The sequence below is a fragment of the Oncorhynchus mykiss genome, chromosome 6 (genome assembly GCF_057628025.1).
Source record: "Oncorhynchus mykiss isolate SJ-2025 chromosome 6, ASM5762802v1, whole genome shotgun sequence".
Lineage (NCBI taxonomy): Eukaryota > Metazoa > Chordata > Actinopteri > Salmoniformes > Salmonidae > Oncorhynchus > Oncorhynchus mykiss.
In genome coordinates, this window is record NC_143027.1 from 6,916,628 (window position 1) to 6,988,449 (window position 71,822).

Below are 71,822 nucleotides of genomic sequence, written 5' to 3' on the forward strand. Positions count from 1 at the left end.
GACCAACATCCCATTGACAGCCCATCTGGCCAAAACTTAAAACGGACTCTAACCTTAACCCTAACATGAACCCTAACATGAACCCTGACATGAACCCTAACATTAACCCTAACATTAACCAAACCCTTAAGCCTTAAAGGTAGTCTCATCAGTCATCAGACTGTAGTTTCTCCCTGTGTGTCCAGTAAACCTCCTCTCATCATGGGTGTGATTCAGACTGTTGTTTCTCCCTGTGTGTCCAGTAAACCTCCTCTCATCGTGGGTGTGATTCAGACTGTAGTTTCTCCCTGTGTGTCCAGTAAACCTCCTCTCATCATGGGTGGGATTCAGACTGTAGTTTCTCCCTGTGTCTCCAGTAAACCTCCTCTCATCGTGGGTGGGATTCAGACTGTAGTTTCTCTCTGTATGTCCAGTAAACCTCCTCTCATCATGGGTGGGATTCAGACTGTAGTTTCTCCCTGTGTGTCCAGTAAACCTCCTCTCATCATGGGTGGGATTCAGACTGTAGTTTCTCCCTGTATGTCCAGTAAACCTCCTCTCATCATGGGTGTGATTCAACCTGAAGCTGGAGAGGCCAGTAGCAACCAGCCCGACCACTTTATTACTAGTTGGGGATGGATAGTATCTCTAGAGGTACAGTAGGGCATTTCCATGTGAAAGGATTGTCTATTAGGTATTTGTTGTGAAATGGTTAGATATTACTTGTTAGATATTACTGCACTGTCAGAACTAGAAGCACAAGCATTTCGCTACAGTCACAATAACATCTACTAACCATGTGTTGTGACGAGTAAAATTTGATTTGATTTGAGCACCAATTATAATGTTCATAAGAGCATGTGTAATTGGGTGTGAAATGAAATCTAAGAGTGTATATTTTTGGTAAATGTAATTCTAGATACATTTTTCAACCAGTGAAGGCTTTGATTTCTGGGTCAACAGATGGAAAAGGGATCTTAGAAAAGATTAGCAGAAAAAGTCTTAAGAGGTCCAATATCAGAACTACATAAAAACAGAATCATGTTGACATAAAGACCCCTGACTACTAATATCAACACTTACATTTGGGTTTGGAGAAATCGTTTTGGTAATATTGTCTTGTGCCTTGTAATTCCGTTACCAAAACCCCACATAACTTCAAGATATTTTCACATTTGTCTTTGTAAGGAGGGGGGATAATGAAAGTTCACAGAAGTAACAAGTAGTGGTGGAGCTAACAATTAGTTCTAGTGATTTTTCTGATGTGTATTTTGTTTGTGAATTATTAAGTGATTACAACTCATAATTCCGTTGCCAAATTGGTCGCTGCATCAAAACCAAGTATCCATTACAACTCTATTGTTGCATTACATCTCCACATTTCATATTCCTGTATCAAAAAAATAAAAGGTCTGAGGTTAAAATACTATCACCACACATCTACACATTCACATTATATATAACTCACTGTACTATCAGTGTCAATTTGGAAAAAGCTATACATTACTGAAGGCCTGTGCTAAACGGTGCTACAACCATTATATTATAAACTACTAACATGTAAGCTATCAGACTGAGATAAACTAGCCTAGAGCTAGCTAGTGCTTAGCCAAGCTAAATTTGGTTAGCATCAAGCTAGCAAACTGTTAAATGCTATTTTTGTAGAAATATTAACACATTTTATCGAATCATCACATATTTACATATATTATCTGAACTAAACTGAGTCTTTGATAGAAAATAAAACAAATAGGACTTTTGCACATTACGTAACTTGATTAATAGGGTAAAATGATGAGACGGAGAAACGTTATTAGTTTTCAGTAGTAGGAATTCTCCAAGATTGAAGAAGAAACCTCTAAGACCTCACGATCTCACTAACGCTCCCCATTGACATCACAGCTCCCCCTAGCAGCAGTAATCATATACATTACTTTAAATGAAAATACCTGGGAGGCCTAGAAAATGATACAAGGGATGGATCCATCAGATAACAAATGAAGTAAAACATAAAGAATATGACCATACATATTTGTATGTTGCACATATACACATGGCATATGCTTGGGTGCCACCTTGACATCTCTGATCTGCTTGCCTCAGTGGTGGAAAAAGTACTCAATAGTCATACTTGAGTAAATGTAAAGATACCTTAATAGAAAATGACAAGTAAAAGTGAGAGTCACCCAGTAAAATACTACTTGAGTAAAAGTCTAAAAGTATTTGGTTTTAAATGTACTTAAGTATCAAAAGTAAAAGTACAAGTGTAAACCATTTCAAATTCCTTATATTAAGCAAACCAGATGGTACAATTTTATTTTATTTTAAAATATATTTGCGGATAGCCAGGGGAACACTCCAACACTCAGATATAATTTACAAACAAAGCATTTGTGTTTAGTGAGTCCTCCAGATCAGAGGCAGTAGGGGTGACCAGGGATGTTCTCTGTTTAGTGAGTCCACCAGATCAGAAACAGTAGGGATGACCAGGGATGTTCTCTGTTTAGTGAGTCCTCCAGATCAGAGGCAGTAGGGGTGACCAGGGATGTTCTCTGTTTAGTGAGTCCTCCAGATCAGAGGCAGTAGGGATGACCAGGGATGTTCTCTGTTTAGTGAGTCCTCCAGATCAGAGGCAGTAGGGGTGACCAGGGATGTTCTCTGTTTAGTGAGTCCGCCAGATCAGAGGCAGTAGGGGTGACCAGGGATGTTCTCTGTTTAGTGAGTCCTCCAGATCAGAGGCAGTAGGGGTGACCAGGGATGTTCTCTGTTTAGTGAGTCCTCCAGATCAGAGGCAGTAGGGCTGACCAGGGATGTTCTCTTGATAATTGTGTAAATTGGACCAATTTCCTGTCAAAATGTAACAAGTACTTTTTGATGTCAGGGAAAATGTATGGAGTAAAAAGTACATTATTTTCTTTAGGAATGTAGGGAAGTCAAAGTAAAAGATGGCAACAAGAGGGCCCCCACACTCATTTTAGATCCCAAGGGGTCTTTATTTTCATACTGGATGCTCTCACCCTCATCACTATCTCCTTTGTCATCTTCCATTCATGGCATTTCAACATTAAAACAGAGGGGCACATCACACTCATGTCTTTTTTTTGGAACTCAAACCACACACACACACACACACACACACACACACAACTATAGCATCTTGTTTACATTTCTCACATTGTAGGCGCCCAGCTGAGGCCCTGGATGGACCATATTGCAATGAGATGGGCACAGGGGTATGTACAGTTGATGACGGGAGTGTACATACACCTTAGCCAAATACATTTAAACAGAGTTTTTCACAATTCCTGACATTTAATCCAAGTAAAGATTCCCTGTCTTAGGTCAGTTAAGATCACCACTTTCTTTTAAGAATGTGAATTGTCAGAATAATAGGACAGAGAATGATTTATTTCAGCTTTTATTTCTTTCATCACATTCCTAGTGGGTCATAAGTTTACATACACTCAATTAGTATTTGGTTGCATTCCCTTTAAATTGTTTAACTTGGGTCAACCGTTTCAGGTAGCCTTCCACAAGCTTCCCACAATGCATTTGGTGAATTTTAGAACAGTTCTATGTTGTTTCATCAGACCAGAGGACATTTCTCCAAAAAGTACGATCTTTGTCTACATGTGCAGTTGCAAACCGTTGTCTGGCTTTTCTATGGTGGTTTTGGAGCAGTGGCTTCTTCCTTGCTGAGGGCCTTTCAGGTTATGTCGATATAGGACTCGTTTTACTGTGGATAAAGATATTTTTGTACCTGGTTCCTCCAGCTACGTCACAAGGTCCTTTGCTGTTGTTCTGGGATTGATTTGCACTTTTTGTTTTGCACCAACGTATGTTCATCTCTAGGAGACAGAACACGTCTCCTTCCTGAGCAGTATGACAGCTGCGTGGTGCCATGGTGTTTATACTTGCGTACTATTGTTTGTACAGATGAATGTGGTACCTTCAGGCGTTTGGAACTTGCTCCCAAGGATGAACCAGACTTGTGGGGGTCTACAATTTTTCCTGAGGTCTTGGCTGATTTCTTTCGATTTTCCCCATGATGTCAAGCAAAGAGGCACTGAGTTTTAAGGTATGCCTTGAAATACAGTGCCTTGCGAAAGTATTCGGCCCCCTTGAACTTTGAAGACCTTTTGCCACATTTCAGGCTTCAAACATAAAGATATAAAACTGTATTTTTTGTGAAGAATCAACAACAAGTGGGACACAATCATGAAGTGGAACGACATTTATTGGATATTTCAAACTTTTTAAAAAAATCAAAAACTGAAAAATTGGGCGTGCAAAATTATTCAGCCCCTTTACTTTCAGTGCAGCAAACTCTCTCCAGAAGTACAGTGAGGATCTCTGAATGATCCAATGTTGACCTAAATGACTAATGATGATAAATACAATCCACCTGTGTGTAATCAAGTCTCCGTATAAATGCACCTGCACTGTGATAGTCTCAGAGGTCCGTTAAAAGCGCAGAGAGCATCATGAAGAACAAGGAACACACCAGGCAGGTCCGAGATACTGTTGTGAAGAAGTTTATAGCCGTATTTGGATACAAAAAGATTTCCCAAGCTTTAAACATCCCAAGGAGCACTGTGCAAGCGATAATATTGAATTGGAACGAGTATCAGACCACTGCAAATCTACCAAGACCTGGCCGTCCCTCTAAACTTTCAGCTCATACAAGGAGAAGACTGATCAGAGATGCAGCCAAGAGGCCCGTGATCACTCTGGATGAACTGCAGAGATCTACAGCTGAGGTGGGAGACTCTGTCCATAGGACAACAATCAGTCGTATATTGCACAAATCTGGCCTTTATGGAAGAGTGGCAAGAAGAAAGCCATTTCTTAAAGATATCCATAAAAAGTGTTGTTTAAAGTTTGCCACAAGCCACCTGGGAGACACACCAAACATGTGGAAGAAGGTGCTCTGGTCAGATGAAACCAAAATTGAACTTTTTGGCAACAATGCAAATCGTTATTTTTTGCGTAAAAGCAACACAGCTGAACACACCATCCCCACTGTCAAACATGGTGGTGGCAGCATCATGGTTTGGGCCTGCTTTTCTTCAGCAGGGACATACCCCAAGCTGCTTACAGCTGTAATCGCAGCAAAAGGTGGCGCTACAAAGTATTAACTTAAGGGGGCTGAATAATTTTGCACGCCCAATTTTTCAGTTTTTGATTTGTTAAAAAAGTTTGAAATATCCAATAAATGTCGTTCCACTTCATGATTGTGTCCCACTTGTTGTTGATTCTTCACAAAAAAATACAGTTTTATATCTTTATGTTTGAAGCCTGAAATGTGGCAAAAGGTCGCAAAGTTCAAGGAGGCCGAATACTTTCGCAAGGCACTGTACATCCACAGGTACACATCCAATTGCCTCAAATGATGTCAATTAGCCTATCAGAAGCTTCTAAAGCCATGACATCATTTTCTGGAATTTTCCAAGCTGTTTAAATGCACATTAAACTTAGTTTATGTAAACTTCTGACCCACTGAAATTGTGATACAGTTAATCATAAGTGAAATAATCTGTCGGCACATTTTTTGGGAAAAAATAACTTTAGATGTCCTAAACATCTTGCCAAAACTATAGTTTGTTAACAAGAAATTTGTGGAGTGGTTGAAAAATTAGTTTTAACGACTCCAACCTAAGTGTATGTAAACTACTGACTTCAACTGTATGTACAGTCCTTTCTAGTGTGGCGGCAAATGAGTTGAACAGGAGAAGAGGATGAGGTTGGTGGTGGAGGAAGAGCAGTGGGGGTGGTGGGTAGAACAGCTGCAGTGACGTTGATTGGTTGATCTGGCTCATCACTTGTTGACTAAAATAAAGAAAGATTTAGACATTTGTTGGACATTGCCATAGTTCAACAGCTGAAAAGCCTTCATTAACATACTCCCAGAGATAGAAAGACATCCAGAATTCACTGAATGAAGGAGGTGTGGTGGTGGTAGGGATGGTAGGTGTGATAGGTGTGGGGATGGTAGCGATGGTAGGTGTGGTGATTGTAGGTGTGGTGATTGTAGGTATGGTAGGTGTGATTATGGTAGATGTGATGATGGTAGGTGTGGTGATGGTAGGTGAGGTGATTGTAGGTGTGGTGACGGTAGGTGTTGTGAAAGTAGGTATGGTAGGTGTGGTGATGGTAGGTGTGGTGATGGTAGGTGTGGTGATGGTAAGTGTAGTGATGATGGTAGGTGTGGTGACAGTAGGTGTTGTGATGGTAGGTGTGGTTATGGTAGATGTGATGATGGTAGGTGTGGTGAAGTAATTATGGTATGGTTTTTGTGGTGATGGTAGGTGAGATAGGTGTGGTGATTGTAGGTGTATGGATGGTAGGTATGGTAGGTGTGGTTATGGTAGGTGTGATAGGTGTGGTGATGGTAGGTGTGGTGACGGTAGGTGTTGTGAAGGTAGGTATGGTAGGTGTGGTTATGGTAGATGTGATGATGGTAGGTGTGGTGAAGTAATTATGGTATGGTTTTTGTGGTGATGGTAGGTGAGATAGGTGTGGTGATGGTAGGTGTATGGATGGTAGGTATGGTGGGTGTGGTGATGGTAAGTGTATTAATGTTAGGTGTGATAGTTTTGGTAGGTAGGTAGGTAGGTAGGTTTGGTGATGGTACGTGAGGTAGCTGTGGTTATGGTAGGTGTGGTGATGGTAGGTGTGATAGGTGTGGTAGGTAGGTGTGGTAGGTAGGTGTGGTAGTTGTGGTAGGTAGATAGGTAGGTGGGTAGGTAGGTAGGTTTGGTGGGTGTGGTGATGGTACATGAGGTAGCTGTGGTTATGGTAGGTGTGATAGGTGTGGTGATGGATGGTTTGGTGAAGGTAGGTATGGTAGGTGTGTTAGGTTTTGTGATGTAGGTGTGAGAGAAGTGGTGATGGTAGGTAAGTTTGGTAGGTTTGGTGATGATAGATATGGTAGGTATGGTGATTATAGGTGTGGTAGTTTGGGTAGGTAGTTGTGGTAGGTTTGGTAGGTGTGGTGATGGTAGGTGTGGTAAGTTTGATGATAATAGATGTGATAGTTGTGGTATTGGTGGATTGTAGGTGTGTTGATGGTAGGTGTGATAGTTGTGGTAGGTCGATGTGGTAGTTGTGGTAGGTAGGTTTGGTAGTTGTGTTTGGTAGGTGTGGCAGTTTTGGTAGTTGTGGTACATATGTGTGGTGGTTGTGCTAGGTAGGTTTGGTGATGGTAGGTTTTGTAGTTGTGGTGATGATTGGTGTGGTGGTTGTGTTAGTTTTGGTAGGTTGGTGTGGTGGTGGTAGTACATAGGGGTTGTAGTTGTGGTAGGTAGATGTGGTAGTTGGGATAAGTAGGTGTGGTAGTTGTGGTAGGTAGGTGTGGTAGTTGTGGTGATTAGGGTTGGGCGGTATCCAGATGTTCATATTGTCATACCATCCTTCTCTCATACCGGGATTTACAGTATTACCGGCATAGCACATGAGGGGGTGCTAAAAACACAAGAAATACCTATTGCCCTCTATTACCAGAATGCTAACAAATTAGCACAAACTAGCAAATTCACATAGACGTTGTTAGCTAAATGCTAACAACTGAAAACAAACAAACGAATTGCAAAGCAGTGGAGGCTGCTGAGGGGAAGACAGCTCATAATAATGTCTGGAATGAAGTCAATTGAGTGGTATCAAACACATGGAAACATCTTTAATGTGGTTGATACCACTCCATTGACTCCATTCCAACCATTATTATGAGCCGTCGTCTCCTCAGCAGCTTCCACTGTTGCAAAGAAAGGCAAATCCAGCTCATAAAGTGATGTAAGGGATAATCAACGAGGGACTATGAGTTCTATGGTAAATAATGAACACTGTGGAACTGACCTTCCATGGACTTGCATTATTTTCCAGAGAACCATAAAGCCCTGAGTTGATTATCCCTTTTATACCATGGCTATAATTGAACACATTTGCCGGTAGAAATGTGTTCAACATCCATTGAAGTAGCTAGCAAGTTTACTAGATAGCAACAGTAGTTGCCTTGGTAACAAACCAACATACTTGCTAGTTTAGATAACCAAACCATCAGTCCTAGCTTGCTATTATGAAAACCTAATTCAACAACACCAATAATGTTTTCAATTTGACTTGATTTGTAATGTCCAAAAGTCCAAACGTAATTACCGTGGATTGGAGGGAAGAGGTCTGTGAACCAGTATCAGTTTGTTGTATTCATAAACGTGGAAGCTACTGAAGTTTTAGGGAAGCATTTTTCAGGTAAAGTCCATTCAAATTAATTAAAAATACAAAAAGTTATTTATATTTATTAGTGGGATGAGGTTCCTGAACCAATGACAGTTGTTTGTATTCATTAAAGTAATATGGGGTGGAATCTATTGACGTTTTAAGAAAGTATCTTTAATGTAAAGTCAATTTAAGTTGGTAGAATATCACCAAAGTCAAGAAATACAAAAGTAATAGCTATTAATTGGAGGGATGACGTCCCTGAACCAATAACAGTTGGTTGTTTTCATGAAAGTCTAATGGGGTGGAAGATATTGATTTTGAGATATGTATACTGTAGATAAGAAAGTAATACTAAGTGTATGTTGTGTAGTAAGCTGTTAGGAGCCCATGTGCCTCACCCTAATAATGTTGTCCCTTTCCCCTCTCATAACTTAGCCTACCGCTCTGACTTGATGGTGCACATGTAGACTATAGCCTGTTTTAGAGATATGTAATCATCAAATATTGTAAGAGCTTTCATTGTCTGCTTATATGCAGTTATGACTTGGTGTACAGGGAGAATACTGTAAGAATGGCCCATGTTCAAAATTCTGTCGCTGTACATTTCAAAAGTGCTGAACAAATGGTTATATTGACGACGTTCATCCTAGGTCTCTCATTGTCTTAATCTAAATTACAGATATCCTGTAGTCCACTCGTTGTCCCCTTGTGCCATAGTTTGTACTTCTCAATTGTCAGTAGAAACCACATTTGTGTTAGCAAGTCAGCCATATCAGCTATGTTTTTTAAAGGATTCTCTCCATGGTGCTGAAAAGAAAGCTCTGCTGTTGGGACAGCTTTATGTCGACCCTAACAGTTTGTGGGCACCGTTTGTTAAAGTTATAGTGCAATTAATGTATTGTTTAGTGTTGTGTTGTGTAGTGGCTTTGCTGGTATTCATCTAAAACATTTTGGGGGAGTTTTCCCCACCAAGATGTACATGCTGCAATCACCACTGGGTGGGTGAATTATAACACACCAACCCTGTTACCTATAGATAGACAGTCTAGACATGTTTAAACTATTTACATGTGTTTGGTAAGCTTGCATTCCATTCTCCCAGTCACATGGGGATCTATGGTTGATTCTAGATGAAATAGTCAACTCTGTTACAGTCAACCCTGTCACTTTATTTGGCACTTAATAGGCACTTACTATAGTATGTATTTGTTACTTTGAGATGGGAAAATATGTTTTATATTAAGTTGAACATGTGCATTTTATGACAGAATGTTAGAATTAGGTGAAATATAAAGTTACACTCCCCAAAAGGTGCTCAATTGGTGGAATGACCCGAGTACTGAACTGGAGGTGGGAGAGCTAACGATGCTTCTACTTTTGCTCTCTCCTCAGATTCTTAGAGAAGCTATTTCAATCTGATATTTCTCCTATGGTCTAAAATAGATGTGTATAGAGGACTCCTCTGTAATATAACATGTCACACATTGTATCAAACTGATGGAATGTTAGGTGTCTCATTGAAAGTCTAACATCTACCATGACTACTGGATGTTTCAATTCTAATAAATAACAAAACAATCCACACTGTAACAACAATATTGCTTTTTTACTAAATGCTTTTGTTAAAGAATAAAACTTTGCTAACAAAAATGACATCATCAAACATCACTGGCCTGACTTGAGCAGCTCTGCCCGGGGATGGAGCCAGCAACTTAGCTGCTACCGGTCCGGTCCAGGCTACCTGCAGACCTCCTCCCAGACCTCCTTTTCAGAACCTCCCCTTAACAGGAGAGGTGGTGGAAATGATCAGAGTTGCATTCAACTTGAATAAAGATGAGAAACTCTGGTCTGTGGAGCCACTGGTCTGAGGGGAGGACTTCTGTTGAAACCATTTCCATTTTTGGGATATTTTCTAGGACTGTAGAGGTGGTAAGCAGAGATGAATTTAACTAGGATACAGATGAGAGTCTCTGTTCTTGGGAGGAGGGTCACTGACCTTCGATGGTTTGTTGCCTGATAAAGAGGATACTTGCTGGCTTGAGGAGACTATAATGTTTTGAGGAGGAAATGTGGCTCGATGACTTAAAGAGGAGGACGAATTATTGGGCGACACTTTTAATTACCAACGTAACATCAGTGGAACTGTGGCTTCATCGAGTTCCAGCTCTAGGCAGACAGCACGTCAGGAAGGCTGTAAGACATCACAGAGACAGGTAAGTATCTATATATTTACATGTGTGATGCATGTACCCTAAACCCTCACATTTGGATAATGTCACTTTTTAAAGTGATGACATGTATATTAACAGTGTAAAACATGAATAGATGTTTAAACATTCTTTACCTCATCCTAATTTTCTTCCAGATGCTTGGCTTTTTCTTTGTCTTGGATATTCGCTCTGATGTTTCAACCTCTTCTGGAGCTTCTAGCTGCTGGCTGTCTGGCCCCCCCTGATGGTTCTCTGGCCCCTCCTGCTGGTTCTCTGAACTCCCCTCCTGGTTCTCTGCCCATGCCTGTTGCCTCCTTGGCCTTTCCTGGTGGCCATCAGCAGATCCAGTGGGCTCTTGGCTTACTTGTTGGCCATTGGCCCACCCGGGCAACTCCTGACCGTGGTTGTAATCGTGGCTGTGTTGGGTGGTTAGACACCGGGTGTTGATTTGAGCATCAGCCTCCAGATTCATCTGCTCCAGGTAGTTTTCCTTCATCCTCTCCCTCTCCTCCTTCAGTTGTTGATGAGTCTGTTTTTTAAGCAGGGACCGCTCTCTCCACTGCTTATTGAAATCCTCCATCTTCTTCCTTCTCTCCTCAGCCTTCAGCAGCTCCTTCCTCTTCTCCCTCTCTCTCTCTGCCCGGGTCATGGTGGATGTTAGCCTTGTGTGTCCAGGGATGGCTGGGAGGGGAGAAGAAGTAGAGTTTACATTCAACTTAGTGGATCTGATATCAACTTAAATGTAATGGACACAGGGAATGAAGAATAGAAAACACAATTGGATCTCAATGATTCTTTACTCTTTTCAGTTGAGCAAGGCATGGAATTTGTCAATAAAGTGCAATAATTCCCATCCCGAATTGACCTGGCCCTAAGTTGAACATGAGTCCAGAATGGCACCTATTCTTTGTATAGTGCCAAGGCATATGTGATCGCTTAGCGCCCCATGGCCACTAGTAGCCCCCGGATCCCCCCAAAACACGTTTTTGTGTGTGTGTTTTTAGGAACTCTTTCTGGGTCTCTACTTAGTCTTGAGAGTTAGACTAGTAGATGACACAAGGTACCATTTAAAAACGTGGTTGTTATCAGCAGTATTTTTCTTGTTATGTCAGTCAGTCACTCAATGAGCCATGTCAGCTAACATATTCTTTGGACAGTAGTTTTATATTGAAACAATGATGCAACATGATGACTGGTGTGGAACGTATGTGTGTAGAGGAGACTAAAGAGGATGATGTCATAAGCAGATGGAAAACAGGTCTTACCTATGTGGACGATCTTATGGCCCTCCTCAGCCTCTCTCTGATACGTTCTCTCTATCTTTCTGAGGTTCCTCTTCTCCCACTTCTTGTTTACCCAGCCCACAGCTCTCCTTCGGATACTTTTATCGGGTGAGAGAATGTCCTCCTTGTCATCTTCCTTCTCCTCCTCCTCTAAGTCACCCCTCTTGTACTCAAGGATCTCCCTTCTTTCCTCTTCCACCATCTCCTCTCTTTTTTTTGCCTGTATTATTTCTTCTCTCTCTCTGATTAAAGATAAAAGGCATTTAATGGCTTTCTTTCTCTCCTCCTCTCTCTCTTCCTCTCTCTGCCTCTCCTCCTCTCTTAGTCTCAACATTTCTTTCTGTCTAGCAATTTCAATCTCTTGTTTTTTATCCTGCTCCTCTTGTTGTCTTGCCCTCTCCTGTTTTCTTTCCATCTCCAGCCGTCTTTCCTCCTTCTCCCTCCTGATTTGTTGTCCTCTTTCTATGTGTTCTCGCTCCCCCTTCAACACTTCTAACCTCCTCTCTTTACGCCTATTGAAGACTTCCCGTGCTTTTGCTTTAACATTAACTACTACATGTTTCTTCATGCTTACTTCCTTTCCTCTCTCTTCTCTTTCCCTGTACTCTTCCTCTGCTTCCTTAATCACTTCCTGCTTTTCTTCCATCTCTCTCTCCTGTTCTATCTCCAGTTCATTCTGTCCCTCAATTTCCCCCAAAATATTTTTCCGCCCTTCCTTTCTTCTTCCTGCTTCCTCCCTTTCTCTCATAATCATCTTTTCTTTCTCCATCTCTTTCTGTTGCTGATCTTTTAATTCCATCTCTCTCTGATTGTCATTGTCTTTTTCCCTTTCTTTCTCCTTCTCCATTTGTTTCTGTCTCTCCTCTTGTTGTTGTCGTCTGTGTATCTCTTCTATCTCTCTCTGTCTCTTGTTCTCCCTCTCTCTTCCCTCCTCCATGTCAATTTGCTTCTGTTTCCATATATTTTCTTCTTCTTGATCTCTCTCAAACATTATCTTTCTCTCCTCTTGTTGTCGTCGTCTTTCTTTCTCTCCCATCTCTCTCTGTCTCTCTTTCTCTTCGATCGCTCTCTGTCTCTCTTCTTCTCTTTCTTCCTCTTCCATCTCTATTTGCTTCTGTTTACATCTTTCTTCTTCATACTCTCTTTCAATCTCTTTCTGTCTCTCTTCTTCTCTTCCGATATGTTTCTGTCTCTTTTCCATTATCTTTCTTTTGATCTCTCTCTGTCTCTCTTTCTCCCTCTCTCTTTCTTCCTCTTCCATCTCTATTTGCTTCTGTTTACATATTTCTTCATCATTCTCTCTTTTGATCTCTTTCTGTCTCACTTCTCTTTCCATGTTTTTCTGTCTCTTCTCCATTCTCTTCCTTTTGATCTCTCTCTGTTTCTCTTCTTCTCTTTCTTCCTCTTCCATCTCTATTTGCTTCTGTTTAAATAGTTGTTCTTCATTCTCTCTTTCAATCTCTTTCTGTCTCACTTCTCTTTCCATGTTTTTCTGTCTCTTCTCCATTCTCTTCCTTTTGATCTCTCTCTGTCTCTCTTTCTCCCTCTCTCGTTCTTCCTCTTCCATCTCTATTTGCTTCTGTTTACATCTTTCTTCTTCATGCTCTCTTTCAATCTCTCTCTGTCTCTCTTCTTCTCTTTCTTTCTCTTCCATCTCTATTTTCTTCTGTTTACATCTTTCTTCTTCGTGCTCTCTTTCAATCTCTCTCTGTCTCTCTTCTTCTCTTTCCATAATTTTCTGTCTCTTCTCCATTCTCTTTCTTTTGATCTCTCTCTGTCTCTCTTTCTCCCTTTCTCGTTCTTCCTCTTCCATCTCTATTTGCTTCTGTTTACATCTTTCTTCTTCAATCTCTCTTTCAATCTCTCTCTGTCTCTCTTCTTCTCTTTCCATCATTTTCTGTCTCTTCTCCATTCTCTGTCTTCTGATCTGTCTCTGTCTCTCTTTCTCCCTCTCTCTTTCTTCCTCTTCCATCTCTATGTGCTTCTGTTTGCGTCTCTCCTCTTCTTCTTCTCTCTCCATCTCCTTCTTCTTCTCATCTTCTTCTTGTCTCTGTTTTGGTATTTTCTCCATTATCTTTCTTTCTACCTCTTTCTGTTTGTTGTGCTCACCCTCCATCTTCTCCTCCATGTCCATTTGGTTCTGTTTCCATTTATATTTGTCTGTTTCCATATTTTCTAATTCTATCTGCTGTTCCTTGATTTTCTTGAAGACTTCCTCCAATTCAGACATCTTTTTGTCATTGATGAGGGCTGTCTCCATCTCCATCTCCACTCTATTTTTCAACTCCTCTTCACTTCGTCTCCAATCATTTTCTCTCTCTCTGTCTCTATCAAATGGTCTCTCTGGTTCAGTCTCGTCTTTCAATCTAATCATTCTCACAACCTCTCTGTCTAACACTAGTACATTTTGGTTAACCTGTTTCACTCTCTCATTCTGTCTTCTAAACGCTTCTTTCGCTCTTTCAAATTTGATTTTGTATTGAATCTCTTTTGTTGTCATATCTTCTTTCAGTCTCTCAACCTCTCTCTCTAACTCTTTTACCTTTTCGTTGACCAGTTTGACTTTCTCATTCTCTGCAATACGCATGTCTCTTTCTCTTTCAAATATGATTTCCTTCTCAATCTCTTTCAATCTCTCAATCTCTCGTTCTAACGCTTTTATCGTTTCTTCTGCCTGTTCCACTTTCTTCTTCATTTCTTGTCTTTCCAATTCTGCTTTTCTCTTCCTTTCCATCTCCCTTTCTCTCTCTCTTTCCCTCTCTCTTCCTGTCTCAATAGGTTTGTTGTTCCAGGCCAGTCTTGGTCGCTGATCCTCCATGACTTTCTGCCATAGCCTCAATCTCTCAATCTCTTGCTTCATTTTAAAAGGTTAAATTAGTGATAATCTATTACCAAGACATACTTTCAAAGGATTTGCAGAGAATGATACACAGAAATACAACCTAGAGCTAGGTAATTGAATCAAACACTGGACAACATCAATAGCAGGGTCATTTTGATCAATTCATCTGGACAATTCATTGTCAATTAATGTATTATCATGGTTTGAAAAAATTATGAGACATTTTATGGAAACAATTATGTCCAAATGTGTACAAATACAAACACACAACCTTCTTGCCCATTCAGTTAGGGGTTTGAGAAATTCCTGTTACAATTTGTGTGATGTTACAACAATGTTGCCTCTGATGTTTATGCTTGTAGAAATTACTCCTACAGATGATGCTTCAGCTGGGTAAATATACACTGCCTTTTAATAATAACAATGACATGTCTTACGTGGGCCAGTTGTAGGTCCACCATCAGTAGATCCAGCAGTTGTTTGAGTCTGTGGATCTCCTGCAGTTTTCTCTGGTACTCCATTGCTTCTGTGGCTCTCTCTGCTTCCCTCTGTCTCTCTGCTTCCCTCTGTCTCTCTACTTCTCTCTGTCTCTCTGCCTCCCTCTGTCTCTCTGCTTCCCTCTCTCTCTCTGCCTCCCTCTGTCTCTCTGCTTCTCTCTGTCTCTTTGCTTCTCTCTGTCTCTCTGCTTCTCTCTGTCTCTCTGCTTCTCTCTGTCTTTCTGCATCTCTCTGGCTCTCTGCCTCCCTCTGGCTCTCTGACTCCCTCTGACTCTCTGCCTCCCTCTGGCTCTCTGCCTCCCTCAGTCTCAGGATCTCAGCCTTCCACTCTTTCAGTATACCCCTTTCTACTCTTCTTCTCCTCCTTTCATCTTTTAAAAGGGCTCTGAGGTGGTCTGTCTCAGACTGTAATTGTTCAATGATCTTGTCCTTCTCCGTTCCACCATTCCTCTTCTTCTTTTCCTCCTCCCAGAGGCACACTTGAAGTCTGCCCATCTCCTTCTTCTGATTTCGGATCGTTTGATCCTTCCCCATCAACTCAAGCATGTGGGCTTCCTTCTCTGTACAGGTCTTCTTCTCTTCTCTCGGGAAGTAAACCTCCATCTCTGCCTGCTTGTAGCTGGGAGCAAAGGAATGTCAACACATTATTTAGGAAGTGAACTCAGACAATTTACTACAATATTAAAATAATAATTTAACTTCTGCTCAATTTAACTGTCTTTAATAACACAAATCACACAACTGTGACTTACAGTACGTGAATGTGATGAGTTGACTGTCCATGATGGCCAGAGGTGGGTAATGTGTCACTCTGGTCCAGGGCGTTACGTACAGCTTGCAGACACTGAGCCTTCCTTCAGCAAGCCGCACATAATGCCCTGTACCAGAGCTAGGTTATGTGATGAATGACTTACAGACTGTTCCACATGATAGGAGGGGGTAAGAAGACAGTCCCAGTAGGAGACGGAGATCGTCCAGAAGAAGAAGAGGTGTCCATCTCGTCAGAGACTGCAGGAAAGGTCTACACGTTTTATTTCTGGAAAATAAAGAGATGCCTTCGTTCAGCAACAATGTGTGTTTCTATGTTTCTGTCACTAGATGGTGCCATTGTACACAACATTTACTCACCAGGTCAGTGAATTCAGAAACAGTCTTCAGAGTTGAGTCCTCAAGCTCTAGCCTACAACCCATCATGCATCAGCACAACTAATATAATAATACCTCATCACAACTTCATAATCACAGTACACCTGGATTGTGCTCACAAAGTGTTTCAGGGTAGGAGTGCTGATCTAGGATCAGGTCGCCTCCTGTCCATCAAAACGTATTCAGTTTAATTTAAAAGACCAAACTGATTATTGATCAGCACTCCTTCTATGAGACTTTGTGAATATGAGCCTATGTGAAAGAACCTTTCTGGCATATGCTGGCTAGACAGTACACAGACAATTCAGATAGTCCGACAGACAGACAGAAGAGTAGATACAGATGGAGTGATTGATAGCAACAGAAATAACGAAGCGGATGGTTAATGTATTGTAAACTTTTGTAAATATTTGACTCACCTCAAATCACACGTGTCAAACCTCAGTTTTAGTGTTGAACCGAATAATATCCTCGGCATTAACTTTCTCTGGTCTGGAGCTGTATTGTTGCGTCATTTGGAACGCTTGAGCGTCATAATCCGTTCACCGCGCCTGCTTGATTGACAGCTAGGGGTTCTCCTGCGCATCAGTGTCCAAAGGTCGATAATGTTTAGCTACTCATAATTGATAAAGTCATTTATAACTATTTTCACTTGACTTTTATTTCGTGTATTTTTGCCTAAGGTTATATGGAATTCTATGTTGTGTGATTTGTCTTTGTATGGGCCTAAAGTTCAATGAAATACAAACAGCAACTGTAGCCTACAAACATTTCCCACACAAATACAAATGTGGGTGTTTAGTGAGAACACAAAATAATAACATTACAGCCATAACTGTACAAACAAACATACAATCACAACTCTCTCCCCACTATTTATTATTTCTGCAGTGAGGATTCACCCCCTTTAGATAATGATGTTGTAATTTATCTACAGAAAAACGTTGTTCTGATCTCAACAAGCAGTAGTAGCAGTTTGCAAATCATAGAGCCAGATGAATGGCTCTTTCACCGATGCAATTCGGTTCCCGAGGTTCAACAAAAAGATCCGTTCAAAAAGAGCCGTTCGTTCGTGAACGACACATCACCACACTGTAGTTCCCCACCATTTCGTATCGTGAGCTGGAGGAGCGTTCGTCCAACTTCTCATCCAAGTAAATGGCAGCGGCGCATCATCCATCCGCTGAAATCCCAAGGGACTGGGAGGATAGTTCACGATGCAACAAGCGTTTGGGGAGGACATTCATTGTAACGCAATGACTGTTTTTAAATTCTTCAGGGACTCTTGCTCCAGGGGAAATCTCAGCAGTGATGTCTCTGCTGTGCGTCAGAGGTGGGATATTTTCCTTCTTCACTATGGTTATTATACTGTACATATCGGTCACATTAATGACATTGCACTCGGGAAAGTTTTCTGTAGGCTATTGGGGAGATGCGCATAGCCCGTTGAGTTGTCACGTTCCAGTCCAAACATGACCTGGGATGTGAGAAGGGAGCTATTCTATAACACATGTAGATGACATGTTGTCTTTATATGTAGATTATATTTTGGTTTTATATTTCATATTTGATTGATGATTAGGCCTATGACTTTTGATTCCACTTTGGCAACCTTGCACCATATTGTCCTCTCTTGCTATATCTTAAACTTTATGCCCTTGTGCAGATCTTCTCTCTAAACAATAGTCATGATAGTTTGAATGAGTTGAGTAAACTACACTGTTGTTAGCTTCTCAGTCTGTACTGTACTGTCCCTGGAAGACTCTCCACATAGTTCACCTAGATCCAGTCCACTTTGTTCCACTGGTCAACTAATCATCCAAACCTCTGATTAGTGAATCAGGTGTGCTGGTGGTGGAATACCTCCCTGGTTAGGGGGAGGACAGGTTTGAGAAGGGAAAGACTAAATTGACTTTTCTGACCAACATACCATTGACAGCCCATCTGGCCAAAACTTAAAACGGACTCTAACCTTAACCCTAACATGAACCCTAACATGAACCCTAACATTAACCCTAACATTAACCCTAACATTAACCAAACCCTTAAGCCTTAAAGGTAGTCTCATCAGTCATCAGACTGTAGTTTCTCCCTGTGTGTCCAGTAAACCTCCTCTCATCATGGGTGTGATTCAGACTGTAGTTTCTCACTGTGTGTCCAGTAAACCTCCTCTTATCATGGGTGTGATTCAGACTGTAGTTTCTCCCTGTGTGTCCAGTAAACCTCCTCTGATCATGGGTGTGATTCAGACTGTAGTTTCTCCCTGTGTGTCCAGTAAACCTCCTCTCATCATGGGTGTGATTCAGCCTGTAGTTTCTCCCTGTGTGTCCAGTAAACCTCCTCTCATCATGGGTGTGATTCAGACTGTAGTTTCTCCCTGTGTGTCCAGGAAACCTCCTCTCATCATGGGTGGGATTCAGACTGTAGTTTCTCCCTGTGTGTCCAGGAAACCTCCTCTCATCATGGGTGGGATTCAGGCTGAAGCAGGAGAGGCCAGTAGCTGGATAGTATCTCTAGAGATACAGTAGGGCATTTCCATGTAAAATGATTGTCTATTAGGTATTGGTTGTGAAATGGTTAGATATTACTTGTTAGATATTGCTGTACTTTCAGAACTAGAAGCACAAGCATTTCGCTACAGTCGCAATAACATCTACTAACCATGTGTTGTGAAGAGTAAAAGTTGATTTGATTTGAGCACCAACGCATCGTTCATAGGAGCATGTGTAATTGGCTGTCAAATGAAATCTAAGAGTGTATATTTTTGGTAAATGTAATTCTAGATCCATTTTTCAACCAGTGAAGGCTTTGATTTCTGGGTCAACAGATGGAAAAGGGATCTTAGAAAACATCACCAGAAAAGGTCTTGAAAGGTCCAATATCAGAACTACATAAAAACAGAATCATGTTGACATAAAGACCCCTGACTACTATTATCAACACTTACATTTGGTTTTGGAGAAATCATTAACCTTCCTTAAGTTTCAGAAATATTACCTTGTGCCTTGTAATTCCGTTACCAAAAACCCACATAACTTCAAGATATTTTCACATTTGTAATTGTGAGGAGGGGGGATAATGAAAGTTCACAGAAGTAACCAGTAATGGTGGGGCTAACAATTAGTTCTAGTGATTTTTCTGATGTATATTTTTTGGGTGAATTATTAAGTGATTAAAACTCGTAATTCCGTTACCAAAATGCTAGTGGAATTACCAAGAAATCTGTAACCGAATTACTGCAACTGAATTGGCTGAAATGGGAAATCATAATAGTCACAAACCACAATTGGGTCACCTGGTACGGTCCTCCTTTCCACTGGCATATTGTTCAGCTCATAACAGTTTTCTTTCTCTTCTCTGGTGGTCAAATTAACAGTGTTAAAACATTCTGTCTGGACAATCTCTCTCTGCATGCTGAGAGTGTTTGGTGCATGCTGGGAATTGTATGAGTGAGTGTTGTGTAGAGTTACATATCCTGCTTTTTCTTTTACATTTATTTTTCTTGGTGGTGTCTTTTTTCTCTTCCTATGCATCATTGAGGTTATCAGTATTTTTATTTAGTTGTTGTGGTAGAATTAAGTACATTGTTTTTCATGTTGAAATTGGCTTTGGCGGGGGTGGCGACCCACATGGGGATGCCGTCCCTGTCACTTCAGCACGGCTGTAGGTGTGTTACTGAAGCTACTGTCACTGTGGAGGAGTTTCTGGTCGCCGTAGGAGAGAAGGTGGGATATGAGAATGTTGCTTATGCGTCACGGATGAATAAAGGGGTGGTGGTTTTGCTTAAAGAAGAGAGTCTTGTAGATCGTATGGTTGAGCATGGCGTACTTCTTAAAGAAGAGAGTCTTGTAGATCGTATGGTTGAGCATGGCGTACTTCTTAAAGAAGAGTGCCTTGTAGATCGTATGGTTGAGCATGGCGTACTTCTTAAAGAAGAGAGTCTTGTAGATCGTATGGTTGAGCATGGCGTACTTCTTAAAGAAGAGAGTCTTGTAGATCGTATGGTTGAGCATGGCGTACTTCTTAAAGAAGATAGTCTTGTAGATCGTATGGTTGAGCATGGCGTACTTCTTAAAGAAGAGAGTCTTGTAGATCGTATGGTTGAGCATGGCGTACTTCTTAAAGAAGAGAGTCTTGTAGATCGTATGGTTGAGCATGGCGTACTTCTTAAAGAAGAGAGTCTTGTAGATCGTATGGTTGAGCATGGTGTACTTCTTAAAGAAGAGAGTCTTGTAGATCGTATGGTTGAGCATGGCGTACTTCTTAAAGAAGAGAGTCTTGTAGATCGTATGGTTGAGCATGGCGTACTTCTTAAAGGAATGTTTATTCAAGTTACGGCGCTTTTCTCTCCGTCAACAAGGGTAACGATTTCGAATGTACCGCCGTTTATACCCAATGAGCTGTTGGAGCATCCCTCACCACATTCTGAGGGTGCCACTGGTGGCACAAGCATGTCAGAGCTAACCTTTGGAGAAGAAATGTCCGAACCCTCTGAAGAAGAAAGGCATTCTGAAGATGCCTCTGGTAGCACAATCTCCAGCAACAGTCACAGAACCCTTGACCTTGACTATCCACCGACTGTGGACAGTGACTTATTGTCACTGAGTGTACCGAACATGTAACAGGCATGTTTTCCTACGGGGTCTTTGAATTCCCCTAATTCTCTTTAGAGAATAGTCTTTGCACTGGAATGTTTGGTGACATATGTATTGCATACCTCATTTAGTTTCTTTGCAGTATGCAACTGTAATTCAGCAGGGGAGAATGTAACAGGGTTGGTTATGTTTCCACTTGCCTCTAAAGAAATGTGTATTTAATGTTCAAGCGTTCTTATTGGTTCGTTCAACTCTGATGACAATAAGGCGTGATGTGATTGGCCCGCTTGCAGATCGCGAACGTCAGGTCTCCCCAGTATGAAAATGTGATGCAAGGGGTAGGTCACGTTCTGGATACTATTTCCAATTTTACAATGTGTACAGTTTGCTGTACGTTACTGATTTATACATATGTGTGTATATGGTACTTGTTAGGGATTGAGGGGCTTTCTGGGATGTGCTTTGGTAAATGATTGCTGTATATAAGTGGGTTAGTTAGCATGCTCCGATGTAATGGTCACATAAGCCCACTGCTAACACAGTTGTTTTCATGCTACAGATTTGACCATTGACAGCCATCAACATCATTAGGCCCTTCACAACTAACCTGCTGTTTCCTATTGAACAACAGATAATAATGCTCAACTGGGACCACTGGCTGGGGTGATTTATTAGGACAAAACACAACGCAAGGAGAGAACGATTAACATCTGTTACACTAACAACAGTGTAGTTAACTCAACTCATTCAAACTATCATGACTATTGTTTAGAGAGAAGATCTGCACAAGGGCATAAAGTTTAAGATATAGCAAGAGAGGACAATATGGTGCAAGGTAGCCAGAGTGGAATCAAAAGTTATAGGCCTAATCATCAATCAAATATGAAATATAAAACCAAAATATAATCTACATATAAATGTAGTAGAGTTGAAAAGGTCATTCTATCAAACTTCAAATGATTAGAATAGTACACAAGGCAGAACAGCCAAGCCCGCCAACAGGAATATTCCAAGTTCAGACAGAAGGGGGGGAGTCAGATCGCTATGATCGCCAGGAAATTTACTTTTGTTGTCTATTTGTAATTGTTGCGCTACTGGTGCTGCCTGTTGATGTTAGGTAGGGAACTACAGTAGCTGAATGATGTTAACATCATCTTAAATGTATTTTATTTCATCTGAGTGCTTGCGTCACCTACTAACACCCTGGTACAACCCGTAGCTCCCGTTCTCCTCAGTCTGAGAAAACACTGAGAGAAAGGTATGTGTTGCAGATTACTCCTTTGTAGAAGTCCATAACGTGAAATAAATAAAACATCCCGATGTTAATGCTGTAGATATTGTTATAAGGGAGTGTGAGACTATTGAAACATGTAACTTTCAGAGTTTTATTGTTATTAATATAGTTTACAGAGTGCTAAAAGTGCTGTTGCTAGCTAGCATGCCTTTCTGTGACGCAGACGGTTAGCTGCCCACTGGTGCTGGCTTTGCATTATGGGAGATGTAGTTTTGTCCGGTCTGAATGGGATAGAGGCGATTTCACGTTGTAACTTGTTTGTGTTGCAGTGTTTTTGTACATGAGTTGTTGTATTTTGGTACTGTCAACACTGAAAGCACCTAGCAATGTATTGGGGATGTGAGACAGGATATGTGTTTTACCTTCATGCTCGAAAGGGGTATAATGAAAGAGTGGAAGGCTGAGTCAGAGAGCCAGAGGGAGTCAGAGAGCCAGAGGGAGTCAGAGTGCCACAGAGGGAGTCAGAGAGAGCCATAGAATGGGAGGAGAACCAGAGAAAAATGCAGGGGATCAACAGACTCAAACAACTGCTGGATCTACTGATGGTGGACCTACGACTGGCCCACGTAAGACATGTCATTGTTATTATTAAAAGGCAGTGTATATTTACCCAGCTGAAAATGAATAGTGGCAGACAGCGGTACGCTAACCCAATGTTAACTTTTATTCCTTTCCTTAACCCTTACCTTAACCTCACTGAAACTATACCTAACCTTTACCTTAACCCAACTCTAGGTCCTGAACCTAACCTTCATTTATCTCAACCCCTATGCCTTTCTTCTGCCGGTTGAATATCCACTTCCTTATTAACGTCATTACTGTTGTTGTTGTTGTTGTTGATAACTGTATCTGTGCAGGTTGTAAATAGTTGCATTAGTGAAGCATCATTTGTAGGAGTAATTTCTACAAGCATAAACATCAGAGGCAACATTGTTGTAACATCACACAAATTGTTACAGGAATTTCTCAAACCCCTAACTGAATGAGCAAGAAGGTTGTGTGTTTGTATTTGTACACATTGTGGACATAATTGATTCCGTAAAATGTCTCATATTTGCATTGGGAATTTCATTTAGCTTCAATCAGAGAGAGAGAAGATAATAGAGGCAACGAAAAGAGAGGAGATGGCCGAAGAGGAAAGAAGGGAGATCCTTGAGAAGAGGGGTGAGTTAGAGAACACTGAAGAGGAGGAGGAGAAGGATGATGACAAGTAGGACATCCTCCCACATGATAAAAGTATCTGAAGGAGAGCTGTGGGCTGGGTAAATAAGAAGTGGGAGAATAGGAACCTCAAAAAGATAGAGAACGTATCAGAGAGAAGCTGAGGAGGGCCATAAGATCGTCCACATAGGTAAGACCTGTTTTCCCTCTACTTATGACATCATCCTCTGTAGTCTCCTCTACACACATACGTTCCACACCAGTCATCATGTTGCATCATTGTTTCAATATAAAACTGTCCAAAATGGTCAAGCAGATCTGGTATCAACTTAAATGTAATGTACACAGGGAATTTAGAATGGAAAACTCAACTGGATCTCAATGACCCTGGTCTAAAGTAGCGCATCATAGCCTTTTGAGGCCCTAAAAAACATTTTGTTCAGGTTTTTGACTACATTTCCTCCCAATCTACACTTTGCAACGGGGCGTAGAGAACATATTGCATTTTTTGCAAGTTTGCTGCAATTCTACACATTTTCCAAAGGGGCAGAGAAGAATTAGAAGTTTTAAACCTAATTTCCTTCAATTCTACACATTTTGCCATGACTTATGGCATGTTAAGATAATATCTGAATGAAATTGACTAACAAAATTAGTGGGGGCTCACTGTAGTTCAAGGCCCCTGGGTAATTTGACCAAAAAAGGTTTTTGGGGGGGTCAGGGGGCCCCTAGTTGCCATGGGGCCCTAAGCAATCGCATATGCCTAGAGGCCCTGCACTTTACAAAGAATAGGTGCCATTTGGGACTCATGTTAAACTTTGGGTCAGGTCAATTCGGGAATTATTTAAATTTATTGACAAATTCCGTGCCTTCCTCAAGAAGAACCAACAGGAGGGGCCAGAGAACCAACAGGGGGGGCCAGACAGCCAGCAGCTAGAAGCTCCAGAAGATGCTGAAACATCAGAGCCAATCTCCAAGACAAAGAAAAAGCCAAGCATCTGGAAGAAAATTAGGATGAGGTAAAGAATGTTTAAACATCTATTCATGTTTTACACTGTTAATATACATGTCATCACTTTAAAAAGTGACATTATCCAACTGTGAGGGTTTAGTGTACATGCAACACACATGTAAATATATAGTTATATATAAATATATATATTTTCCACCATAATTTGCAAATAAAGTTGTTAAAAATCCTACAATGTGATTTTCTGGATTTTTTTTCCCTCATTTTGTCTGTCATAATTGAAGTGTACCTATGATGAAAATTACAGGCCTCTCTCATCTTTTTAAGTGGGAGAACTTGCACAATTGGTGGCTGACTAAATACTTTTTTGGCACACTGTATCTTCAAAGCCATATGACTTTCATGAATACAACTGTAATTGGTTCAGGGACCTCGTCCCTCCAATCAATAGCTATTACTTTTGTATTTTTTTAAAACTTTGGTGATATTCTACCAACTTAAATTGACTTTACACCACTTCTCTCACACCTACCATCACCACACCGACCATCACAACACCTACCTCACCTACCATCACCACACCTACCTATCTACCTACCACAACTATCACACCTACCTACCACAACTATCACACCTACCTACCACAACTGTCACACCTACATCACACCTACCATCACCACACCTACCATCACCATACCTACCATCACCATACCTACCATCACACCTACCATCACCACACCGACCATACCTACCATCACCACACCTATCACACCTACCATCATACATACCATCACCACAAATACCATCATCATATCTACCATAACCACACCTACCATCACAACACCTACTGTCACCACACCTACCATCACAACACCTACCATCACTACACTTACCATCACCACACCTACCATCATTACACCTACCATACCTACCATCATCATACCTAGTATCCCTACCATCACCAGATCTATCACACTTACCATCCCTACCACCACCACACCTACCATTTTAAATGTGGATGGGCATGCTGCTTCATTCAATGATTACGGTATTGTAGAAGGTAGATACAGGAGTAGCCTATAGTCTACAATAATAACGTCATTGAATGTACTATAGTATCATTTATTTAATTGATGAATGAAATTGTAAATAGGCTCCTTCATTCAGTGAATACTGGATGTCTTTCTATCTCTGGGAGTATGTTAATGAAGGCTTTTCAGCTGTTGAACTATGGCAATGTCCAACAAATGTCTAAATCTTTCTTTCTTTTAGTCAACAAGTGATGAGCCAGATCAACCAATCAACGTCACTGCAGCTGTTCTACCCACCACCCCCACTGCTCTTCCTCCACCACCAACCTCATCCTCTTCTCCTGTTCAACTCATTTGTCGCCACACTAGAAAGGACTGTACATACAATTGAAGTCGGAAGTTTAAATACACTTAGGTTGGAGTCGTTAAAACTAATTTTTCAACCACTCCACAAATGTCTTGTTAACAAACTATAGTTTTGGCAAGATGTTTAGGACATCTAAAGTTATTTTTTCCCAAAAAATGTGCCAACAGATTAATTCACTTATGATTAACTGTATCACAATTTCAGTGGGTCAGAAGTTTACATAAACTAAGTTGAATGTGCATTTAAACAGCTTGGAAAATTCCAGAAAATGATGTCATGGCTTTAGAAGCTTCCGATAGGCTAATTGACATAATTTGAGGCAATTGGATGTGTACCTGTGGATGTATTTCAAGGCCTACCTTAAAACTCAGTGCCTCTTTGCTTGACATCATGGGAAAATTGAAAGAAATCAGCCAAGACCTCAGAAAAAATTGTAGACCCCCACAAGTCTGGTTCATCCTTGGGAGCAAGTTCCAAACGCCTGAAGGTACCACATTCATCTGTACAAACAATAGTACGCAAGTATAAACACCATGGCACCACGCAGCTGTCATACCGCTCAGGAAGGAGACGTGTTCTGTCTCCTAGAGATGAACGTACTTTGGTGCAAAAAGTGCAAATCAATCCCAGAACAACAGCAAAGGACTTTGTGACGTAGCTGGAGGAAACAGGTACAAAAATATCTTCATCCACAGTAAAACGAGTCCTATATCGACATAACCTGAAAGGCCCTCAGCAAGGAAGAAGCCACTGCTCCAAAACCACCATAGAAAAGCCAGACAACGGTTTGCAACTGCACATGTAGACAAAGATCGTACTTTTTGGAGAAATGTCCTCTGGTCTGATGAAACAATTTTTTTTCTAAAATTCACCAAATTTATTGTGGGAAGCTTGTGGAAGGCTACCCGAAACGTTTGACACAAGTTAAACAATTTAAAGGGAATGCTACCAAATACTAATTGAGTGTATTTAAACTTATGACCTACTAGTAATGTAATGAAAGAAATAAAAGCTGAAATAAATAATTCTCTGTCCTATTATTCTGACAATTCACATTCTTAAAATTAATTCGTGATCTTAACTGACCTAAGACAGGGAATCTTTACTTGGATTAAATGTCAGGAATTGTGAAAAACTCTGTTTAAATGTATTTGGCTAAGGTGTGTGTAAACTCCCGACATCAACTGTACATACCCCTGTGCCCATCTCATTGCAATATGGTCCATCCAGGGCCTCAGCTGGGCGCCTACAAAGTGAGAAATGTAAACAAAATGCTATAATTGTGTGTGTGTGTGTGTGTGGTTTGAGCTCCAATAAAAGACATGAGTGTGATGTGCCCCTCTGTTTTAATGTTGAAATGCCATGAATGGAAGATGACAAAGGAGATAGTGATGAGGGTGAGAGCATCCAGTATGAAAATAAAGACCCCTTGGGATCTAAAATGAGTGTGGGGGCCCTCTTGTGTCTCCTTTCTGTCCGTTTGAGGATACTACAGTCACCCCTGGTGGAGGATCTTGGAACACTGCTATTTAAGAGGTTGATGAAAACCTTCAACGGTGGTGGTGCTATGTTGCATGTTATCTTGAATACCAATCAGCAGTTTGAGGACAGAATGAAATGGTGTAAACTTAACAGGTTAAACTTGTTGAGGACACTCTTCTAAAAAGGGGTTCCAACAGGGTTCTAGGGTAGAACCCTCTGTGGAATGGAGCCCAAAAGTGTTCTACCTAGGCACAGAAGGGGTTCTACCTGGAACCAAAAAGGGTTCTCCTGTGGGGACAGAGGAATAATCCTTTTAGGTTGTAGAAAGCACCTTGTTCTTAGTGTAGGTCTATATTGCAGTGGTGGTTCAGTGGTTTTCTGTAATAAAATAAATGGTTCATTGGTGGTGGGGAGTTAAGATGATCTGAAATCATATGAAACACTTTTAGCACTGCCTCTGATCTGGTGGACTCACTAAACAGAGAACATCCCTGGTCACCCCTACTGCCTCTGATCTGGAGGACTCACTAAGCACAAATGCTTCGTTTGTAAATTATATCTGAGTGTTGGAGTGTTCCCCTGGCTATCCGCAAATACATTTTTAAAAAGAAAATGATGCCGTCTTGTTTGCTTAATATAAGGAATTTGAAATGGTTTACACTTGTACATTTACCTTTGATACTAAAGTATATTTGAGATATTCCATTTACTTTTGATACTAAAGTACATTTTAGATATTCAATTCACTTTTAATACTTAAGTATATTTAAAACCAAATACTTTTAGACTTTTACTCAAGTAGTATTTCACTGGGTGACTCTCACTTTTACTTGGGTCATTTTCTATTAAGGTATCTTTACTTTTACTCAAGGTGGCACCCAAGCAGCATATGCCATGAGCTGTGACGTCAATGGGGAGCGTTAGTGAGATCGTGAGGTCTTAGAGGTTTCTTCTTCAATCTTGGAGAATGCCTACTACTGAAAACTAATAACGTTTCTCCATCTCATCATTTTACCCTATTAATAAAGTTACGTAATGTGCAAAAGTGCAATATGACTCTCAGCATATTGAGGTAACATGGTTAACTACATAGTCCATGAGTTTGGTCACGTTTGAAGGCAATTGAAGGGAGTTTTAACAGAGTGATAAACTGGTTGGTATTTCCCCATTGTAAGTAATGGAGGTTGGCTAGGTTGCTAATGGTTTACATGTAAGAGAAGGGAACAAGATGGCGTCTGAACTTTCTGTACTTCTTTTCAACAACGTTTTAGATCCTATTTGTTTTATTTTCTAACAAAGACTCAGTTTAGTTCAGGTAATATTTGTAAATATGTGATGTCACGATAAAATGTGTTAATATTTCTACAAAAATAGCATTTAACAGTTTGCTAACTTGATGCTAACCAAATTTAGCTTGTCTAAGCACTAGCTAGCTCTAGGCTAGTTTATCTCAGTCTGATAGCTTACATGTTAGTAGTTTATAATATAATGGTTGTAGCACCGTTTAGCACAGGTCTCCAATAATTTCTAGCTTTTTCCAAATTGACACTGATAGTACAGTGAGTTATATATAATGTGAATGTGTAGATGTGTGGTGATAGTATTTTATCCTCAGACCTTTTATTTTTTTGATACAGGAATATGAAATGTGGAGATGTAATGCAACAATAGAGTTGTAATGGATACTTGGTTTTGACAACCAAAAAGATTAACAAAAGAGAACAGTATTTTAATACATCTTGGAGAATTCCTACTACTGAACACTAGTAACGTTTCTCCGTCTCATCATTTTACCCTGTTAATTCAGGTTTATTATCTGCTGACCACATCCCAGTCCGAGGCGTGTAACATATGTCAACAGGTGTCAAGGACTTGAAAGTTACAGAAATTGAGTTAACTGTCAGGACAAGGGATAACAACTAAATGAAATCCAGATCCTCAAACCTCACTTAGATGACTGCAATGATAGAATTGTCTCTGCTGCTTACGTTAGTAAGTTAGATTTGCTAAAAGGTTAATGGCAGGTGCCTCTGAACTCTCGAGCTTCTGACATCTCAGCTTTCATTACGCCTGATAACTTCGTACAATATACTGTGATGCCCTTTGGAATGTGTAATGCACCTGCTACTTTTCAGTGCCTAGTTAACATTGTGTTCGTGGATGTGCCAAATTGTACTGCTTACCTTGACAATGTGGTGATTAATTCGTCAACTTGGTCTGATCATCTCGCCACCTTGAAAAGTGTGTTTCAGTGGTTGGAGAATGCTTCTTTAACCCTTAATTTGGCCAAGTGTGAGTTTGGGAAGGCTACTGTGGCTTACTTGGGGACGCAGGTGGGACGAGGTCAAGTGTGAGTTTGGGAAGGCTACTGAGGCTTACTTGGGGACGCAGGTGGGACGAGGTCAAGTGTGAGTTTGGGAAGGCTACTGTGGCTTACTTGGGGACGCAGGTGGGACGAGGTCAAGTGTGAGTTTGGGAAGGCTACTGTGGCTTACTTGGGGACGCAGGTGGGACGAGGTCAAGTGTGAGTTTGGGAAGGCTACTGTGGCTTACTTGGGGACGCAGGTGGGACGAGGTCAAGTGTGAGTTTGGGAAGGCTACTGTGGCTTACTTGGGGACGCAGGTGGGACGAGGTCAAGTGTGCCAAATAACTGGCAAAGTGGAAGCAATTGTTGCTTTTCCTGCTCTCACGACTTGTCGCCAGTTGTGCAGATTCCTGGGGATGGGAGGGTACTATCGTACGTTCTGTAATAATTTTTCGACGGTTGTAGCTCTCCTTACATCTCTGCTTAGTCCCAAAGTACCATTTAAGTGGTCCAAGGAATGTAACTATGCTTCACGTTCTGACCTTTATTTCCTTTGTTTTGTCTTTATTTAGTATGGTCAGGGCGTGAGTTGGGGTGGGCAGTCTGTGTGTTTCTCTATGGTTTTCTATTTCTATGTTTGGCCTGATATGGTTCTCAATCAGAGGCAGCTGTTTATCGTTGTCCCTGATTGAGAACCATATTTAGGTAGCCTGGGTTTCACTGTTGTTTTGTGGGTGTTTGTTTCCTGTGTCAGTCTTTGTGCCACACGGGACTGTTTCGTTAATATTCACGTTGTTATTTTATATTGTGTCATGTTCAGTTTATTCTATTAAAACATGGACACTTACCACACTGCGTTTTGGCCCGATCCTTGCAACACCTCTGACGAAGAGGAGGAAATCTGCCATGACATTTAGATTCAGCCAAAGCACTACTTGGTAGTGCCCCAGTGCTTGCCGCTCCCAACTTTGACAAACCATTTAAGTTGGACGTATACGCTAGTATAGTATAATTTGGTAACGGAATTATGAGTTTTAATCACTTAATAATTCACAAACAAAATATACATCAGAAAAATCACTAGAACTAATTGTTAGCTCCACCATTACTGGTTACTTCTGTGAACGTTCATTATCCCCCCTCCTCACAAAGACAAATGTGAAAATATCTGAAAGTTATGTGGGTTTTTGGTAACGGAATTACAAGGCACAAGACAATATTACCAAAACGATTTCTCCAAACCTAAATGTAAGTGTTGATAATAGTAGTCAGGGGTCTTTATGTCAACATGATTCTGTTTTTATGTAGTTCTGATATTGGACCTTTTAAGACCTTTTCTGGTGATGTTTTCTAAGATCCCTTTTCCATCTGTTTACCCAGAAATCAAAGCCTTCACTGGTTGAAAAATGTATCTAGAATTACATTTACCAAAAATATACACTCTTAGATTTCATTTCACACCCAATTACACATGCTCTTATGAACATTATAATTGGTGCTCCAATCTAAATCTAATATTATTGGTCACAACACATGGTTAGTAGATGTTATTGGGAGTCTAGCGAAATGCTTGTGCTTCTAGTTCCGACAGTGCAGTAATATCTAACAATTTCACAACAAATACCTAATAGACAATCCTTTTACATGGAAATGCCCTATTGTACCTCTAGAGATACTATCCATCCCCAACTAGTAATAAAGTGGTCGGGCTGGTTGCTACTGGGCTCTCCAGCTTCAGGCTGAATCACACCCATGATGAGAGGAGGTTTTACTGGACACACAGGGAGAAACTACAGTCTGAATCACACCCATGATGAGAGGAGGTTTTACTGGACACACAGAGAGAAACTACAGTCTGAATCACACCCATGTTGAGAGGAGGTTTACTGGACATACAGGGAGAAACTACAGTCTGAATCACACCCATGATGAGAGGAGGTTTACTGGACACACAGGGAGAAACTACAGGCTGAATCACACCCATGATGAGAGGAGGTTTACTGGACACACAGGGAGAAACTACAGGCTGAATCACACCCATGATGAGAGGAGGTTTACTGGACATACAGAGAGAAACTACAGTCTGAATCACACCCATGATAAGAGGAGGTTTATTGGACACACAGGGAGAAACTACAGTCTGAATCACACCCATGATGAGAGGAGGTTTACTGGACACACAGGGAGAAACTACAGGCTGAATCACACCCATGATGAGAGGAGGTTTACTGGACACACAGGGAGAAACTACAGTCTGAATCACACCCATGATGAGAGGAGGTTTACTGGACACACAGGGAGAAACTACAGTCTGAATCACACCCATGATGAGAGGAGGTTTACTGGACACACAGGGAGAAACTACAGTCTGATGACTGATGAGACTACCTTGAATACTTAAGGGTTTGGTTATTGTTAGTGTTTAGGTTAGAGTCCGTTTTAGGTTTTGGTCAGACAGGCTGTCAATGGGATGTTGGTCAGAAAAGTCCATTTAGTCTTTCCCTTCTCAAACCTGTCCTCCCCCTAACCAGTTCATATCATGTATTCCACCACCAACACACCTGATTCACTAATCAGAGGTTTGGATGATTAGTTGACCAGTGGTACAAAGTGGACTGGATCTAGGTGAACTATGTGGAGAGTCTTCCAGGGACAGTACAGTACAGACTGAGAAGCTAACAACAGTGTAGTTTACTCAACTCATTCAAACTATCATGAATATTGTTTAGAGAGAAGATCTGCACAAGGGCATAAAGTTTAAGATATAGCAAGAGAGGACAATATGGTGCAAGGTTGCCAAAGTGGAATCAAAAGTCATAGGCCTAATCATCAATCAAATATGAAATATAAAACCAAAATATAATCTACATATAAAGACAACATGTCATCTACATGTGTTATAGAATAGCTCCCTTCTCACATCCCAGGTCATGTTTGGACTGGAACGTGACAACTCCGGGCTATGCGCATCTCCCCAATAGCCTACAGAAAACTTTCCTGACTGCAATGTCATTAATGTGACCGATATGTACAGTATAATAAGCATAGTGAAGAAGGAAAAGATCCCACCTCTGACGCACAGCAGAGACATCACTGCTGAGATTTCCCCTGGAGCAAGAGTCCCTCAAGAATTTAAAAACAGGCATTGCGTTACAATGAATGTCCTCCCCAAACGCTTGTTGCATCGTGAACTATCCTCCCAGTCCCTTGGGATTTCAGCGGATGGATGATGCGCCTCTGCCATTTACTTGGATGAGAAGTTGGACGAACGCTCCTCCAGCTCACGATACGAAATGGTGGAGAACTACAGTGTGGTGATGTGTCGTTCACGAACGAACGGCTCTTTTTGAACGGATCTTTTTGTTGATCCTCGGGAACCGAATTGCATCGGTGAAAGAGCCATTCCTCTGGCTCTATGATTTGCAAACTGCTACTACTGCTTGTTGAGCTCAGAACAACGTTTTTCTGTAGATAAATTACAACATCATTATCTAAAGGGGGTGAATCCTCACTGCAGAAATAATAAATAGTGGGGAGAGAGTTGTGATTGTCTGTTTGTTTGTACAGTTATGGCTGTAATGTTATTATTTTGTGTTCTCACTAAACACCCACATTTGTATTTGTGTGGGAAATGTTTGTAGGCTATGGTTGCTGTTTGTATTTCATTGAACTTTAGGCCCATACAAAGACAAATCACACAACATAGAATTCAAAATAACCCTAGGCAAAAATACACGAAATAAAAGTCAAGTGAAAATAGTTATAAATGACTTTATCAATTATGAGTAGCTAAACATTATCGACTTTTGGACACTGATGTGCAGGAGAACCCCTAGCTGTCAATCAAGCAGGCGCGGTGAACGGATTATGACGCTCAAGCGTTCCAAATGACGCAACAATACAGCTCCAGACCAGAGAAAGTTAATGCCGAGGATATTATTCGGTTCAACACTAAAACTGAGGTTTGACACGTGTGATTTGAGGTGAGTCAAATATTTACAAAAGTTTACAATACATTAACCATCCGCTTCGTTATTTCTGTTGCTATCAATCACTCCATCTGTATCTACTCTTCTTTCTGTCTGTCGGACTATCTGAATTGTCTGTGTACTGTCTAGCCAGCATATGCCAGAAAGGTTCTTTCACATAGGCTCATATTCACAAAGTCTCATAGAAGGAGTGCTGATCAATAATCAGTTTGGTCTTTTAAAATAAACTGAATACATTTTGATGGACAGGAGGCGACCTGATCCTAGATCAGCACTCCTACCCTGAAACACTTTGTGAACACAATCCAGGTGTACTGTGATGAGATATTATTATATTAGTTGTGCTGATGCATGATGGGTTGTAGGCTAGAGCTTGAGGACTCAACTCTGAAGACTGTTTCTGAATTCACTGACCTGGTGAGTAAATGTTGTGTACAATGGCACCATCTAGTGACAGAAACATAGAAACACACATTGTTGCTGAACGAAGGCATCTCTTTATTTTCCAGAAATAAAACGTGTAGACCTTTCCTGCAGTCTCTGAGGAGATGGACACCTCTTCTTCTTCTGGACGATCTCCGTCTCCTACTGGGACTGTCTTCTTACCCCCTCCTATCATGTGGAACAGTCTGTAAGTCATTCATCACATAACCTAGCTCTGGTACAGGGCATTATGTGCGGCTTGCTGAAGGAAGGCTCAGTGTCTGCAAGCTGTACGTAACGCCCTGGACCAGAGTGACACATTACCCACCTCTGGCCATCATGGACAGTCAACTCATCACATTCACGTACTGTAAGTCACAGTTGTGTGATTTGTGTTATTAAAGTATTAATTGATTATTATTAAAGTATTAAAGTATTATTAATTGAGCAGAAGTTAAATTATTATTTTAATATTGTAGTAAATTGTCTGAGTTCACTTCCTAAATAATGTGTTGACATTCCTTTGCTCCCAGCTACAAGCAGGCAGAGATGGAGGTTTACTTCCCGAGAGAAGAGAAGAAGACCTGTACAGAGAAGGAAGCCCACATGCTTGAGTTGATGGGGAAGGATCGAACGATCCGAAATCAGAAGAAGGAGATGGGCAGACTCCAAGTGTGCCTCTGGGAGGAGGAAAAGAAGAAGAGGAATGGTGAAACGGAGAAGGACAAGATCATTGAACAATTACAGTCTGAGACAGACCATCTCCGAGCCCTTTTAAAAGATGAAAGGAGGAGAAGAAGAGTAGAAAGGGGTATCATGAAAGAGTGGAAGGCTGAGATCCTGAGACTGAGGGAGGCAGAGAGCCAGAGGGAGGCAGAGAGCCAGAGGGAGGCAGAGAGCCAGAGGGAGGCAGAGAGCCAGAGAGAGGAAGAGAGCCAGAGAGATTCAGAAAGACAGAGAGAAGCAGAGAGACAGAGAGAAGCAGAGAGACAGAGAGAAGCAGAGAGACAGAGGGAGGCAGAGAGACAGAAGGAAGCAGAGAGACAGAGGGAGGCAGAGAGACAGAGAGAAGCAGAGAGACAGAGGGAAGCAGAGAGACAGAGGGAAGCAGAGAGAGCCACAGAAGCAATGGAGCACCAGAGAAAACTGCAGGAGATCCACAGACTAAAACAACTGCTGGATTTACTGATGGTGGACCTACAACTGGCCCACGTAAGACATGTCATTGTTATTATTAAAAGGCAGTGTATATTTACCCAGCTGAAAATTAATAGTGGCAGACAGGGGTACGCTAACCTAATGTTAACTTTTATTCCTTTCCTTTAACCCTTACCTTAACCTCACTGAAACTATACCTAACCTTTACCTTAACCCAACCCTAGGTCCTGAACCTAACCTTCATTTATCTCAACCCCTATGCCTTTCTTCTGCCGGTTGAATATCCACTTACTTATTAACGTCATCACTGTTGTTGTTGTTGATAACTGTATCTGTGCAGGTTGTACATAGTTGCATGAGTGAAGCATCATCTGTAGGAGTAATTTCTACAAGCATAAACATCAGAGGCAACATTGTTGTAACATCACACAAATTGTAACAGGAATTTCTCAAACCCCTAACTGAATGGGCAAGAAGGTTGTGTGTTTGTATTTGTACACATTTTGGACATAATTGATTCCATAAAATGTCTCATAATTTTTTCAAACCATGATAATACATTAATTGACAATGAATTGTCCAGATGAATTGATCAACATGACCCTGCTATTGATGTTGTCCAGTGTTTGATTCAATTACCTAGCTCTAGGTTGTATTTCTGTGTATCGTTCTCTGCAAATCCTTTGAAAGTATGTCTTGGTAATAGATTATCACTAATTTTACCTTTTAAAATGAAGCAAGAGATTGAGAGATTGAGGCTATGGCAGAAAGTCATGGAGGATCAGCGACCAAGACTGGCCTGGAACAACAAACCTATTGAAACAGGAAGAGAGAGGGAAAGAGAGAGAGAAAGGGAGATGGAAAGGAAGAGAAAAGCAGAATTGGAAAGACAAGAAATGAAGAAGAAAGTGGAACAGGCAGAAGAAACGATAAAAGCGTTAGAACGAGAGATTGAGAGATTGAAAGAGATTGAGAAGGAAATCATATTTGAAAGAGAAAGAGACATGCGTATTGCAGAGAATGAGAAAGTCAAACTGGTTAACGAAAAGGTAAAAGAGTTAGAGAGAGAGGTTGAGAGACTGAAAGAAGATATGACAACAAAAGAGATTCAATACAAAATCAAATTTGAAAGAGCGAAAGAAGCGTTTAGAAGACAGAATGAGAGAGTGAAACAGGTTAACCAAAATGTACTAGTGTTAGACAGAGAGGTTGTGAGAATGAAAGAAGAGATTAGATTGAAAGACGAGACTGAACCAGAGAGAACATTTGATAGAGACAGAGAGAGAGAAAATGATTGGAGACGAAGTGAAGAGGAGTTTAAAAGTAGAGTGGAGAGAGAGATGGAGATGGAGACAGCCCTCATCAATGACAAAAATACGTCTGAATTGGAGGAAGTCTTCAAGAAAATCAAGGAACAGCAGATAGAATTAGAAAATATGGAAACAGACAAATATAAATGGAAACAGAACCAAATGGACATGGAGGAGAAGATGGAGGGTGAGCACAACAAACAGAAAGAGGTAGAAAGAAAGAGAATGGAGAAAATACCAAAACAGAGACAAGAAGAAGATGAGAAGAAGAAGGAGATGGAGAGAGAAGAAGAAGAGGAGAGACGCAAACAGAAGCACATAGAGATGGAAGAGGAAGAAAGAGAGAGGGAGAAAGAGAGACAGAGACAGATCAAAAGGAAGAGAATGGAGAAGAGACAGAAAATTATGGAAAGAGAAGAAGAGAGACAGAGAGAGATTGAAAGAGAGATTGAAGAAGAAAGATGTAAACAGAAGCAAATAGAGATGGAAGAGGAAGAACGAGAAAGGGAGAAAGAGAGACAGAGAGAGATCAAAAGGAAGAGAATGGAGAAGAGACAGAAAATTATGGAAAGAGAAGAAGAGAGACAGAGAGAGATTGAAAGAGAGATTGAAGAAGAAAGATGTAAACAGAAGCAAATAGAGATGGAAGAGGAAGAAAGAGAGAGGGAGAAAGAGAGACAGAGAGAGATCAAAAGAAAGATAATGGAAAAGAGACAAAAACATATCGAAAGAAAAGAAGAGAGACAGAAAGAGATTGAAAGAGAGCACGAAGAAGAAAGATGTAAACAGAAGCAAATAGAGATGGAAGAGAAAGAAAGAGAAGAAGAGAGACAGAGAGAGATTGAAAGAGAGCACGAAGAAGAAAGATGTAAACAGAAGCAAATAGAGATGGAAGAGGAAGAACGAGAGAGGGAGAAAGAGAGAGGGAGAAAGAGAGACAGAGAGAGATCAAAAGAAAGAGAATAGAGAAGAGACAGAAAAACATCGAAAGAGAAGTGAGACAGAAAGAGATTGAAAGAGAGAATGAAGAACAACTATTTACACAGAAGCAAATAGAGATGGAAGATGAAGAACGAGAAGAAGAGAGACAGAGAGAGATCAAAAGAGAGAATGATGAAGAAAGATGTCAACAGAAGCAAATAGAGATGGAAGAGGAAGAAAGAGAAGAAGAGAGACAGAGAGCGATCAAAAGAGAGAATGATGAAGAAAGATGTCAACAGAAGCAAATAGAGATGGAAGAGGAAGAAAGAGAAGAAGAGAGACAGAGAGCGATCGAAGAGAAAGAGAGACAGAGAGAGATTGGAGAGAAAGAAAGACGACAACAACAAGAGGAGAGAAAGATAATGTTTGAGAGAGATCAAGAAGAAGAAAATATATGGAAACAGAAGCAAATTGACATGGAGGAGGGAAGAGAGAGGGAGAACAAGAGACAGAGAGAGATAGAAGAGATACACAGACGACAACAACAAGAGGAGAGACAGAAACAAAAGGAGAAGGAGAAAGAAAGGGAGAAAGACAATGACAATCAGAGAGAGATGGAATTAAAAGATCAGCAACAGAAAGAGATGGAGAAAGAAAAGATGATTATGAGAGAAAGGGAGGAAGCAGGAAGAAGAAAGGAAGGGCAGAAAAATATTTTGGGGGAAATTGAGGGACAGAATGAACTGGAGATAGAACAGGAGAGAGAGATGGAAGAAAAGCAGGAAGTGATTAAGGAAGCAGAGGAAGAGTACAGGGAAAGAGAAGAGAGAGGAAAGGAAGTAAGCATGAAGAAACATGTAGTAGTTAATGTTAAAGCAAAAGCACGGGAAGTCTTCAATAGGCGTAAAGAGAGGAGGTTAGAAGTGTTGAAGGGGGAACGAGAACACATAGAAAGAGGACAACAAATCAGGAGGGAGAAGGAGGAAAGACGGCTGGAGATGGAAAGAAAACAGGAGAGGGCAAGACAACAAGAGGAGCAGGATAAAAAACGAGAGATTGAAATTGCTAGACAGAAAGAAATGTTGAGACTAAGAGAGGAGGAGAGGCAGAGAGAGGAAGAGAGAGAGGAGGAGAGAAAGAAAGCCATTAAATGCCATTTATCTTTAATCAGAGAGAGAGAAGAAATAATACAGGCAAAAAAAAGAGAGGAGATGGTGGAAGAGGAAAGAAGGGAGATCCTTGAGTACAAGAGGGGTGACTTAGAGGAGGAGGAGAAGGAAGATGACAAGGAGGACATTCTCTCACCCGATAAAAGTATCCGAAGGAGAGCTGTGGGCTGGGTAAACAAGAAGTGGGAGAAGAGGAACCTCAGAAAGATAGAGAGAACGTATCAGAGAGAGGCTGAGGAGGGCCATAAGATCGTCCACATAGGTAAGACCTGTTTTCCCTCTACTTATGACATCATCCTCTTTAGTCTCCTCTACACACATACGTTCCACACCAGTCATCATGTTGCATCATTGTTTCAATATAAAACTACTGTCCAAAGAATATGTTAGCTGACATGGCTCATTGAGTGACTGACTGACATAACAAGAAAAATACTGCTGATAACAACCACGTTTTTAAATGGTACCTTGTGTCATCTACTAGTCTAACTCTCAAGACTAAGTAGAGACCCAGAAAGAGTTCCTAAAAACACACACACAAAAACGTGTTTTGGGGGGATCCGGGGGCTACTAGTGGCCATGCGGCGCTAAGCGATCACATATGCCCTGGCACTATACAAAGAATAGGTGCCATTCTGGACTCATGTTCAACTTAGGGCCAGGTCAATTCGGGATGGGAATTATTGCACTTTATTGACAAATTCCATGCCTTGCTCAACTGAAAAGAGTAAAGAATCATTGAGATCCAATTGTGTTTTCTATTCTTCATTCCCTGTGTCCATTACATTTAAGTTGATACCAGATCCACTAAGATGAATGTAAACTCTACTTCTTCTCCCCTCCCAGCCATCCCTGGACACACAAGGCTAACATCCACCATGACCCGGGCAGAGAGAGAGAGGGAGAAGAGGAAGGAGCTGCTGAAGGCTGAGGAGAGAAGGAAGAAGATGGAGGATTTCAATAAGCAGTGGAGAGAGCGGTCCCTGCTTAAAAAACAGACTCATCAACAACTGAAGGAGGAGAGGGAGAGGATGAAGGAAAACTACCTGGATCAGATGAATCTGGAGGCTGATGCTCAAATCAACACCCGGTGTCTAACCACCCAACACAGCCACGATTACAACCACGGTCAGGAGTTGCCCGGGTGGGCCAATGGCCAACAAGTAAGCCAAGAGCCCACTGGATCTGCTGATGGCCACCAGGAAAGGCCAAGGAGGCAACAGGCATGGGCAGAGAACCAGGAGGGGAGTTCAGAGAACCAGCAGGAGGGGCCAGAGAACCATCAGGGGGGGCCAGAGAACCATCAGGGGGGGCCAGACAGCCAGCAGCTAGAAGCTCCAGAAGAGGTTGAAACATCAGAGCCAATCTCCAAGACAAAGAAAAAGCCAAGCATCTGGAAGAAAATTAGGATGAGGTAAAGAATGTTTAAACATCTATTCATGTTTTACACTGTTAATATACATGTCATCACTTTAAAAAGTGACATTATCCAAATGTGAGGGTTTAGTGTACATGCATCACACATGTAAATATATAGATACTTACCTGTCTCTGTGATCTCTTACAGTCTTCCTGACGTGCTGTCTGCCTAGAGCTGGAACTCGATGAAGCCACAGTTCCACTGAGGTTACGTTGGTAATTAAAAGTGTCGCCCAATAATTCCTCCTCCTCTTTAAGTCATCGAGCCACATTTCTTCCTCAAAACATTATAGTCTCCTCAAGCCAGCAAGTATCCTCTTTATCAGGCAACAAACCATCGAAGGTCAGTGACCCTCCTCCCAAGAACAGAGACTCTCATCTGTATCCTAGTTAAATTCATCTCTGCTTACCACCTCTACAGTCCTAGAAAATATCCCAAAAATGGAAATGGTTTCAACAGAAGTCCTCTCCTGTTAAGGGGAGGTGCTGAAAAGGAGGTCTGGGAGGAGGTCTGCAGGTAGCCTGGACCGGACCGGTAGCAGCTAAGTTGCTGGCTCCATCCCCGGGCAGAGCTGCTCAAGTCAGGCCAGTGATGTTTGATGATGTCATTTTTGTTTGCAAAGTTTTATTCTTTAATAAAAGCATTTATTAAAAAAGCAATATTGTTGTTACGGTGTGGATTGTTTTGTTATTTATTAGAATTGAAACATCCAGTAGTCATGGTAGATGTTAGACTTTCAATGAGACACCTAACATTCCATCAGTTTGATACAATGTGTGACATGTTATATTAGAGAGGAGTCCTCTATACACATCTATTTTAGACCATAGGAGAAATATCAGATTGAAATAGCTTCTCTAAGAATCTGAGGAGAGAGCAACAGTAGAAGCATCGTTAGCTCTCCCACCTCCAGTTCAGTACTCGGGTCATTCCACCAATTGAGTACCTTTTGGGGAGTGTAACTTTATATTTCACCTAATTCTAACATTCTGTCATAAAGAGCACATGTTCAACTTAATATAAAACATGTTTTCCATCTCAAAGTAACAAATACATACTATAGTAAGTGCCTATTAAGTGCCAAATAAAGTGACAGGGTTGACTGTAACAAAGTTGACTATTTCATCTAGAATCAACCATAGATCCCCATGTGACAGGGGGAATGGAATGCAAGCTTACCAAACACATGTAAATAGTTTAAACATGTCTAGACTGTCTATCTATAGGTAACAGGGTTGGTGTGTTATAATTCACCCACCCAGTGGTGATTGCAGCATGTACATCTTGGTGGGGAAAACTCCCCCAAAATGTTTTAGATGAATGCCAGCAAAGCCACTACACAACACAACACTAAACAATACATTAATTGCACTATAACTTTAACAAACGGTGCCCACAAACTGTTAGGGTCGACATAAAGCTGTCCCAACAGCAGAGCTTTCTTTTCAGCACCATGGAGAGAATCCTTTTTAAAAAACATAGCTGATATGGCTGACTTGCTTAAACAAATGTGGTTTCTACTGACAATTGAGAAGTACAAACTATGGCACAAGGGGACAACGAGTGGACTACAGGATATCTGTAATTTAGATTAAGACAATGAGAGACCTAGGATGAACGTCGTCAATATAACCATTTGTTCAGCACTTTTGAAATGTACAGCGACAGAATTTTGAACATGGGCCATTCTTACAGTATTCTCCCTGTATACCAAGTCATAACTGCATATAAGCAGACAATGATGATTACATTTCTCTAAAACAGGCTATAGTCTACATGTGCACCATCAAGTCAGAGCAGTAGGCTAAGTTATGAGAGGGGAAAGGGACAAAATTATTAGGGTGAGCCACATGGGCTACTAACAGCTTACTACACAACATACACTTAGTATTACTTTCTTAGATACAGTATGCATATCTCCCTGGCATATTACATCATTTATAGAGCAGTATTCAATACATTTTTGGACACCTTGTTGTGCTGTGCTCACTTGAACAGGAAGGTGTAGCGGCGGTTTGGCATCAAAGTCTGTCATTCTCTGGATTTATGGTGCTTTCAAGACAACTGGGAACTCGGGAAAAAACAAGGTTGAATCATGATGTCAGTGATCTTCAGGTCAGAGCACAAGAAAGAGCCCCGAGTTCCCGACTTGGATTTCTGAGTTGGATGACCGTTCAAAACCTGTTTTCCCAGTCAGAGTTCCCAGTTGTCTTGAACTCACTGAAGTCTAAGATTTCCCAGTTCCGAGTTTCCAGTTGTTTTGAATGCGGCAGGAGTCATGTTGAATAGCAGGATAGTGATTGATTTGTTAAGCTTGCAGTTGGCCACTGATTCCTTCCAAACAGACAGCATTGGCTATAAATTATCTCCTAAACTATGTTCTTATCTCGCTCTCAGGAACATAAAACAAAACCTCATCAACAGGCATATATCAAATACACCCCTCCTGGACAAGATCACAGAGACACAGTGACTGGCACACAGACATTGTGGAGCCAAGAAATAATTGGTTTAAAAGATATGTTTACATATGAAGACAAGCTTGACTTCTCCCCTCTCTGTGGCCCAAGTAACTGAACCCTGACAGAGAACAGATAACTGCAACCAGCCAGCACTATAGTACAACAAGATACATTCTATATGAGAAGTAACTCACAAGCATATAATGAAAATAAAACATCTTATCTATGTTACCCAACTATTCTGATTATTCCCCAACACTATCACAACTACCACACCTACCTATCACAACTACCACACCTACCTATCACAACTACCACACTTCCCTACCAAAACTAACACACGTACGTACCACAACTACTACACCAACCTATCACAACTACCACACCCACCATCACCACACCTACCGCAACTACCATCACCACAACTACAAAACCTACCATCACCAAACCTACCTAACACAACTTCCACACCTACGTACCATAACATCCATACCTACCTACCACAACTACTACACCTACCTAACACAACTACCACACCAACCTACCACAACTACCACATCGACCTACCACAACTATCACACCTACCATCAACACATCTACAATCAACAAATACCACAACTATCACATCTACTTTCACCAAACATACCACAGCTACCATCACCACACCTACCATCACCAAACCTACCTACCACATCTACCACAACTACCTACCACAACCACCACACCTATCATCACCACACCTACCAAACTTACCTACCACAACTACCACCACACCAACCACAAGTAACATACCTACCATCACCTCATCTCTCACACCTACCATCACCAAACCTACCACACCAACCATCATCACACCTACCATACCTACCTTCACCAAACCAACCATCACCACAGCTACCTCACCTACCATTACCACACCCTCCAAGCCTACCTACCTACCTACCACATCTACCACACATACTTACCACAACTATCCCACCTACCTAACACAGCTGTTACACCCAATAGTCTTCCGGCGCCAACAGAGATGGCCGCCTCGCTTCGCGTTCCTAGGAAACTATGCAGGTTTTTGTTTTTTTACGTGTTATTTCTTACATTGGTACCCCAGGTCATCTTAGGTTTCATTACATACAGTCGAGAAGAACTACTGAACATAAGAGCAGCGTCAACTCACCATCAGTACGACCAAGAATATGACATTCGCGAAGCGGATCCTGTGTTCTGCCTTTCACCCAGGACAACGGAATGGATCCCAGCCGGCGACCCCAAAAAAACTACTTCATAAAAGGGGGAAACGGAGTGGTCTTCTGGCCAGACTCCGGAGACGGGCACATCGTGCACCACTCCCTAGAATTCTTCTCGCCAATGTCCAGTCTCTTAACAACATGGTTGATGAAATCCGAGCAAGGGTAGCATTCCAGAGGGACATCAGAGACTGTAACGTTCTTTGCTTCACGGAAACATGGCTCACTGGAGAGACGCTATCGGAGTCGGTGCAGCCAGCTGGTTTCTCCACGCATCGCGCCGACAGAAACAAACATCTTTCTGGTAACGTGACGTGGTGTGGCCACAACAACATACAGGAACTCAAGTCCTTCTGTTCACCTGATTTAGAATTCCTCACAATCAAATGTCGACCGCATTATCTACCAAGGATATTCTCTTCGATTATAATCACAGCCGTATATATTCCCCCTCAAGCAGACACATCGATGGCTTTGAACAAACTTTATTTGACTCTTTGCAAACTGGAATCCATTTATCCGGAGGCTGCATTCATTGTAGCTGGGGATTTTAACAAGGCTAATCTGAAAACAAGACTCCCTAAATTTTATCAGCATATCGATTGCGCAACCAGGGTTGGAAAAACCTTGGATCATTGCTATTCTAACTTCCGCGACACATATAAGGCCCTGCCCCGCTCTCCTTTCGGAAAAGCTGACCACGACTCCATTTTGTTGATCCCTGCCTACAGACAGAAACTAAAACAAGAAGCTCCCGCGCTGAGGTCTGTTCAACGCTGGTCCGACCAATCTGATTCCACACTCCAAGACTGTTTCCATCAATATGTGCAGGTGCATCAAAGCTGGGACCGAGAGACTGAAAAACAGCTTCTATCTCAAGGCCATCAGACTGTTAAACAGCCACCACTAACATTGAGTGGCTGCTGCCAACACACTGACTCAACTCCAGCCACTTTAATAATGGGAATTGATGAGAAATGATGTAAAACATATCACTAGCCACTTTAAACAATGCTACCTAATATAATGTTTACATACCCTACATTATTCATCTCATATGTATGTGTATATACTGTACTCTATATCATCTACTGCATCTTTATGTAATACATGTATCACTAGCCACTTTAACTATGCCACTTTGTTTACATACTCATCTCATATGTATATACTGCACTCAATACCATCTATTGTATCTTGCCTATGCCGCTCTGTACCATCACTCATTCATATATCTTTATGTACATATTCTTTATCCCCTTACACTTGTGTCTATAAGGTAGTAGTTTTGGAATTGTTAGCTAGATTACTTGTTGGTTATTACTGCATTGTCGGAACTAGAAGCACAAGCATTTCGCTACACTCGCATTAACATCTGCTAACCATGTGTATGTGTGACAAATAAAATTGGATTTGATTAGATTTTTACATCACACCTACCATCACCACACCTACCATCCTTACCATCATTACACCTACCATCACCCCACCCACCATACCTACCATCCACACACCTACCATCACCACACCTATCACACCTACAATCACCACACTTACAATACCTACAACCACCACACCTATCACACCTACCATCACCACAAATACCATACCATAATTACTTCACCACACCTACCATTTATACACCTGCCATCACCACACATTCCATCACCTAACATGATCACATCTACCATAACCACACCTACCATACCTACCTTCACCACACCTACCATCACCACACCTACAATCACTACACTTACCATCACCACACCTACCATCATTACACCTACCATCCCTACGATCACCACACCTACAATCACTACACTTACCATCACCATCCCTACACTCACCACACCTACCTTCCCTACCATCACCACACCTACCATCATCATACCTACCATCCCTACCACACCACCTACAACACCTACCATCACCTACCATCATCACATCTACCATTATAAATGGGGATAGGTATGCTGCTTCATTCAATGATGACGGTATTGTAGAAGGTAGATACAGGAGTAGCCTATAGTCCACAATAATAACGTCATTGAATGTACTATAGTATCATTTATTTAATTGATGAATGAAATTGTAAATAGGCTCCTTCATTCAGTGAATACTGGATGTCTTTCTATCTCTGGGAGTATGTTAATGAAGGCTTTTCAGCTGTTGAACTATGGCAATGTCCAACAAATGTCTAAATCTTTCTTTCTTTTAGTCAACAAGTGATGAGCCAGAGCAACCAATCAACGTCATGTTAACAAACTATAGTTTTGGCAAGTCATTTAGATCGTACTTTTTGGAGAAATGTCCTCTGGTCTGATGAAACAAAAATTGTCCTAAAATTCATCAAATTTATTGTGGAAAGCTTGTGGAAGGCTACCTGAAACGTTTGACCCAAGTTAAACAATTTAAAGGGAATGCTACCAAATACTAATGGAGTGTATTTAAACGTATGACCCACTAGGAATGTGATGAAATAAATAAAAGCTGAAATAAATCATTCTCTGTCCTATTATTCTGACAATTCACATTCTTAAAAGAAAGTGGTGATCTTAACTGACCTAAGACAGGGAATCTTTACTTGGATTAAATGTCAGGAATTGTGAAAAACTATGTTTAAATGTATTTGGCTAAGGTGTATGTAAACTCCCGACATCAACTGTACATACCCCTGTGCCCATCTCATTGCAATATGGTCCATCCAGGGCCTCAGGTGGACGCCTACAATGTGAGATATGTAAACAAGATGCTATAATAGTGTGTGTGTGTGTGTGTGTGTGTGTGGTTTGAGTTCCAAAAAAAGACATGAGTGTGATGTGCCCCCTGTTTAAATGTTGAAATGCCATGAATGGAAGATGACAAAGGAGATAGTGATGAGGTTGAGAACATCCAGTATGAAAATAAAGACCTCTTGGGATCTAAAATTAGTGTGGGGGCCCTCGTGTGTCTCCTTTCTGTCCGTTTGAGGATACTACAGTCACCCCTGGTGGAGGATCTTGGAACACTGCTATTTAAGAGGTTGATGAAAACCTTCAACGGTGGTGGTGCTATGTTGCATGTTATCTTGAATACCAATCAGCAGTTTGAGGACAGAATGAAATGGTGTAAACTTAACAGGTTGAACTTGTTGAGGACACTCTTCTAAAAAGGGGTTCCAACAGGGTTCTTGGCTGTCACCAAAGGAAAATCCTTTTTGGTTCCAGGTAGAACCCTCTGTGGAATGGAGCCCAAAAGTGTTCTACCTCGGCACAGAAGGGGTTCTACCTGGAACCAAAAAGGGTTCTCCTATGGGGACAGAGGAATAATCATTTTAGGTTGTAGAAAGCACCTTGTTCTTAGTGTAGGTCTATATTGCAGTGGTGGTTCAGTGGTTTTCTGTAATAAAATAAATGGTTCATTGGTGGTGGGGAGTTAAGATGATCTGAAATCATATGAAACATCCCCACTTTTAGCCCACATTTACAAGCAGGCAAAGTAACCTCCTATGTGTGCTGAGGCAATTGTGATCACTCAACATTGACAGGACCGACAGAAAAAGACATGCTCACATGTAAACAAAAGACAACATGTGTCTAGCTTGCACCGTTATGCAATTATTAAGAGACTAGATACAAACAGCTAATCCTGGCTACCAATGTTCTAGCATTCATTTATTGAGGCAAGCAGATCAGAGATGTCAAGGTGGTACCCAAGCACATACCATGTGGATTTATTTGACCTTGATTTAACTAGGCAAGTCAGTCAAGAGCAAATTCTTATTTTCAATGACAGCCTAGGAACTGTGGGTTAACTGCCTTGTTCAGGGGCAGAAGGACAGATTTTTACCTTGTCAGCTCGGGGTTGTGATCTTCCAACCTTTGCAGTTAATAGTCCAATGATCTAACCACGAGGCTACCTGCCGCTCCAGGTCATATTCTTTATGTTTTACTTCATTTGTCATCTGATGGATCCATCCCTTGTATCATTTTCTAGGCCTCCCAGGTATTTGCATTTAAAGTAATGTATATGATTACTGCTGCTAGGGGGAGCTGTGACGTCAATGGGGGGCGTTAGTGAGATCGTGAGGTCTTAGAGGTTTCTTCTTCAATCTTGGAGAATGCCTACTACTGAAAACTAATAACATTTCTCCGTCTCATCATTTTACCCTATTAATTCAGTTACGAAATGTGCAAAAGTCCAATATGACTATCAGTACATTGAGGTAACATGGTTAACTACATAGTCCATGAGTTTGGTCACATTTGAAGGCAATTGAAGGGAGTTTTAACAGAGTGATAAACTGGTTGGTATTTCCCCATTGTAAGTAATGGAGGTTGGCTAGGTTGCTAATGGTTTACATGTAAGAGAAGGGAACAAGATGGCGTCTGAACTTTCTGTACTTTGTTTCAACAAAGTTTTAGATCCTATTTGTTTTATTTTCTATCAAAGACTCAGTTTAGTTCAGGTAATATATGTAAATATGTGATGTCTCGATAAAATGTGTTGATATTTCTACAAAAATAGCATTTAACAGTTCTCTAGCTTGATGCTAACCATATTTAGCGTGGCTAAGCGCTAGCTAGCTCTAGGTTAGTTGATTTCAGTCAACATCAGCTTACATGTTAGTGGTTTATAATATAATGGTTGTATCACCGTTTAGCACAGGTCTCCAGTAATGTATAGCTTTTTCCAAATTGACACTGATAGTACAGTGAGTTATATATAATGTGAATGTGTAGATGTGTGGTGATAGTATTTTAACCTCAGACCTTTTATTTTGTTGATACTGGAATATGAAATGTGGAGATGTAATGCAACAATAGAGTTGTAATGGATACTTGGTTTTGATGCAGCGACCAATTTGGCAACGGAATTATGAGTTGTAATCACTTAATAATTCACAAACAAAATACACATCAGAAAAATCACTAGAACTAATTGTTAGCTCCACCACTACTTGTTACTTCTGTGAACTTTCATTATCCCCCCTCCTCACAAAGACAAATGTGAAAATATCTTGAAGTTATGTGGGGTTTTGGTAACAGAATTACAAGGCACAAGACAATATTACCAAAACGATTTCTCCAAACCCAAATGTAAGTGTTGATATTAGTAGTCAGGGGTCTTTATGTCAACATGATTCTGTTTTTATGTAGTTCTGATATTGGACCTCTTAAGACTTTTTCTGCTAATCTTTTCTAAGATCCCTTTTCCATCTGTTGACCCAGAAATCAAAGCCTTTACTGGTTGAAAAATGTTTCTAGAATTACATTTACCAAAAATATACACTCTTAGATTTCATTTCACACCCAATTACACATGCTCCTATGAACGTCATAATTGGTGCTCAAATCAAATCTAATTTTACTCGTCACAACACATGGTTAGTAGATGTTATTGTGACTGTAGCGAAATGCTTGTGCTTCTAGTTCCGACAGTGCAGTATTATCTAACAAGTAATATCTAACCATTTCACAACAAATACCTAATAGACAATCCTTTTACATGGAAATGCCCTACTGTACCTCTAGAGATACTATCCATCCCCAACTAGTAATAAAGTGGTCGGGCTGGTTGCTACTGGCCTCTCCAGCTTCAGGCTGAATCACACCCATGATGAGAGGAGGTTTACTGGACACACAGGGAGAAACTACAGTCTGAATCCCACCCATGATGAGAGGAGGTTTACTGGACATACAGGGAGAAACTACAGTCTGAATCCCACCCATGATGAGAGGAGGTTTACTGGACATACAGGGAGAAACTACAGTCTGAATCCCACCCATGATGAGAGGAGGTTTACTGGACATACAGGGAGAAACTACAGTCTGAATCCCACCCATGATGAGAGGAGGTTTACTGGACACACAGGGAGAAACTACAGTCTGAATCACACCCATGATGAGATTACCTTTAAGGCATAAGGGTTTGGTTATTGTTAGGGTTAATGTTAGGGTTAAGGTTAGGGTTAGGGTTAAGGTTAGAGTCCGTTTTATGTTTTGGCCAGACGGGCTGTCAATGGGATGTTGGTCAGAAAAGTCCATTTAAAAACAGTCATTGCGTCATGTTTAGAGAGAAGATCTGCACAAGGGCATAAAGTTTAAGATATAGCAAGAGAGGACAATATGGTGCAAGGTAGCCAGAGTGGAATCAAAAGTCATAGGCCTAATCATCAATCAAATATGAAATATAAAACCAAAATATAATCTACATATAAAGACAACATGTCATCTACATGTGTTATAGAATAGCTCCCTTCTCACATCCCAGGTCATGTTTGGACTGGAACGTGACAACTCAACGGGCTATGCGCATCTCCCCAATAGCCTACAGACAACTTTCCTGAGTGCAATGTCATTAACCTCTTAGAGCTCTAGGGGCGCTATTTCATTTTTGGATAAAAAACGTTCCCGTTTTAAGCGCGATATTTTGTCACGAAAAGATGCTCGACTATGCATATTCTTGACAGTTTTGGAAAGAAAACACTCTGAAGTTTCAGAATCTGCAAAGATTTTGTCTGTAAGTGCCCCAGAACTCATTCTACAGGCGAAACCAAGATGATGCATCACCCAGGAATTAGCAGAATTTCTGAAGCTCTGTTTTCCATTCTCTCCTTATATGGCTGTGATTGCGCAACGAATGAGCCTACACTTTCTGTCGTTCGCCCAAGGTCTTAGCAGCATTGTGACGTATTTGTAGGCATATCATTGGAAGATTGGCCATAAGAGACTACATTTTCCAGAGGTCCGCCCGGTGTCCTTTGTCTAAATTTGTGCGTAATCTTCAGGTGCAGGCATTTTCTCCTGGGATTCAGGAGAGAAACCATGTTTCCAAGAACGATGTATCAATGAAGAGATATGTGAAAAACACCTTGAGGATTGATTCTAAACAACGTCTGCCATGTTTTCAGTCGATATTATGGAGTTAATTTGGAAAAAAGTTTGCGTTTTGAGGACTGAATTTATGGATTTTTTTTGGTAGCCAAATGTGATGTATAAAACGGAGCTATTTCTAATACACAAGGAATCTTTTTGGAAAAACTGAGCATCTGCTATCTAACTGAGAGTATCCTCATTGAAAACATCAGAAGTTCTTCAAAGGTAAATGATTTTATTTGAAGGCTTTTATGTTTTTGTTAATGTTGCGTGCTGGATGCTAACGCTAATGCTAACGCTAAATGCTAACGCGAAATGCTAACTCTAGCTAGCTACTTTTACACAAATGATTGTTTTCCTATGGTTGAGAAGCATATTTTGAAAATCTGAGATGACAGTGTTGTTTACAAAAGGCTAAGCTTGAGAGATGGCATATTTATTTCATTTCATTTGCGATTTTCATAAATAGTTAACGTTGTGTTATGCTAATGAGCTTGCTGATAGATTTACACAATCCTGGATACAGGGGTTTTTTCATAGCTAAACGTGACGCAGAAAACGGAGCGATTTGTCCTAAACAAATAATCTTTCAGGAAAAACTGAACATTTGCTATCTGAGAGTCTCCTCAATGAAAACATCTGAAGTTCTTCAAAGGTAAATGATTTTTTTGAATGCTTTTCTGTTTTTTTGTGTAAATGTTGCCAGCTGAATGCTAATGCTAAATGCTACATTAGCCATCAATACTGTTACACAAATGATTGTTTTGCAATGGTTGAGAAGCATATTTTGAAAATCTGAGATGACAGTGTTGTTAACAAAAGGCTAAGCTTGAGAGCTAGCATATTTATTTCATTTGATTTGCGATTTTCATGAATAGTTAACGTTGCGTTATGGTAATGAGCTTGAGTCTGTATTCACGAACCCGGATCCGGGATGGGGAGATCAGAAAGGTTAATGTGACCGATATGTACAGTATAATAAGCATAGTGAAGAAGGAAAAGATCCCACCTCTGACGCACAGCAGAGACATCACTGCTGAGATTTCCCCTGGAGCAAGAGTCCCTCAAGAATTTAAAAACAGTCATTGCGTTACAATGAATGTCCTCCCCAAACGCTTGTTGCATCGTGAACTATCCTTCCAGTCCCTTGGGAGTTCATCGGATGGATGATGCGCCGCTGCCATTTACTTGGATGAGAAGTTGGACGAACGCTCCTCCAGCTCACGATACGAAATGGTGGAGAACTACAGTGTGGTGATGTGTCGTTCACGAACGAACGGCTCTTTTTGAACGGATCTTTTTGTTGAACCTCGGGAACCGAATTGCATCGGTGAAAGAGCCATTCATCTGGCTCTTTGATTTGCAAACTGCTACTACTGCTTGTTGAGCTCAGAACAACGTTTTTCTGTAGATAAATTCCAACATCATTATCTAAAGGGGGTGAATCCTCACTGCAGAAATAATAAATAGTGGGGAGAGAGTTGTGATTGTATGTTTGTTTGTACAGTTATGGCTGTAATGTTATTATTTTGTGTTCTCACTAAACACCCACATTTGTATTTGTGTGGGAAATGTTTGTAGGCTATGGTTGCTGTTTGTATTTCATTGAACTTTAGGCCCATACAAAGACAAATCACACAACATAGAATTCAAAATAACTTTTGGCAAAAATACACGAAATAAAAGTCAAGTGAAAATAGTTATAAATGTCTTCATAATTATGAGTAGCTAAACATTATCGACCTTTGGACACTGATGCGCAGGAGAACCCCTAGCTGTCAATCAAGCAGGCGCGGTGAACGGATTATGACGCTCAAGCGTTCCAAATGACGCAACAATACAGCTCCAGACCAGAGAAAGTTAATGCCGAGGATATTATTCGGTTCAACACTAAAACTGAGGTTTGACACGTGTGATTTGAGGTGAGTCAAATATTTACACAAGTTTACAATACATTAACCATCCGCTTCGTTATTTCTGTTGCTATCAATCACTCCATCTGTATCTACTCTTCTGTCTGTCTGTCGGACTATCTGAATTGTCTGTGTACTGTCTAGCCAGCATATGCCAGAAAGGTTCTTTCACAAAGGCTCATATTCACAAAGTCTCATAGAAGGAGTGCTGATCAATAATCAGTTAGGTCTTTTAAATTAAACTGAATACGTTTTGATGGACAGGAGGTCGACCTGATCCTAGATCAGCACTCCTACCCTGAAACACTTTGTGAACACAATCCAGGTGTACTGTGATTATGAAGTTGTGATGAGGTATTATTATATTAGTTGTGCTGATGCATGATGGGTTGTAGGCTAGAGCTTGAGGACTCAACTCTGAAGACTGTTTCTGAATTCACTGACCTGGTGAGTAAATGTTGTGTACAATGGCATCATCTAGTGACAGAAACATAGAAACACAGATTGTTGCTAAATGAAGGCATCTCTTTATTTTCCAGAAATAAAACTTGTAGACCTTTCCTGCAGTCTCTGAGGAGATGGACACCTCTTCTTCTTCTGGACGATCTCCGTCTCCTACTGGGACTGTCTTCTTACCCCCTCCTATCATGCGGAACAGTCTGTAAGTCATTCATCACATAACCTAGCTCTGGTCCAGGGCATTATGTGCGGCTTGCTGAAGGAAGGCTCAGTGTCTGCAAGCTGTACGTAACGCCCTGGACCAGAGTGACACATTACCCACCTCTGGCCATCATGGACAGTCAACTCATCACATTCACGTACTGTAAGTCACAGTTGTGTGATTTGTGTTATTAAAGACAGTTAAATTGAGCAGAAGTTGAATTATTATTTTAATATTGTAGTAAATTGTCTGAGTTCACTTCCTAAATAATGTGTTGACATTCCTTTGCTCCCAGCTACAAGCAGGCAGAGATGGAGGTTCACTTCCCGAGAGAAGAGAAGAAGACCTATACAGAGAAGGAAGCCCACATGCTTGAGTTGAGGGGGAAGAATCGAACAATCCGAAATCAGAAGAAGGAGATGGACAGACTCCAAGTGTGCCTCTGGGAGGAGGAAAAGAAGAAGAGGAATGGTGGAACGGAGAAGGACAAGATCATTGAACAATTACAGTTTGAGACAGACCATCTCCGAGCCCTTTTAAAAGATGAAAGGAGGAGAAGAAGAGTAGAAAGGGGTATCATGGAAGAGTGGAAGGCTGAGATCCTGAGACTGAGGGAGGCAGAGAGCCAGAGGGAGGCAGAGAGCCAGAGGGAGGCAGAGAGTCAGAGGGAGGCAGAGAGCCAGAGAGATGCAGAAAGACAGAGAGAAGCAGAGAGACAGAGAGAAGCAGAGAGACAGAGAGAAGCAGAGAGACAGAGAGAAGCAGAGAGACAGAGGGAGGCAGAGAGAGAGAGGGAAGCAGCGAGACAGAGGGAAGCAGAGAGAGCCACAGAAGCAATGGAGCACCAGAGAAAACTGCAGGAGATCCACAGACTCAAACAACTGCTGGATCTACTGATGGTGGACCTACAACTGGCCCACGTAAGACATGTCATTGTTATTAGTTATAAGGCGGTGTATATTTACCCAGCTGAAAATGAATAGTGGCAGACAGCGGTACGCTAACCCAGTGTTAACTTTTATTCCTTTCCTTCACCCTTACCTTAACCTCACTGAAACTATACCTAACCTTTACCTTAACCCAACCCTAGGTCCTGAACCTAACCTTCATTTATCTCAACCCCTATGCCTTTCTTCTGCCGGTTGAATATCCACTTCCTTATTAACGTCATTACTGTTGTTGTTGTTGATAACTGTATCTGTGAAGGTTGTAAATAGCTGCATTAGTGAAGCATCATTTGTAGGAGTAATTTCTACAAGCATAAACATCAGAGGCAACATTGTTGTAACATCACACAAATTGTAACAGGAATTTCTCAAACCCCTAACTGAATGGGCAAGAAGGTTGTGTGTTTGTATTTGAACACATTTTGGACATAATTGATTCCATAAAATGTCTCATATTTTTTTCAAACCATGATAATACATTAATTGACAATGAATTGTCCAGATGAATTGATCAAAATGACCCTGCTATTGATGTTGTCCAGTGTTTGATTCAATTACCTAGCTCTAGGTTGTATTTCTGTGTATCATTCTCTGCAAATCCTTTGACAGTATGTCTTGGTAATAGATTATCACTAATTTAACCTTTTAAAATGAAGCAAGAGATTGAGAGATTGAGGCTATGGCAGAAAGTCATGGAGGATCAGCGACCAAGGCTGGCCTGGAACAACAAACCTATTGAGACAGGAAGAGAGAGGGAAAGAGAGAGGGAAAAAGAGAGAGAAAGGGAGATGGAAAGGAAGAGAAAAGCAGAATTGGAAAGTCAAGAAATGAAGAAGAAAGTGGAACAGGCAGAAGAAACGATAAAAGCGTTAGAACGAGAGATTGAGAGATTGAAAGAGATTGAGAAGGAAATCATATTTGAAAGAGAAAGAGACATGCGTATTGCAGAGAATGAGAAAGTCAAACTGGTCAACGAAAAGGTAAAAGAGTTAGAGAGAGAGGTTGAGAGACTGAAAGAAGATATGACAACAAAAGAGATTCAATACAAAATCAAATTTGAAAGAGCGAAAGAAGCGTTTAGAAGACAGAATGAGAGAGTGAAACAGGTTAACCAAAATGTACTAGTGTTAGACAGAGAGGTTGTGAGAATGAAAGACGAGATTAGATTGAAAAACGAGACTGAACCAGAGATAACATTTGATAGAGACAGAGAGAGAGAAAATGATTGGAGACGAAGTGAAGAGGAGTTGAAAAATAGAGTGGAGAGAGAGATGGAGATGGAGACAGCCCTCATCAATGACAAAAATACGTCTGAATTGGAGGAAGTCTTCAAGAAAATCAAGGAACAGCAGATAGAATTAGAAAATATGGAAACAGACAAATATAAATGGAAACAGAACCAAATGGACATGGAGGAGAAGATGGAGGGTGAGCACAACAAACAGAAAGAGGTAGAAAGAAAGAGAATGGAGAAAATACCAAAACAGAGACAAGAAGAAGATGAGAAGAAGAAGGAGATGGAGAGAGAAGAAGAAGAGGAGAGACGCAAACAGAAGCACATAGAGATGGAAGAGGAAGAAAGAGAGAGGGAGAAAGAGAGACAGAGACAGATCAAAAGGAAGAGAATGGAGAAGAGACAGAAAATTATGGAAAGAGAAGAAGAGAGACAGAGAGAGATTGAAAGAGAGATTGAAGAAGAAAGATGTAAACAGAAGCAAATAGAGATGGAAGAGGAAGAACGAGAAAGGGAGAAAGAGAGACAGAGAGAGATCAAAAGGAAGAGAATGGAGAAGAGACAGAAAATTATGGAAAGAGAAGAAGAGAGACAGAGAGAGATTGAAGAAGAAAGATGTAAACAGAAGCAAATAGAGATGGAAGAGGAAGAAAGAGAGAGGGAGAAAGAGAGACAGAGAGAGATCAAAAGGAAGAGAATGGAGAAGAGACAGAAAATTATGGAAAGAGAAGAAGAGAGACAGAGAGAGATTGAAAGAGAGCACGAAGAAGAAAGATGTAAACAGAAGCAAATAGAGATGGAAGAGGAAGAACGAGAGAGGGAGAAAGAGAGACAGAGAGAGATCAAAAGAAAGATAATGGAAAGGAGACAAAAACATATCGAAAGAGAAGAAGAGAGACAGAGAGAGATTGAAAGAGAGAATGAAGAACAACTATTTAAACAGAAGCAAATAGAGATGGAAGAGGAAGAAAGAGAAGAAGAGAGACAGAGAGAGATCAAAAGAGAGAATGATGAAGAAATATGTAAACAGAAGCAAAAAGAGATGGAAGAGGAAGTACAAGAGAAGGAGAAAGAGAGACAGAGAGAGATTGAAAGAAAGATAATGGAAAAGAGACAAAAACATATCGAAAGAGAAGAAGAGAGACAGAAAGAGATTGAAAGAGAGAATGAAGAAGAAAGATGTCAACAGAAGCAAATAGAGATGGAAGAGGAAGAACGAGAAGAAGAGAGACAGAGAGCGATCGAAGAGAAAGAGAGACAGAGAGAGATGGGAGAGAAAGAAAGACGACAACAACAAGAGGAGAGAAAGATAATGTTTGAGAGAGATCAAGAAGAAGAAAATATATGGAAACAGAAGCAAATTGACATGGAGAAGGAGGGAAGAGAGAGGGAGAACAAGAGACAGAGAGAGATAGAAGAGATACACAGACGACAACAACAAGAGGAGAGACAGAAACAAAAGGAGAAGGAGAAAGAAAGGGAGAAAGACAATGACAATCAGAGAGAGATGGAATTAAAAGATCAGCAACAGAAAGAGATGGAGAAAGAAAAGATGATTATGAGAGAAAGGGAGGAAGCAGGAAGAAGAAAGGAAGGGCAGAAAAATATTTTGGGGGAAATTGAGGGACAGAATGAACTGGAGATAGAACAGGAGAGAGAGATGGAAGAAAAGCAGGAAGTGATTAAGGAAGCAGAGGAAGAGTACAGGGAAAGAGAAGAGAGAGGAAAGGAAGTAAGCATGAAGAAACATGTAGTAGTTAATGTTAAAGCAAAAGCACGGGAAGTCTTCAATAGGCGTAAAGAGAGGAGGTTAGAAGTGTTGAAGGGGGAACGAGAACACATAGAAATAGGACAACAAATCAGGAGGGAGAAAGAGGAAAGACGGCTGGAGATGGAAAGAAAACAGGAGAGGGCAAGACAACAAGAGGAGCAGGATAAAAAACGAGAGATTGAAATTGCTAGACAGAAAGAAATGTTGAGACTAAGAGAGGAGGAGAGGCAGAGAGAGGAAGAGAGAGATGAGCAGAGAAAGAGAGCCATTGAAGGCCATTTAGCTTTAATCAGAGAGAGAGAGAAGATTTTAGAGGTAAAGAAAAAAGAGGAGATGGGGGGGCCAGACAGCCAGCAGCTAGACGCTCCAGAAGAGGTTGAAACATCAGAGCCAATCTCCAAGACAAAGAAAAAGCCAAGCATCTGGAAGAAAATTAGGATGAGGTAAAGAATGTTTAAACATCTATTCATGTTTTACACTGTTAATATACATGTCATCACTTTAAAAAGTGACATTATCCAAATGTGAGGGTTTAGTGTACATGCATCACACATGTAAATATATAGATACTTACCTGTCTCTGTGATGTCTTACAGCCTTCCTGACGTGCTGTCTGCCTAGAGCTGGAACTCGATGAAGCCACAGTTCCACTGAGGTTACGTTGGTAATTAAAAGTGTCGCCCAATAATTCCTCCTACTCTTTAAGTCATCGAGCCACATGTCCTCCTCAAAACATTATAGTCTCCTCAAGCCAGCAAGTATCCTCTTTATCAGGCAACAAACCATCGAAGGTCAGTGACCCTCCTCCCAAGAACAGAGACTCTCATCTGTATCCAAGTTAAATTAATCTCTGCTTACCACCTCTACAGTCCTAGAAAATATCCCAAAAATGGAAATGGTTTCAACAGAAGTCCTCCCCTCAGACCAGTGGCTCCACAGACCAGAGTTTCTCATCTTTATTCAAGTTGAATGCAACTCTGATCATTTCCACCACCTCTCCTGTTAAGGGGAGGTGCTGAAAAAGAGGTCTGGGAGGAGGTCTGCAGGTAGCCTGGACCGGACCGGTAGCAGCTAAGTTGCTGGCTCCATCCCCGGGCAGAGCTGCTCAAGTCAGGCCAGTGATGTTTGATGATGTCCTTTTTGTTTGCAAAGTTTTACTCTTTAATAAAAGCATTTATTAAAAAAGCAATATTGTTGTTACGGTGTGGATTGTTTTGTTATTTATTAGAATTGAAACATCCAGTAGTCATGGTAGATGTTAGACTTTCAATGAGACACCTAACATTCCATCAGTTTGATACAATGTGTGACATGTTATATTAGAGAGGAGTCCTCTATACACATCTATTTTAGACCATAGGAGAAATATCAGATTGAAATAGCTTCTCTAAGAATCTGAGGAGAGAGCAACAGTAGACGCGTCGTTAGCTCTCCCACCTCCAGTTCAGTACTCGGGTCATTCCACCAATTGAGTACCTTTTGGGGAGTGTAACTTTATATTTCACCTAATTCTAACATTCTGTCATAAAGAGCACATGTTCAACTTAATATAAAACATGTTTTCCATCTCAAAGTAACAAATACATACTATAGTAAGTGCCTATTAAGTGCCAAATAAAGTGACAGGGTTGACTGTAACAGAGATGACTATTTCATCTAGAATCAACCATAGATCCCCATGTGACAGGGGGAATGGAATGCAAGCTTACCAAACACATGTAAATAGTTTAAACATTTCTAGACTGTCTATCTATAGGTAACAGGGTTGGTGTGTTATAATTCACCCACCCAGTGGTGATTGCAGCATGTACATCTTGGTGGGGAAAACTCCCCCAAAATGTTTTAGATGAATGCCAGCAAAGCCACTACACAACACAACACTAAACAATACATTAATTGCACTATAACTTTAACAAACGGTGCCCACAAACTGTTAGGGTCGACATAAAGCTGTCCCAACAGCAGAGCTTTCTTTTCAGCACCATGGAGAGAATCCTTTTTTAAAACCATAGCTGATATGGCTGACTTGCTTAAACAAATGTGGATTCTGCTAACAATTGAGATGTACAAACTATGGCACAAGGGGACAACGAGTGGACTACAGGATATCTGTAATTTAGATTAAGACAATGAGAGAGCTAGGATGGACGTCGTCAATATAACCATTTGTTCATCACTTTTGAAATGTACAGCGACAGAATTTTGAACATGGGCCATTCTTACAGTATTCTCCCTGTACACCAAGTCATAACTGCATATAAGCAGACAATGAAAGCTCTTACAATATTTGATGATTACATATCTCTAAAACAGGCTATAGTCTACATGTGCACCATCAAGTCAGAGCAGTAGGCTAAGTTATGAGAGGGGAAAGGGACAACATTATTAGGGTGAGGCACATGGGCTCCTAACAGCTTACTACACAACATACACTTAGTATTACTTTCTTAGATACAGTATGCATATCTCCCTGGCATATTACATCATTTATAGAGCAGCATTCAATACATTTTTGGACACCTTGTTGTGCTCACTTGAACAGGAAGGTGTAGCGGCGGTTTGGCATCAAAGTCTGTCATTCTCTGGATTTATGCTGCTTTCAAGACAACTGGATAAGGCAGTTAACCTACTGTTCCTAGGTAGTTGTTGTAAATAATAATTTGTTCTTAACTGACTGAACTAGTTAAATAAATAAAAAATATATAAATGTAATATTCTAACTCGTCTGATGATAGTGAATAAGTTAGACCCCTTGTTTTTACCATTCGGTGTCATAGTCACTTTTTGGAGGTGAAATGTAGCTAAAAATGTGCCATCCTCTGTTCAGAGGGTTAAGGGACCGTCTTAAAACTGCATCACATACAATTGGCTGTAAATGAAAAATATCAATACCTTCTCAACGACATGACATAGAGATCTCAAACAAATTTGACACTGTTAAGAGACCTCTTTTCTCAAATGCAATTAGTTACATTTTCTTTTACTTCTCTAAAATCTACAAAATGTAAAATAAATCACTTTACATAAAAGTACTTCAAAAAAACATCAATATCTTCCCCTCCATATAACTTTCATGAATACAATCAACTGTGATTGGTTCAGGGACCTCATTCCTCAAATCAATATCAATTGCTTTTGTATTTCTTGACTTTGGTGATATTCTACCAACTTAAATTGACTTTACATTAAAGATACTTTCTTAAAACGCCAATAGCTTCCACCCCATATTACTTTAATGAATACAAACAACTGTCATTGGTTCAGGAACCTCATCCCACTATAAAACTTACTTTCAATTTTTATTAAATTAATTTGAATTGACTTTACCTGAAAAATGCTTCCCTAAAACTTCAGTATCTTCCACCCCATATTACTTTTATGAATACAACAAACTGATATTGGTTCACAGACCTCTTCCCTCCAATCCACGGTAATTACGTTTGGACATGTCAAATTGAAAACATTATTGGTGTTGTTGAATTAGGTTTTCATAATAGCAAGCTAGGACTGATGGTTTGGTTCTCTAAACTAGCAAGTATGTCTGTTTGTTACCAAGGCAACTACTGTTGCTATCTAGTAAACTTGCTAGCTACTTCAATGGATGTTGAACACATTTCTACCGGCAAATGTGTTAAATTATAGCCATGGTATAAAAGGGATAATCAACTCAGGGCTTTATGGTTCTCTGGAAAATAATGCAAGTCCATGGAAGGTCAGTTCCACAGTGTTCATTATTTACCATAGAACTCATAGTCCCTCGTTGATTATCCCTTACATCACTTTATGAGCTGGATTTGCCTTTCTTTGCAACAGTGGAAGCTGCTGAGGAGACGACGGCTCATAATAATGGTTGGAATGGAGTCAATGGAGTGGGTTCAACCACATTAAAGATGTGGTTTCCATGTGTTTGATACCACTCAATTGACTTCATTCCAGACATTATTATGAGTTGTCTTCCCCTCAGCAGCCTCCACTGCTTTGCAATTAGTTTGTTTGTTTTCAGTTGTTAGCATTTAGCTAACAGCGTCTATGGGAATTTGCTATCAGTTTGTGCTAATTTGTTAGCATTCTGGAAATAGAGGGCAATAGGTTTTTCTTGTGTTTTTAGCACCCCCTCATGTGCTATGCCGGTAATACTGTAAATCCCGGTATGAGAGAAGGATGGTATGACAATATGAAAATCTGGATACCGCCCAAGCCTAATCACCACAACTACCACACCTACCTATCACAACTACCACACCTACTTATCCCAACTACCACATCTACCTACCATAACTACCAGGCCTACGTACCAAATCTACCAAACCTACCTACCACAACACCTACCTACCACAAATACCACCCCTATGTATCACAACTACCACACTTACCTACCAAAACTACCACACGTACGTACCACAACTACTACACCAACCTATCACAACTACCACACCCACCATCACCACACCTACCGCAACTACCATCACCACAACTACAAAACCTACCATCACCAAACCTACCTAACACAACTTCCACACCTACGTACCATAACATCCATACCTATCTACCACAACTACCACACCAACCTACCACAACTACCACATCGACCTACCACAACTATCACACCTACCATCAACACATCTACAATCAACAAATACCACAACTATCACATATACTTTCACCAAACATACCACAGCTACCATCACCACACCTACCATCACCAAACCTACCTACCACATCTACCACAACTACCTACCACAACCACCACACCTATCATCACCACACCTACCAAACTTACCTACCACAACTACCACCACACCAACCACAAGTAACATACCTACCATCACCTCATCTCTCACACCTACCATCACCAAACCTACCACACCTACCATCATCACACCTACCATACCTACCTTCACCAAACCAACCATCACCACAGCTACCTCACCTACCATTACCACACCCTCCAAACCTACCTACCTACCTACCTACCACACCTACTTACCACAACTATCACCTACCTACTTACCACAACTATCACACTTACCTAACACAGCTGTTACACCCAATAGTTTTCCGGAGCCAACAGAGATGGCCGCCTCGCTTCGCGTTCCTAGGAAACTATGCAGTTTTTTTTTTTTTTTTACGTGTTATTTCTTACATTGGTACCCCAGGTCATCTTAGGTTTCATTACATACAGTCGAGAAGAACTACTGAACATAAGAGCAGCGTCAACTCACCATCAGTACGACCAAGAATATGACTTTCGCGAAGCGGATCCTGTGTTCTGCCTTTCACCCAGGACAACGGAATGGATCCCAGCCGGCGACCCAAAAAAAACAACTTCGTAAAAGAGGGAAACGAGGCGGTCTTCTGGTCAGACTCCGGAGACGGGCACATCGTGCACCACTCCCTAGAATTCTTCTCGCCAATGTCCAGTCTCTTAACAACATGGTTGATGAAATCCGAGCAAGGGTAGCATTCCAGAGGGACATCAGAGACTGTAACGTTCTTTGCTTCACGGAAACATGGCTCACTGGAGAGACGCTATCGGAGTCGGTGCAGCCAGCTGGTTTCTCCACGCATCGCGCCGACAGAAACAAACATCTTTCTGGTAACGTGACGTGGTGTGGCCACAACAACATACAGGAACTCAAGTCCTTCTGTTCACCTGATTTAGAATTCCTCACAATCAAATGTCGACCGCATTATCTACCAAGGATATTCTCTTCGATTATAATCACAGCCGTATATATTCCCCCTCAAGCAGACACATCGATGGCTTTGAACAAACTTTATTTGACTCTTTGCAAACTGGAATCCATATATCCGGAGGCTGCATTCATTGTAGCTGGGGATTTTAACAAGGCTAATCTGAAAAAACAAGACTCCCTAAATGTTATCAGCATATCGATTGCGCAACCAGGGCTGGAAAAACCTTGGATCATTACTATTCTAACTTCCGCGACGCATATAAGGCCCTGCCCCGCTCTCCTTTCAGAAAAGCTGACCACGACTCCATTTTGTTGATCCCTGCCTACAGACAGAAACTAAAACAAGAAGCTCCCGCGCTGAGGTCTGTTCAACGCTGGTCCGACCAATCTGATTCCACACTCCAAGACTGTTTCCATCAATATGTGCAGGTGCATCAAAGCTGGGACCGAGAGACTGAAAAACAGCTTCTATCTCAAGGCCATCAGACTGTTAAACAGCCACCACTAACATTGAGTGGCTGCTGCCAACACACTGACTCAACTCCAGCCACTTTAATAATGGGAATTGATGGGAAATGATGTAAAACATATCACTAGCCACTTTAAACAATGCTACCTAATATAATGTTTACATACCCTACATTATTCATCTCATATGTATGTGTATATACTGTACTCTATATCATCTACTGCATCTTTATGTAATACATGTATCACTAGCCACTTTAACTATGCCACTTTGTTTACATACTCATCTCATATGTATATACTGCACTCAATACCATCTATTGTATCTTGCCTATGCCGCTCTGTACCATCACTCATTCATATATCTTTATGTACATATTCTTTATCCCCTTACACTTGTGTCTATAAGGTAGTAGTTTTGGAATTGTTAGCTAGATTACTTGTTGGTTATTACTGCATTGTCGGAACTAGAAGCACAAGCATTTCGCTACACTCGCATTAACATCTGCTAACCATGTGTATGTGTGACAAATAAAATTGGATTTGATTAGATTTTTACATCACACCTACCATCACCACACCTACCATCCTTACCATCATTACACCTACCATCACCCCACCCACCATACCTACCATCCACACACCTACCATCACCACACCTATCACACCTACAATCACCACACTTACAATACCTACAACCACCACACCTATCACACCTACCATCACCACAAATACCATACCATAATTACTTCACCACACCTACCATTTATACACCTGCCATCACCACACATTCCATCACCTAACATGATCACATCTACCATAACCACACCTACCATACCTACCTTCACCACACCTACCATCACCACACCTACAATCACTACACTTACCATCACCACACCTACCATCATTACACCTACCATCCCTACGATCACCACACCTACAATCACTACACTTACCATCACCATCCCTACACTCACCACACCTACCTTCCCTACCATCACCACACCTACCATCATCATACCTACCATCCCTACCACACCACCTACAACACCTACCATCACCTACCATCATCACATCTACCATTATAAATGGGGATAGGTATGCTGCTTCATTCAATGATGACGGTATTGTAGAAGGTAGATACAGGAGTAGCCTATAGTCCACAATAATAACGTCATTGAATGTACTATAGTATCATTTATTTAATTGATGAATGAAATTGTAAATAGGCTCCTTCATTCAGTGAATACTGGATGTCTTTCTATCTCTGGGAGTATGTTAATGAAGGCTTTTCAGCTGTTGAACTATGGCAATGTCCAACAAATGTCTAAATCTTTCTTTCTTTTAGTCAACAAGTGATGAGCCAGAGCAACCAATCAACGTCATGTTAACAAACTATAGTTTTGGCAAGTCATTTAGATCGTACTTTTTGGAGAAATGTCCTCTGGTCTGATGAAACAAAAATTGTCCTAAAATTCATCAAATTTATTGTGGAAAGCTTGTGGAAGGCTACCTGAAACGTTTGACCCAAGTTAAACAATTTAAAGGGAATGCTACCAAATACTAATGGAGTGTATTTAAACGTATGACCCACTAGGAATGTGATGAAATAAATAAAAGCTGAAATAAATCATTCTCTGTCCTATTATTCTGACAATTCACATTCTTAAAAGAAAGTGGTGATCTTAACTGACCTAAGACAGGGAATCTTTACTTGGATTAAATGTCAGGAATTGTGAAAAACTATGTTTAAATGTATTTGGCTAAGGTGTATGTAAACTCCCGACATCAACTGTACATACCCCTGTGCCCATCTCATTGCAATATGGTCCATCCAGGGCCTCAGGTGGACGCCTACAATGTGAGATATGTAAACAAGATGCTATAATAGTGTGTGTGTGTGTGTGTGTGTGTGTGGTTTGAGTTCCAAAAAAAGACATGAGTGTGATGTGCCCCCTGTTTTAATGTTGAAATGCCATGAATGGAAGATGACAAAGGAGATAGTGATGAGGTTGAGAGCATCCAGTATGAAAATAAAGACCCCTTGGGATCTAAAATGAGTGTGGGGGCCTCTTGTGTCTCCTTTCTGTCCGTTTGAGGATACTACAGTCACCCCTGGTGGAGGATCTTGGAACACTGCTATTTAAGAGGTTGATGAAAACCTTCAACGGTGGTGGTGCTATGTTGCATGTTATCTTGAATACCAATCAGCAGTTTGAGGACAGAATGAAATGGTGTAAACTTAACAGGTTGAACTTGTTGAGGACACTCTTCTAAAAAGGGGTTCCAACAGGGTTCTAGGGTAGAACCCTCTGTGGAATGGAGCCCAAAAGTGTTCTACCTCGGCACAGAAGGGGTTCTACCTGGAACCAAAAAGGGTTCTCCTATGGGGACAGAGGAATAATCCTTTTAGGTTGTAGAAAGCACCTTGTTCTTAGTGTAGGTCTATATTGCAGTGGTGGTTCAGTGGTTTTCTGTAATAAAATAAATGGTTCATTGGTGGTGGGGAGTTAAGATGATCTGAAATCATATGAAACATCCCCACTTTTAGCCCACATTTACAAGCAGGCAAAGTAACATCCTATGTGTGCTGAGGCATGTGTGATCACTCAACATTGACAGGACCGACAGAAAAAGACATGCTCACATGCAAACAAAAGACAACACGTGTCTAACTTGCACCGTTATGCAATTATTAAGAGACTAGATACAAACAGCTAATCCTGGCTACCAATGTTCTAGCATTCATTTATTGAAGATAGCCAGTGGTGTAAAGTACTTAAGTACAACTAATTTAAAGAACTTAAGTCGTTTTTGTATCTGTACTGTATTTTACTATTTATTTTGTTGCCAACTTTTACTTTTACTTCCCTACATTCCTAAAGAAAATAATGTACTTTTTACTCCATACATTTTCCCTGACACCAAAAAGTACTTGTTACATTTTGACAGGAAAATGGTCCAATTTACACAATTATCAAGAGAACATCCCTGGTCACCCCTACTGCCTCTGATCTGGAGGACTCATTAAACAGAGAACATCCCTGGTCATCCCTACTGCCTCTGATCTGAAGGACTCACTAAACAGAGAACATCCCTGGTCACCCCTACTGCCTCTGATCTGAAGGACTCATTAAACAGAGAACATCCCTGGTCATCCCTACTGCCTCTGATCTGGAGGACTCACTAAACATAGAACATCCCTGGTCACCCCTACTGCCTCTGATCTGGAGGAGTCACTAAACAGAGAACATCCCTGGTCTCCCCTACTGCCTCTGATCTGGAGGACTCACTAAACAGAGAACATCCCTGGTCATCCCTACTGCCTCTGATCTGGAGGACTCACTAAACAGAGAACATCCCTGGTCATCCCTACTGCCTCTGATCTGGTGGACTCACTAAACAGAGAACATCCCTGGTCACCCCTACTGCCTCTGATCTGGAGGACTCACTAAACAGAGAACATCCCTGGTCACCCTTACTGCCTCTGATCTGGAGGACTCACTAAACAGAGAAGCTTCGTTTGTAAATTATATCTGAGTGTTGGAGTGTTCCCCTGGCTATCCGCAAATATATTTTAAAAAGAAAATAAAATTGTACCATCTGGTTTGCTTAATATAAGGAATTTGAAATGGTTAACACTTGTACTTTTACTTTTGATACTTAAGTACATTTAAAACCAAATACTTTTAGACTTTTACTCAGGTAGTATTTCACTGGGTGACTCTCACTTTTACTTGTCATTTTCTATTAAGGTATCTTTACTTTTACTCAAGTATGACTATTGAGTACTTTTTCCACCACTGAGGCATCAGATCAGAGATGTCAAATATGTATGGTCATATTCTTTATGTTTTATTTATTTGTTATCTGATGGATCCATCCCTTGTATCATTTTCTAGGCCTCCCATGTATTTTCATTTAAAGTAATGTATATGATTACTGCTGCTAGGGGGAGCTGTGATGTCAATGGGGGGCGTTAGTGAGATCGTGAGGTCTTAGAGGTTTCTTCTTCAATCTTGGAGAATACTACTACTGAAAACTAATAACGTTTCTAGATCTCATCATTTTACCCTATTAATTCAGTTACGTAATGTGCAAAAGTCCAATATGACTCTCAGAATATTGAGGTAACATGGTTAACTACATAGTCCATGAGTTTGGTCACGTTTGAAGGCAATTGAAGGGAGTTTTAACAGAGTGATAAACTGGTTGATATTTTCCCCATTGTAAGTAATGGAGGTTGGCTAGGTTGCTAATGGTTTACATGTAAGAGAAGGGATCAAGATGGCGTCTGAACTTTCTGTACTTTTTTTCAACAAAGTTTTAGATCCTATGTTTTATTTTCTATCAAAGACTCAGTTTAGTTCAGGTAATATATGTAAATATGTGATGTCTCGATAAAATGTGTTGATATTTCTACAAAAATAGCATTTAACAGTTCTCTAGCTTGATGCTAACCATATTTAGCTTGGCTAAGCGCTAGCTAGCTCTAGGTTAGTTGATTTCAGTCAACGTCAGCTTACATGTTAGTGGTTTATAATATAATGGTTGTATCACCGTTTAGCACAGGTCTCCAGTAATGTATAGCTTTTTCCAAATTGACACTGATAGTACAGTGAGTTATATATAATGTGAATGTGTAGATGTGTGGTGATAGTATTTTAACCTCAGACCTTTTATTTTTTTGATACTGGAATATGAAATGTGGAGATGTAATGCAACAATAGAGTTGTAATGGATACTTGGTTTTGATGCAGCGACCGATGACACTCCACCCCCCTCTACTGGTCGGGTGCCAAGAGCAGAGGACTCTGCTGTGCACCATTGGGGTTCCTGCTCTGGCTGGAGCAGGCCCGCCCCCAACTCTTCGGGACCAGTCAGAAGACCACCACGACAAGACTACACCTACATTATTCCATGTATATAATCTGCTACAGCCTTTGTCTAGACCCCTTCTTCAGCTAACTCCTTCTGAGCTATATGAATCAGGTCTGTGCACGTTAAACTGCAGGACAAGATATCTTTTGACTCAATAAACTGCCTTTTTGTTACAACTGAAATCCACTCTGTCCAGCGTCCATGATTTGGTCTCACTCTCCTGTAGTTAATCATCAACACTCATATTCACAAAGTCTCATAGAAGGAGTGCTGATCAATAATCAGTTTGGTCTATTAAATTAAACTGAATACGTTTTGATGGACAGGAGGCGACCTGATCCTAGATCAGCACTCCTACCCTGAAACACTTTGTGAACACAATCCAGGTGTACTGTGATTATGAAGTTGTGATGAGGTATTATTATATTAGTTGTGCTGATGCATGATGGGTTGTAGGCTAGAGCTTGAGGACTCAACTCTGAAGACTGTTTCTGAATTCACTGACCTGGTGAGTAAATGTTGTGTACAATGGCACCATCTAGTGACAGAAACATAGAAACACACATTGTTGCTGAACGAAGGCATCTCTTTATTTTCCAGAAATAAAACGTGTAGACCTTTCCTGCAGTCTCTGACGAGATGGACACCTCTTCTTCTTCTGGACGATCTCCGTCTGGGACTGTCTTCTTACCCCCTCCTATCATGTGGAACAGTCTGTAAGTCATTCATCACATAACCTAGCTCTGGTCCAGGGCATTATGTGCGGTTTGCTGAAGGAAGGCTCAGTGTCTGCAAGCTGTACGTAACGCCCTGGACCAGAGTGACACATGACCCACCTCTGGCCATCATGGACAGTCAACTCATCACATTCACCTACTGTTAAGTCACAGTTGTGTTAGTTTTGTTATTAAAGGAAGTTTATAATTATTATTTTAACACTGTAGTAAATTGTCGAGTTCACTTCCTAAATAATGTGTTGACATACCTTTGCCTCCAGCTACAAGCAGGCAGAGATGGAGGTTCAGTTCCTGAGGGAAGAGAAGAAGACCTGTACAGAGAAGGAAGCCCACATGCTTGAGTTGAGGGGGAAGGATCGTACGATCCGAAATCAGAAGGAGATGGACAGACTTCAAGTGTGCCTCTGGGAGGAGGAAAAGAAGAAGAGGAATGGTAGAACGGAGAAGGACAAGATCATTGAACAATTACAGTCTGAGACACAATCTCAGAGCCCTTTTAAAAGACGAAAGGAGGAGAAGAGTAGAAAGGGGTATAATGAAAGAGTGGAAGACTGAGACTCAGGAAGGCAGAGTATCAGAGGGAGTCAGAGCCAGAGAGCCACAGAAACGAAGGAGAACCAAAGGAAAAAAAAATGCAGGAGATCAACAGACTCAAACAACTGCTGGAGCTACTGATGGTGTTGTTGTTAACTGTATCTGCAATTTGTAAATAATTGCATTACTCATTTGTAGGTTCTACAAGCATAAACATCTGAGACAACATTGTTGTAACACTACACAAATGGTATTGGGAATTTCATTTAGCTTCAATCAGAGAGAGAGAAGATAATAGAGGCAAACAAAAGAGAGGAGATGGCGGAAGAGGAAAGAAGGGAGATCCTTGAGAAGTACAAGAGGGGTGAGTTAGAGAACACTGCAGAGGAGAAGGACGATGACAAGGAGGACATTCTCCCACCTGATAAAAGTATCCGAAGGAGAGCTGTGGGCTGGGTAAATAAGAAGTGGGAGAAGAGGAACCTCAGAAAGATCGAGAGAACATATCAGAGAGAAGCTGAGGAGGGCTATAAGATCATCCACATTGGTAAGACCTGTTTTCCCTCTGTTCGTGACGTTTAAGTTGATAGCAGAGTAAGTTGAGCCCCTGAAAGAGTTCCTCGTGGGGGTCAGGTCAATTCGGGATAGGAATTATTGCACTTTATTGACAAATTCCATGCCATGCTCAACTGAAAAGAGTAAAGAATCATTGGATCCAACTGGGTTTTCTATTCTTCATTCCCTGTCCATTACATTTAAGTTGATACCAGATCCAAGGAAGAAGTTGGAGGATTTCAATAAGCAGTGGAGAGAGCGGTCCCTGCTTAAAAAACACACTCATCAACAACTGAAGGAGGGAGGAGAGGGAGATGATGAAGGAAAAGTACCTGGAGCAGAATAATCTGGAGGCTGATGAGCAAACCCAGAAGTTCAGCACCCGGCATCCCTGGACCCATAAGGCTAACCATGACCCGGGCAGAGAGAGAGAGGGAGAAGAGGAAGGAGCTGCTGAAGGCTGAGGAGAAAAGGAAGAAGTTGGAGGATTTCAATAAGCAGTGGAGAGAGCGGTTCCTGCTTAAAAAACACACTCATCAGAAACTGAAGGAGAAGAGAGAGGATGAAGGAGCAGTGCCTAAAAGACAAGCAGGAGCAAATCCAGAAGTTCAGCACCCAGTACATGACCCGGTATCAAACCACTCAACACAGCCACGACTACAACCAAGGTCAGGAATTGCTGGTGTTGGCCAAAGGCCAACAGGTCAGGAGATGGCGTTGGAGTAGGATCTGGAGATGGCCAGCAGTAGAGGCCAAGGAGGCAACAGGCATGGGCAGAGAACCAGGAGGGGAGTTCAGAGAAACAGCAGGGGGGGCCAGACAGCCAGCAGCTAGAAGCTCCAGAAGAGGCTGAAACATCAGAGCCAACCTCCAAGAACAAGAAAAATAAAGGCATCTGGAAGAGTTAACCGATATAAGATACTTGTATGTGCCTGAATGTTTAATATCCATAATTTTAATGATTATTTAATTGAATTGAGCGCCCTCCAATTTCACCGGAAGTTGTCGACTGGTGTCCCGCTGACGGGACACCTAGCCCCAAGACGTATTTTAAGACCTTAATTAGCGAGCTAGGACAGACATACAGTGGTTCCTCCTTTAAAAGTTGCGTCACACCTTGCGGGCTGCCGCAGCATCCTGCGGCGCATCATTTAACTGTCAGCAATTTTTTATGTTATTGCAAATTAGTGTTAGTTTGAGAAGCATTTGACAGTCTTCCATATTGGCATTACCAGAGACGGGGAGGGCACAAGGGAGACAGAGGTTCAATTCCTCGACGGGGAGGAAGGAGTATGCTGTCCTTGTAGGATGTTACATCTATTTGGATGGAACAGAAAATATGGCGCTGTACAACGTGACGGGCGGCAGTACAGTACTGGGCTATTTAGCTAAAGAATCCCTGTGTTGTGCAGATGGGAGATCGGGGTTCAATCCCCCAATGGGGAGGAAGGAGTAGGTTGTTCTTGTAAATAAGAATTTGTTCGTAACTGATTCCATATGTGTTATTTCATAGTTGTGATGTCTTCACTATTATTCTGCAATGTAGAAAAGAATAAAATATAGAAACATTCTGGAATGAGTAGGTGTGTCCAAACGTTTGACTGGTACTTAGATTAATATTATGGTGTTTCTATTCCATGAAAAACTAAAAACCTCTGGGTAAATTCAGACTGTTTCGCTCTCGGAGCTCACAATGGACGGTCGGGCCGAGGAGTAGGGTTGATTTGAGCGTTCTGGCCTTACAACGGCAGTCAAGCACCCAAGCTAACGTTGGCTACCTTGCTAGCAACTTCCAGACACTTTGATCATTTTACTCACCCTAGCAGAGCTGGTTAGGCAGTTTCCGTGTTAACCAGAACATTGGTGACTGTGTTGCTGGAAACAATTTAATTGAGCTTTTTTTTGCTGACGTTTACTGACACCGGCAATATTCAACAGGTGTTGAGCGCTCGTAAATGTATTATTCTGCGCTCTGGTACACTCAGACGAGAGTGCTCTTAAATCGGAGTAGATAGCCAGAGCGAATTTATGAAAGCACATTTAGCTAAGCTAAGAAAGACGGGAATAATCAAGTCAAACGTTAGGTAGTTAG

At 41.0% G+C, this 71,822-nt stretch overlaps 5 protein-coding genes and 1 long non-coding RNA gene across 7 annotated transcripts; 4 read left to right on the forward strand and 2 right to left on the reverse strand.

Annotated features, from left to right (window-relative positions):
* Nucleotides 1-5,434: 5,434 nt before the first annotated feature.
* On the reverse strand, nucleotides 5,435-12,488 carry LOC149982734 (uncharacterized). The gene is made up of 3 exons (XM_090236911.1): nucleotides 11,672-12,488; nucleotides 10,541-11,087; nucleotides 5,435-5,808 (listed from the first exon to the last, which is right to left on the reverse strand). Exons 1-3 carry the CDS (start codon nucleotides 12,486-12,488, stop codon nucleotides 5,574-5,576), a joined length of 1,599 nt encoding a protein of 532 aa, XP_090093037.1. The 3' UTR covers nucleotides 5,435-5,573.
* Nucleotides 12,489-12,627: 139 nt separating this feature from the next.
* On the reverse strand, nucleotides 12,628-13,752 carry LOC149982735 (uncharacterized). The gene is made up of 2 exons (XM_090239243.1): nucleotides 12,971-13,752; nucleotides 12,628-12,635 (listed from the first exon to the last, which is right to left on the reverse strand). The coding sequence occupies exons 1-2, from the start codon at nucleotides 13,707-13,709 to the stop codon at nucleotides 12,628-12,630; spliced, it is 747 nt and encodes a 248-aa protein (XP_090095369.1). The 5' UTR covers nucleotides 13,710-13,752.
* An 8,688-nt stretch (nucleotides 13,753-22,440) lies between these two features.
* Nucleotides 22,441-26,617, forward strand: LOC149982736 (uncharacterized). 2 transcript variants are annotated; one of them, XR_016496493.1, is made up of 4 exons: nucleotides 22,441-22,629; nucleotides 23,140-23,227; nucleotides 24,104-24,243; nucleotides 25,467-26,617. It is a non-coding gene; the product is annotated as an uncharacterized LOC149982736 (long non-coding RNA). The 2 variants fall into 2 exon arrangements; XR_016496492.1 differs by lacking the exon at nucleotides 22,441-22,629 and having other exon boundaries at nucleotides 24,107-24,243.
* Nucleotides 26,618-33,917: 7,300 nt separating this feature from the next.
* LOC149982737 (uncharacterized) lies at nucleotides 33,918-35,118 on the forward strand. The gene is made up of 2 exons (XM_090239244.1): nucleotides 33,918-34,000; nucleotides 34,326-35,118. The coding sequence occupies exons 1-2, from the start codon at nucleotides 33,918-33,920 to the stop codon at nucleotides 35,116-35,118; spliced, it is 876 nt and encodes a 291-aa protein (XP_090095370.1).
* A 602-nt stretch (nucleotides 35,119-35,720) lies between these two features.
* Nucleotides 35,721-39,768, forward strand: LOC118964836 (uncharacterized). The gene is made up of 3 exons (XM_090239245.1): nucleotides 35,721-36,657; nucleotides 37,536-38,612; nucleotides 39,197-39,768. Exons 1-3 carry the CDS (start codon nucleotides 35,724-35,726, stop codon nucleotides 39,766-39,768), a joined length of 2,583 nt encoding a protein of 860 aa, XP_090095371.1. The 5' UTR covers nucleotides 35,721-35,723.
* Nucleotides 39,769-54,546: 14,778 nt separating this feature from the next.
* On the forward strand, nucleotides 54,547-58,038 carry LOC149982738 (uncharacterized). The gene is made up of 2 exons (XM_090236916.1): nucleotides 54,547-55,492; nucleotides 56,333-58,038. Exons 1-2 carry the CDS (start codon nucleotides 54,547-54,549, stop codon nucleotides 57,304-57,306), a joined length of 1,920 nt encoding a protein of 639 aa, XP_090093042.1. The 3' UTR covers nucleotides 57,307-58,038.
* Nucleotides 58,039-71,822: the final 13,784 nt, after the last annotated feature.

What these genes read in the sequence shown, in the direction of transcription:
- LOC149982737 (XM_090239244.1), top strand. Translation starts at nt 33,918, where the DNA reads ATGGACACCTCTTCTTCTTCTGGACGATCTCCGTCTCCTACTGGGACT. An exon ending in CCTATCATGTGGAACAGTCT is followed by an intron (nt 34,001 to 34,325) that starts GTAAGTCATTCA and finishes CTTTGCTCCCAG; the next exon opens with CTACAAGCAGGCAGAGATGG.
- LOC149982738 (XM_090236916.1), top strand. Translation starts at nt 54,547, where the DNA reads ATGGAGGATCAGCGACCAAGGCTGGCCTGGAACAACAAACCTATTGAG. An exon ending in GAAGAGAATGGAGAAGAGAC is followed by an intron (nt 55,493 to 56,332) that starts AGAAAATTATGG and finishes AGAGAGCGATCG; the next exon opens with AAGAGAAAGAGAGACAGAGA.
- LOC118964836 (XM_090239245.1), top strand. Translation starts at nt 35,724, where the DNA reads ATGGAGGATCAGCGACCAAGACTGGCCTGGAACAACAAACCTATTGAA. An exon ending in GAAGAGAATGGAGAAGAGAC is followed by an intron (nt 36,658 to 37,535) that starts AGAAAATTATGG and finishes AGAGAGCGATCG; the next exon opens with AAGAGAAAGAGAGACAGAGA. An exon ending in CCATAAGATCGTCCACATAG is followed by an intron (nt 38,613 to 39,196) that starts GTAAGACCTGTT and finishes CTCCCCTCCCAG; the next exon opens with CCATCCCTGGACACACAAGG.
- LOC149982735 (XM_090239243.1), bottom strand. Translation starts at nt 13,709, where the DNA reads ATGGAGAGAGAAGAAGAAGAGGAGAGACGCAAACAGAAGCACATAGAG.
- LOC149982734 (XM_090236911.1), bottom strand. Translation starts at nt 12,488, where the DNA reads ATGGAATTAAAAGATCAGCAACAGAAAGAGATGGAGAAAGAAAAGATG. An exon ending in CCATAAGATCGTCCACATAG is followed by an intron (nt 11,088 to 11,671) that starts GTAAGACCTGTT and finishes CTCCCCTCCCAG; the next exon opens with CCATCCCTGGACACACAAGG. An exon ending in TGGAAGAAAATTAGGATGAG is followed by an intron (nt 5,809 to 10,540) that starts GTAAAGAATGTT and finishes TCTTTATTTTAG; the next exon opens with TCAACAAGTGATGAGCCAGA.